Genomic DNA, 72,089 nt, shown 5'->3' with positions numbered 1-72,089 from the left:
TCCAAGATGCTCTATCGTGCACAGGGAACATGCTTTTTTAGTCCTTAAGTGTGCTGATTTTGGCATCAGTGCAGGGAAATTGATGAAATTCTTCCCAATGGCAGCTGTGGTCATAAAGGCAGTGGGGCTACTGGTCTGGGGGCTGGCATTGGTGGGCTGGGCATGGAGGTGCCAGGACTGAGTGAGGCAGACTTCTCTGGGGCTTACATCTTTTGGAGATGGCTGGCAGTGAGGAGGCACCTGCAAAACTGGAGGAGACCTAGGGACTGTCAAGACCTAGGGACTGTTACCCAAATTTTGTATTAAATGAGCCAGCTATGGACTTAAGCAATGAGTTTTAATGACCTAGGGACTGGCAAGCCTAGCTGCCAAGTGGAGTTCAAACCAATGGGCTGACTCAATGTGTTCATGTGATGATCTTGCAAAAGAGTAGAATTTTGCAGATTTTACTGTAGACTCATAGAATCCTAGAGTTGGGATGGACCTCTAGGGTCATCTAGTCCAACCCCCTGCACAATGCAGGAAACTCACCAACACTTCCCCCTAAATTCACAGGATCCACATTGCTGTCAGATGGCCATCTAGCCTCTGTTGAAAAACCTCCAAGGAAGGAGAGCCCACCACCTCCCGAGGAAGCCTGTTCCACTGAGGAATTGCTCTAACGGTCAGGAAGTTCTTCCTGATGTTGAGCTGGGACCTCTTTTGATTTAATTTCAGCCCATTGGTTCTGGTCCTACCTTCTGGGGTCACAGAAAATAATTCCACACCACCCTCTACAATTCCACACTGTACCACAAGCATTTGGGAACTAGACTTTGAAAAAGGTTTTGCTAAATAAAACTTTTTCAAGGCCCCTCCCCCCCACACACACCTTCTTTGTTTCACTACAATAGTCGGCTTGGCTACACTTCCAGAGAGGATCTTGGGTATCCCAGAGTAATAGTAATGACCTTTAATCCCAATTCAATTTGGCTTCTAAATTTGTACTTGTATAATGTAAGCCTTTCTTTCACCCTTTGAAAGTTTTGATTAACAATCCAGCGACTGTCCATTATTGATTGCTTATCTTCTACCCAACACAATAGGAACCTGATCTAAATTGAGCCTTTAATAAGGTACAGCTAAAAAATACAGGGGAGGTGTAAGAGACATCGGCACATGTTCAGTCCAACTCCCCATTTATCACACTGCACCAGGTCACGGGGAAAGATAGCTTAATTTAATTACCAAACAAGGGAATGTTTCTGTACAGCTCTGTGCCTGCCCTCCTCAATTGATTTTTTAGCATGGTGGATCTAATGGGGCTTGGGATGTCTGACTTTTCAGTGCCATCAGTCTCCACATACTAGAAGAAAATGGAGGATAACATCAATAGGCAAACGTGCGCGATGGTATCAAAAAGTACAGTGCACCATTAAAGAGAGGTTAGATGGCCATCTGACAGCAATGTGGATCCGGTGAATTTAGGGGGAGGTATTTGTGAATTTCTTGCATTGTGCAGGGGTTGGACTAGATGACCCTGGAGGTCTCTTCCAACTCTATGATTGTAAGGCAGCTTCCACAGAGCTGTGGTTATTACACTACTCTGGTGTTATTGCAATTCTTCTTCACTGGATTGTCTTGTGAAGACAAGACACAAGAGGATCAAGCTTCAAGTGATCACTTTAGTAGAAAGAATGTGGGAATGTGATATGACAGAGATCACTCTCTGAAGTTGGTGATTCCTCCAGGGGAACTGATCTCTCTTGTTCTGACTTGTAGGGATGTGCGAGGATTTTTTATTTTGCATTCTGGGTTTTGAGACCTTTAAAAATTCTATATTGCCATGAAAGCCAGAATTCCAATATTGGTGTTGTTTTGGAATTCGGGTAAAATTCGGGAATCCCGAATTTTCTGGTTCCATTATACTCTATGGGACCATTTGTCAGTCAATGGAACTTCAGATTAACCAGACTCCATTTGTTACAATGTTAAGGCTTTATTTGATAGTTCATAGTTTCTGAGCGCAGCAAGATTGGAACTGATACTTTTCCCTAGGTGCATAGATACTTTAAACAGTTGTACATCGAAGGCTTCTAAGCAAATCTACATTCCCACTATGAAGTGATACATTTCACATGGTTGCTTTCTCTTATCTCTTTGTGGTTCCCATTCTCACAGGGATGGCCAAGCTGGCATTCCCAGAGGCACCTTATCTTCAAAGGGATGTTGCCTTTGTTAGTATCAGGGACAGGAATTCACACCAGTGTTAGTAATAACTATGCTTCTACTTTGATATGCAAGGTTTCTTCTTGAGGTTAATCACATGGGTTAGAAAATGGAGTCAGTTAAGCTAAGCATTTCATCACAGTTTAAGCTAAGCATCATATTATATCATAGTAACTTTCCAGTGTCTGACACCATTATAGTCAATGGGAAATCTCATAATGTATATTTAATGGGTTAGGGGGAGGGATTTGAGATAGAGGCACCAAATTTGCAGTATAGCTGCTGGGGCCTCTCCTCAAAAGAACCGCTAAGTTTCAACTCCCACTAGTAAACTATGCTTCTGTTTGGATGCCAGGAGAGAGAGAAAAATCAGCATCACTGTGCAATACATGATATCACTTCCTGGGAAAACCTGGAAGTGATGTTGTGTCACTCTAGGAATTACCAGAAACGCTATGATTTTATTATAGAGTTTACAGCTACTCCTAGAACAACATAATGTCACGTGAAATGACGACATAGGGAGGGACGGTGGCTCAGTGGTAGAGCATCTGCTTGGTAAGCAGAAGGTCCCAGGTTCAATCCCTGGCATCTCCAAAAAAGGGTCCAGGCAAATAGGTGTGAAAACCCTCAGCTTGAGACCCTGGAGAGCCGCTGCCAGTCTGAGAAGACAATACTGACTTTGATGGACCAAGGGTCTGATTCAGTATAAGGCAGCTTCATATGTCCATATGTCCATATGACACCCACCTTGCCCCAATTCCATCTCTTTCTGGGTGCCAGCCAATGACGAGCGACCCTCCATATGCACATTCACAAGTAAGGCCCGCTGATTTCAATGGTGTTTAGGATAGGGCAAATGCAACTGCAGTTTATTCTTAGGTGAGCCTGTTTAGAGCTACAACTGTGCAGTATCATTCCATACATATTTACTAAGAAGTAAGCCACCGATTTCAAAGCAAATCAGACTTAAAGCCCTTGTCTGCCTCTCTCCTTATGGGGTGAGCAAAGACATCTGAAAGGACTGCAAAGACTAATAACGGAATGAAGGGGTTTTTGGATTAGGGCCTAAATCCTGATCCTTAATTAGCATTAATTAAATTTCTGAATTTGCAAAGGGGCATAACACAAGGAGAAATGTTTGTGATGCACAGCCGTTTAACGCCATGGATCTATGTAAATGCTTTTGCTTCTGTAAAGCCCAGACTCAATAGAAACTGCTGTGTAAATGACTCTAAGGTGCTAATTATCCTTTTAAAACAATCTCTGAGCCAAAGAGCCTCTTTTTCAATTTTAACTACTCATAGCTGGATGAACTTGTATAGGAACTGAATGATTCAAATTGCCAAAGCGTTGCCAGCTATGACTTAAACTGAGGTTACAGTAAGGAAAAACAGAAATTCTTTAATAGGGGGAAAAAATGGTTAAATATGCAAAATACATTTTCATCCCATGCTTTCTCCAGGTGATATATGCGGTTCTCTCCTTCTCCATAGAGTTTGTACAACAACCTTGTGACATTAGTTAGGCTAAGAAAACGTTTGGCCCAGCATATTCCAATAAGTTTCATGGCTGTATAGATGTGTACTTGGATCTCTCCAGCCATACTAAAAGGTAAAGGTCATGCCCTGGGCAAGCACCAATTGTTTCCAGCTCGAGTGATGTCACATCACGATGTTTTCACAGCAGGCTTTTTTACGAGGTGGTTTGCCATTGCCTTCCCCAGTCATCTACACTTTCCCCTCAGCAAGCTGGGGACTTCTTTTACCCACCTCAGAAGGATGGAAGGCGGAGTCAACCTTGAGCCGGCTACCTGAATCCAGCTTCCACTGGGATCGAACTCTGGCCCTGAGCAGAGAGTTTGGTCTGCAGTACTGCAGCCTTACCACTCTGCTGCGCCATGTGGCATATCATGCTATGACATATTAATCAAGATGGTCCAGGGCCTAGCCTGATTTCATCAGATCTTGGAAGCTAAGCAGGATCAGCCCTGGCTAGTATTTGGCAGGGCGACCTCCAAGAAATACTAGGCAGTGGCAAACTGAAGAACCACCATGAACTTCCACTCATTTTGGTGCAGTTCATGATGGTTCACGAAGAGCAGAAAGCAGAAACCTACTCCTGCTTTCTGCTCTTCATGGGGAGAAAAAGCTGCTTGGAAATGCCTGCTTTCTGCTCCCTGCAAAAAGCCACAGGGAGCAGAAAGCAGGGGTATAACTTTAAATGGCTCACAAACTAATAGGAATTGGGTAGGTTCATAGAGCCTCGTGGCACACAATGCAGTGTCATCTTTTCCAGCAATCAATACCAGTTTGGTGTAGTGGTTAAGTGTGCGGACTCTTAGCTGGTAGAACCGGGTTTGATTCCCCACTGCTCCACTTCCAGCTGCTGGAATGGCCTTGGGTCAACCATAGCTCTTGTAGGAGTTGTCCTTGAAAGGGCAGCTGCTGTAAGAGCTCTCTCAGCCCCACCTACCCCACAGACAATGTTCCCTCTAAGCTGCAGAGTCTTGTGCACAAAAATTCTACTTTGTGAGCTACTGGCATTGAAGTTGTGGGCTACTGCATAAATGAGTTTGCTCTGGGACCATTTTTCCTGAGCTGAGACAAAAATGTGTGAGCTGGAGGCTAAAAATCTGTGAGCGAGCTCACCCGAACTCAGCTTAGAGGGAACACTGGGATGTCTGTTGTGAGAAGGGAAAGGAGATTGTAAGCCGCTCTGAGACTCCTTTGGGTGGTGAAGGGTGGCATATAAATCTAATCTCCTCCTCCTCCTCCTCCTCCTCCTCCTCTTCTTCTTCTTCTTCTTCTTCTTCTTCTTCTTCTTCTTCTTCTTCTTCTTCTTCTTCTTCTTCTTCACTTCAAGTCACCAGTCAGGAACGTGGTATTGTGAAGTCAAAGCCTCAGGAAATTTCTTTCTAGTTTACAGTAAAATGAAGCTACAGGAATGGGTAGTTCTGACAAGGTCTAAGTTTCTTTGAGCATATTTTAGAGGATGGCTAAAGAGCAGAAGATGGCAAAGAAACAATATAAGCAAAGCATAGTTAAAACCAGACATTTACCCACAGAGATAAGTTCTGCTCAGGCAAGTGTGACTTATATGGGAGCCTTGTATGTGCTTCGTCCGCCCCTCAATTTTCTGCACGGAGCTTTAACGGGCGGGGGAAGATTCTTTTATGAAAAATAAAAAGCAGACTGAAAAGTATTCCGGTGCCGCTCTCATATATCAGTTGACTCCCCTGGTGTGCTACTCCAGGTACGGGAGAGTTTTTATTTGAAGCAGAAAGCTGAATTATACTTTTCATTCCTGTACAACAAAGCTCTCAAGAAGACCCAGGTGGGAGGGCTTACAAGAAAGGCTGAACTGTAATTCAGCACCGCCTCAGTAACCAGCCCAAACCAAACCTAGAGAGTCCTGCTTGATCTTTCACTTCTGAATGTGACTGTTTGTTTTCCTTAACTTTGAACATCAAGGGAGGAAAGATAAATTGTCCAGGCACTCCAAAAGTTTCCTTTGATAGGGTTGCCGGGCCCAGTTCAAGAAATATCCGGGGACTTTGGGGGTGGAGCCAGGAGGCTTTGGGGTTGGAGCCAGTAGCAAAGGTGTGACAAGCATCATTGGACTCCAAAGGGAGTTCCGGCCATCACATTTAAAAGGACTGCGTACCTTTTAAATGCCTTCCTTCCATTGGAAATAATGAAGGAGAGGGGCAACTTCTTTTGGAGCTCATAGAATCGGACCCCCTGGTCCAATCCTTTTGAAACTTGGAGGGTGTTTTGAGAAGAGGCACTGGGTGCCATGCTGCAAATTTGATGCCTCTAACTCAAAAAACCTGCCCCCCCAAGCCCCAGATAGTCAAGAATCATTGGTCTCCATAGGGAATAATGGAGTGCACAGCAGACATTTCCCACCCCTGCTTTGTGATGACCCTGAAGCGGGGGAGGGGAGGCCATCCAAACTGGGGGATCCTCTGCCCCCAACTAGGGATTGAGTATCACACAGAAAGGAAGTTTAAGGTTGCTATGCGGAGGCAGGCAATGGCAAGCCACCTTTGTTCGCCTGTTCCTTTGAAAACCCTTTGGGCAGGGGTGGAATTCTAGCAGGAGCTCCTTTGCATATTAGGCCACACCCCCCTGATGTAGCCAATCCTCCTGGAGCTTCCAGTAAGCCCTGTACGAAGAGCCCTGAAAGCTCTTAGAGGATTGGCTACAGGGGTGGAATTCTAGCAGGAGCTCCTTTGCCTATTAGGCCACACCCCCCTGATGTAGCCAATCCTCCAAGAGCTTACAAAAAAGAGCCTTTTAAGCTTTTGGAGGATTGGCTACATTGGGGGTGTGTGGCCTAATATGCAAAGGAACTCCTGCTAGAATCCCACCCCTGCCTATGGGTTTACCCTAAGTTGTTTGCAACTTGATGAAAGTTCTCACCATCGCTGACTCTGCACATTACCTCTTAGGGGATCCAAAGTTTGGTTTGCACCAACAACAGAGAGCATCTCAAGTTCCCATTTCAGCTAGTAACCCAGAACCTTTTGCGAGATTCAAACCCGGAGCCTTTTTGTAGGTGGGAAAAGCAGACTGGACAGAGACGTGGTAAGAGGAATGATTTGGGAGTTTAATGACACAGAACTGCCTGCTCCAGAAGGGAGAGGGATATAAGCCACGAGCCGTCGCAAGGAGATTGCAGTTTCCTGAGCGAACCAGGATATAAATATTCCAGTAGCGTCTGCAGCTGGAGCGCTGGTGCTGATTGCTCTCTAGCGTCCTTGAGAGATGCAGTGTGATTGCGCACTGCTCCTTTTCGATAGTCTGTTTTCCTCACAAAAGCACCTGGAATCGTTCAAACGTGTGGGGGGGTGGAGGATGGTGGATGAGGGGTTTTTAAAGAGCAGGAGGATTTGAGGGACACAGATGCACCCAGATCAGATGCACTGAGCTCCTTTTGAACACGCCAGAGGTGGGGGGTGAGGGGAGGGCGGAGTGTTTCCATGCTCCAAGTTAATTACATAGGTTGTGGTAATGATGTTGATGCCTTCATGTTTTTGGAGAAATATGTTTGAGAAGAGCGGCGAGAGGTTCGCCACGGTTGCAAATGTGTTATTAATTGTAATTGCTTGTATTTGAACTGCCTACTTCAAATCTGAGCAAAAAAAATAAATAAATCCAAAAAATATTTTGTCTATATTTTCCAAATATTCTCTCAGTTGGATATTTCTTCAGACATTTTTGCAGCTATCCGAAATGGCCAACCCCAAAAAATCTCATGATTTTTCAGGACTGTTGGGTAGTTATACTTAAAGGTCATATAAAGGGATTGCAGATTCCCAGTAATAATGTATGGCTGTGAGAGCTGGACCATAAGGAAGGCCGAGCGCAGAAGAATAGATGCTTTTGAGCTGTGGTGCTGGAGAAGACTCTTGAGAGTCCCTTGGGCTGCAAGAAGATCAGATCAGTCAGTCCTAAGGGAAATCAACCCAGACTGTTCACTAGAAGGTCAGATGCTGAAGCTGAAGCTCAAATACTTTGGCCACCAAATAAGAAGGGAGCACTCCCTGGAGAAGACCCTGATGCCGGGAAAGACAGAAGGCAAAAGAAGAAGGGGACGGCAAAAGATGAGATGGCTGGACAGTGTTACTAATGTAACAAACAGGAATTTGAGCAGACTTCGGAGGATGGTGGAAGACAGGAGGGCCTGGCGTGACTTTGTCCATGAGGTCGCAAAGAGTTGGACTCGCTTGTGCGACTGGACAACAACAACAAGTCCCTTTAAATGCCTTCCGGGTGAACTCACTGCTTAGAGGCGGTGTTTAAAGGGACTGCAAGCCTTTTAAACACTGTTGGAGTTCACAGATATCCTTGGATCAATTTTCCGATATACCCTGTGGGGACCATTGACCATAACGGTCCCCATAGATAAACAGCCAATATCCCTTGTTTGAGTATGTCAATACAAAAAACTTTGTTTTGAAACACTATTCTAAAAGAAAAATACATTGAGATACTGAGGATATATAGCTATACATTACTGCCTTATTGGACAAGATTCCTTATTACTCCCTTGTTGGACAAAATTCCTGGCCTCACATGTAAAGCCAGGCTAGGCTACCTCCTATCTGACATCAACCCTAAAATCACCTATCAAGTTGGCAGGTTTTGTGTGTTGATTTTGAAGATATGAACATATGAAGCTGCCTTATACTGAATCAGACCCTTGGTCCATCAAAGTCAGTATTGTCTTCTCAGACTGGCAGCGGCTCTCCAGGGTCTCAAGCTGAGGTTTTTCACACCTATTTGCCTGGACCCTTTTTTGGAGATGCCGGGGATTGAACCTGGGACCTTCTGCTTCCCAAGCAGATGCTCTACCACTGAGCCAATTTTGAGACTGCAGAAGATGTCCATAAACCGGGTTTGAATACTGGACTTGAATAATTGGTATATTCTGTATCTCTCCTCTCTGCTTGTATATAGGAATGCATCCTTTTCAACTTTTAATTTTTAACTTTTGTTTTGTTTTTGTTTTTTCTTCTGTACACGGGTGGTCTAATGACTGTAATAAATGTGACTGACAGACTGACTAGCTACCCTTGGTGTGAACGGGTTTAGCGTATGTAATGACATTAAAAAAAGCAAAAACCAATAGAACGCGTACTCTACGAGGTGGCTTATTTTGAGGTCAACCAGCAAGCTTCTGTGACAGAGTAGGGATTCGAACTTGCATATCCCACATCGTAATCTGACATTCGAAACACTACAGCATGCGGCCTCACATACATTTCCCTCCCTCCCGCCCCTTACCAAGCGAAAGAGAACAAGGCGGAAACCCATTTCGCTTTAAGGAACCATTCTCTGTAATTACGAGGACAGCAGCGAAACAAGCTTTTTAGTAATTAACCAAAATAATTGGACCCTGCTTTTTCCTCCCTCAGCAGTGGAACCGGAGAAACCTAGTGGGAGACGGTTAATGCGACGCAGCCCGAAGTCCTCCGGGGCACTCATCCAGAATGGAGCTTATTTTACAGTTCTTGGTGATGTATATTGTAAACTGAGATAAGCGAAAACGATTCAAGAGGCAGCCCAGGGACTATTGGAGAAATGTGGGCCAGATAATGTGATTGACTGGATTCTGTTTCTCAGTGATATAAGGCTGTCAATCCTTATATTCCAAATACCAATTAATTTCATCGGTTTTTGTCCCCGTAAACATTTTCACTGCGCAATCCGGAGCAGAACGGGCACCCTTCTAAGTCCACTGAAGTAAATCAGCATAGAAGAGTGGAACTTAGCGTAGGACTGCACTGTTAGATGTCCAGGGTCTAGTTAAGTTTAACCTGGCTTTTAACAGGTGGGTTAATTCCTCACTTAGGCTCCTGTTGAAGTTACTGGGTTTCAAGAAATCCTAACCCTGCCAGAATTGTATCTGCATGCTTCTAAAGCAAATCAAAGTCACCAGTCTTCACAGATAAATTATTTTACAACAGGAAATTGCTAAGAAATAGCCTGTTGTCTTTTTTATTTTGTAAACATTCAGCCCGAAATTCAGGTTGTCAAAAAAACATAACAGAAATACATTTCAACGTAGTCTAAGACCAATTCCCCACTAGGCTTGTTCTGGCATCTGAGCTCCCCCCACCCCATCCTCCTGTCTGATTTTGCACAAGCTGCCCCTTGGCTGTGACTTGCCCTGCCTCTTTCCTGCGGCAAGGGAGATCCTCTGAAAAATGGTTCCTGCTTGCTGCAGGAAAGAGGAGGGGCTGCAGCTTGTGCGAAATCAGGCAGACGTGTCGGGGGGGAAAGAACTCGGGGAGGGGGGGTGTTTGTTGAGGTAAAGGCACCAAATTTACAGCATAGTTGCCTCTCCTCAAAAGACCCTCCAAGTTTCAAAAAGATTGGACCAGGGTATTTATTTTATTTTATTTATTTATTTTTATAATTTCTATCCCGCCCTTCCCAACAAGTGGCTCAGGGCAGCTCACAGCACAAAATTCCACATAAATACAGTTTAAGCATAAAACAGTTAAAATAATTAATACATTTAAAGTTTTAAAACATTTAAAGCATTTAAACCATTTAAATATTTAAGACATTAGGGACAGTAACCTCTATTATAGCTACACCTGATTTCTTGTTTCTTCTATCCAATTCTATGAGCCCCTCCAAAAGGTGCCCTTATCTTCCATTATTTCCAATGAAGGGAAGGCATCTAAAAGGTGTGAGGCCCCTTAAATTTGATGGGCAGAACTCCCTTGGGAGTTCAATCATGCTTGTCACAACTTTGCTCCTGGCTCCACCCCCAAAGTCCCCAGATATTTTTTGAATTGGACCTGGTAACCCTAGGAGAGATCCAGTTCTAGAACCCCTTCTGTCTTTGCTTCAATGGATCCAGCACATAATTTGTTTATTCAGTAGGGATAGCTTTCAACAAATTCAATGATCAGCTCTGGTAGTTTTGTTTAAAACAAAAACTCTGAAGTAATGAAAAGTTGACAACACTGAACCAGGAAAACTCATCAAATTCAGTACTTCGCATTCGAATTGGAAGCATTCAAAAGCCTTCATCAGGCGTTCCATTCCATGCACTTTGTCTATGCAGTTGCTGTCTCGTGTGAAATGAGCAACACGTGAGCTTTGCATTTCGGTACAGGTTGCATTCATGGAGACCAGAACCCCAGCTTCCATTCAAACAAACCGGAACCTTCAAAACTGTACCTGCATAGAGAACCCACATTACCTGGTATGCACAAGACAGTGATTCATAGAATCATAGAGTTGTAAAGGACCTCTAGGGCCATCAAGTCCAACCCCCTGCATAATGCAGGAAACGCACAAACACCTCCCCCTAAATTCACAGGATCCTCACTGCTGTCAGATAGCCATCTAGCCTCTGTTTAAAAACCTCCAAGGAAGGGGAGTCCACCACCTTCCAAGAACGCCTGTTCCACTGAGGAATTGCTCTAACGGTCAGAAAGTTCTTCCTAATGTTGAGCCAGAAACTCTTTTGATTTAATTTCAACTCAATGGTTCTGGTCCTACCTTCCGGGGCCACAGAAAACAATTCCACACCATCCTCTCTAGGACAGCCCTTCAAGTACTTGAAGATGGTGATCCTATCACCTCTCAGCCGCTTCCTCTCCAGGCTAAACATCCCCAGCTCCTTCAACCTTTTCTTATAGGACTTGCAGAACCAGGGGTGGAATCCTAGCAGGAGCTCCTTTGCCTATTAGGCCACACACCCCAATGTAGCCAATCCTCCAAGAGCTTTCAAAAAAGAGCCTTGTAAGCTGTTGGAGGATTGCCAACATCAGGGGAGTGTGGCCTAATATGCAAAGGAGCTCCTGCTAGAATTCCACCCTTGCGGAGAACACACAATATGTGACTGAAACAAAATGTAATGTCCTCAGTGAAGTGCATGAATGCACAGATTTTGTCTTTGAAATCCAAGTAGCCAGGTCTTCCAGCTCTCTGTTGCAAAGATTCTAACCAAATAGATGTGGGAGGGTGAAAAACCTGCAGGAAATTAGATCTCACCCAGTGCTTTAGTAGTTTCATGGCAGTGTTCGCAACCTGGGTGGAAGGAAATAGGTTAGGCTTGGTGGATTTTTCTGCTGGCATCAGACGTTTCAAAATTAACTTCCACCTTCGCAGATTTGTAGCTCTCAGATTCTCTAGTTTATCCCGTGTAGGAAAGGTAGCAAGCACTGCTTCGTATGGGCATGAACCTTTATCGAACCGGAATTCGTTTCAGTACAGTCCGAGTCAATCGCTGCTACTTTCAGAGAAAGGAAAATGCCTTTGTCTTTAACAGTTTCTCTCTTAAACAAACAAAAGGTTTTTGGGGTTAATGGCTACCAGATTCGGGATAAGTTCAGTGTGGTTTTCCTAAATCTTTTTAGGGCGTTACAAGTGGCCCCTTTCAATGGACAGCTTCTTCCAGCTTGATGAAAATGGGTGTCCTACCAAGGCACCTATGCCAAGAAAGGTACATGGATTGGCAACTGAGCACCAGCGAAGAAGAAGGAGAAGAAGAGGTCCATTAGTGGCTATTAGTCACAGCTTATTGTTGGAACTCTCTGTCTGGGGCAGTGATGCTCTGTATTCTTGGTGCTTGTGGGGGGCACAGTGGGAAGGCTTCTAGTGTCCTGGCCCCACTGGTGGACCTCCTGATGGCACTTGGTGGGGGGGGGGGTTGGCCACTGTGTGACACAGACTGTTGGACTGGATGGCCCATTGACCTGATCCAACATGGTTTCTCTTATGTCTGGGGCAGTAATGCTCTGTAGTCTTGATGTTTGGGGGGGGGGGCACAGTGGGAGGGCTTCTAGTGTCCTGGCCCCACTGGTGGACCTCCTGATGGCACTTGGGGGGGGGGGGTTGGCCACTGTGTGACACAGAGTGTTGGACTGGATGGGCCATTGGCCTGATCCAACATGGCTTCTCTTATGTTCTTATGTTAAGAAGAAGAAGAATATGATGATGATGTTGGATTTATATCCTGCCCTCCACTCCGAATCTCAGAGTGGTTCACAATCTCTTTTCCCATTCTCCCCCACAACAAACACCCTGCGAGGTAGGTGAGGCTGAGAGAACTCTCCCAGAAGCTACCCTTTCAAGGACAACTCTGCAAGAGCTATGGCTCACCCAATGCCATTCCAGCAGGTGCAAGTGGAGGAGCGGGGAATCGAACCCGGTTCTCCCAGATGAGAGTCCACACACTGGCTCTCTTATCAATGCATGTTGTGGTAAGTTATACATGTGAGGTCTTGGAAGCGGTTGGTTAATCAAGGAAGCCCAGGGATGCTGGCTGAAATGAAGCATGCCTGAGAAGCGAAAGCATGAAGTAAAGAAAACAAAATTAAATTAAATTACCAACTAGCTACTTGCCAGCCTCCCTACAGGAGAAAATGCATCTCTCTATAACAGCTTTCCTGGCATCATGTGTCCTTGCAATCTCACTCTGCCCTTGGACAGGTTGTCCTCTGTTTCACAGGGAGACCAAGACAGAGGAGAGGAAAATGAACGCAGCCATTCTGAGTTCCCCTCGGGGAGATAAGTGGTGGGAAAGGAATAGAAAAGAATAAATGGTGTTTGGAGCTCCACGGAGAGTAAAGGAACGACATTAATGAATAAAAGTTTCCATTACAACAAGTTGGAGTAAACTTTAATTTTTAATTAAAGAACATATTGATCCCCCGCCGGAGCAAAGATAATTGGCCGAAGTGCAGAGTCTACTAGATGCTATCAGAGCGAGCGGGGCTGGGAAAACATGTTCTATCCCCTGTGAAGTTGGGATGCCAGACTCCAGGTGGGACCTGGGGATCAGAAAGAAAGAAAGAAAGAAAGAAAGAAAGAAAGAAAGAAAGAAAGAAAGAAAGAAAGAAAGAAAGAAAGAAAGAAAGAAAGAAAGAAGATCAAGTTGGCAGAGGATGCAAGAGAATGTGGAGCCAGAGCAAAGAAGAGTGAAAAGCATTCACTGACAGTTTACCTCCTCCTCCCTCCCCTTCCTTCCTTCCTTCCTTCCTTCCTTCCTTCCTTCTTTCTTTCTTTCTTTCTTTCTTTCTTTCTTTCTTTCTTTCTTTCTTTCTTTCTTTCTTTCTTTCTTTCTTTCTTTCTTTCTTTCTTTCTTCCTTCCTTCCTTCCTTCCTTCCTTCCTTCCTTCCTTCCTTCTTTCTTTCTTTCTTTCTTTCTTTCTTTCTTTCTTTCTTTCTTTCTTTCTTTCTTTCTTTCTTTCTTTCTTTCTTTCTTTCTTTCTTTCTTTCTTTCTTGATGTAAAGTCACTCTGCGTCCCCATTGGGGAGGAAGGTGGGGTGTAAATATCTACTTGACCTGCATCCAAATACAATTTGTCCTTCACCAGATAAGTCTGTGCTTATTCTATTATGCCTGGTGCCTCATCAGTGCTTTGATAGGGCTTTGTTCTTCTGTGCTGTGTTTTGCCACATCTGATTCCATGCTCCATTTACAGTAGCATGGAACACATTCAACTCAGCAAGGGCTCTTTCCCCATTCCAAAATGAGTTTGATTTAGATGAGACACCTGCAGAAATCCACCCGCCCTGGGTAGCTGTTGGGAAATGACATCGTTCTCCATTTATGAAATAAAATAAGCCGCAGCTATGTTTTATTTCTCTTATCTTTTACTATTTTTTATTTGATTCCAACTTAGACTGTTTATTTTTCATCTTTCAGAAACTAGAAGCCGGCTGATTTATCCTTGTAGTTAATTCCGGGGGTTATTTTTCTCTGCTATCACCAGCCCTTAACTTCAAACAAATCAAAAGCAGGGACGTGTTTCTCTAGAACTCAAAATGCGACAGAAATTTGGAAGGCCTCTGCCCGATATGCTCTCTTATTAGTTATAGACAGGCCTCAGATTCAGTGGGAGCTCACCGGAGCGCAGCTCCTGAGCCTTTCTGAGAGTTCCACCTCCTCCTTCTGAGAGTTCCACCTCCTCCTTCTGAGAGTTCCTCCTCCTCCTTCTGAGAGTTCCACCTCCTTGTCCATTGAATAGCAGGTGCAGCTGCATAACAATCCCTGGATGAGCTCCACTGTCTATTTTTCTACAAAATGACCACTGGTTATACTGCACAAAATTGAGATTGCTGAGGTTTCTGGGCCTTGGGGGTAGATCCTAAAACAAGGCAAGCTTTGACAACCCAGGTGAGATTGTTGCCAAGGCTGCCTTGGTTGCATTTTGTTTCTCCAAATTAATACATTTTTGTGGTGTGTGTTCATCAGTGGCTATTAGCCACAGCATATTGTTGGAACTCTCTGTCTGGAGCAAGTGATGCTCTGTATTCTTGGTGCTCGGGGGTGGGGGGGCACAGTGGGAGGGCTTCTCGTGTCCTGGCCCCTCTGGTGGATCTCCTGGTGGAACCTGGGGTTTTTGGCCACTGTGTGACACAGAGTGTTGGATTGGATGGGCCACTGGCCTGATCCAACATGGCTTCTCTTATGTTCTTATGTGACACAGAGTGTTGGACTGGATGAGCCATTTGCCTGATCCAACATGGCTTCTCTTATGTTCTTATGTGACACAGAGTGTTGGACTGGATGGGCCACTGGCCTGATCCAACACGGCTTCTCTTATGTTCTTACGAGACACAGAGTGTTGGATTGGATGGGCCACTGGCCTGATCCAACATGGCTTCTCTTATGTTCTTATGTGACACAGAGTGTTGGACTGGATGAGCCATTTGCCTGATCCAACATGGCTTCTCTTATGTTCTTATGTGACACAGAGTGTTGGACTGGAGGGGCCACTGGCCTGATCCAACATGGCTTCTCTTATGTTCTTATGTGACACAGAGTGCTGTACTGGAGGGGCCACTGGCCTGATCCAACATGGCTTCTCTTATGTTCTTATGTGACACAGAGTGTTGGACTGGAGGGGCCATTGGCCTGATCCAACATGGCTTCTCTTATGTTCTTATGTGACACAGAGTGTTGTACTGGAGGGGCCATTGGCCTGATCCAACATGGCTTCTCTTATGTTCTTATATGACACAGAGTGTTGGACTGGATGAGCCATTTGCCTGATCCAACATGGCTTCTCTTATGTTCTTATGTGACACAGAGTGTTGGACTGGAGGGGCCACTGGCCTGATCCAACATGGCTTCTCTTATGTTCTTATGTGACACAGAGTGTTGTACTGGAGGGGCCATTGGCCTGATCCAACATGGCTTCTCTTATGTTCTTATATGACACAGAGTGTTGGACTGGATGGGCCATTGGCCTGATCCAACAGAGCTTCTCTTATGTTCTTATGTGACACAGAGTGTTGGACTGGATGGGCCTTTAGCCTGATTCAACATGGCTTCTCTTATGTTCTTATGTGACACAGAGTGTTGGACTGGATGGGCCACTGTCCTAATCCAACATGGCTTCTCTTACGTTCTTAAAATATTAACCCTGTGATTTTTGTTTCATACTTTCTAGTTTCATTTTGAGGTTTTAAATCCTCAAAAGTGTGCTTGCTTCAATGATAAGGCTTGAAGGTTCATTCTATGTTTTCCAAACTCCTTTGCCTCTAACCTACCCTTTCCAATCTTGGAATGACGGCTCATCTCCAGACTACAGATGGCTTGTATTGAGAACGTTGAGGGAACATCTAGTGTTCTAGAAGCTCCTTGCAATTTCTTTTGGATTAGCCGGCCTTGTGAAGCTTGATTATGCATTTTTGCTAGTTTTTTAGGTGTATTGTACCACCTATACAGCATCTTGAAACAGTTCTCTTTAATATTATAATAAGTTGAAATTTCCATAGAGTTCTTCCATAGGTGTTCCCACGTCTCCATTTATATTTCTTTATTAAAGTTTATTGCCCATTTAATCATTTGAGATTTCACAACCTCCTCTTCTGTAGACCATTTCAATAGCAATTTATAAGTCCTTGAAATCAATTTTTCATTTTCACCCAACAGCATTTTTTCCATTTCCGTTTTTTCAAATCTTATACCTGTAATTCTAATATCTTTTCCCACCAAGCTTTTAATCTGAAGCAATTGAAACCAATCAAATTTTCCTTGCAATTCTTCCACCACTTTTATTTCAACTTTACCTTCCTGAAATTTTAGCAGTTGTTCGTATGTTACATATTTCTCTTCTCGTGAACTTTGAGACAATTTAATAACTTCAGTCGGCACTATCCAAAGTGGTTTTCTCTCATCACCATATTTATTATATTTTTTCCATATATTCAACAAGTTCCTCCTGATATAATGGTGTGAGAAAAAACCATCCATCTTCTCTTTCCCGTAATACATATATGCATGCCAACCAAAAATATTTCCTTGCCCTTCTAAAGCCAATAATTTTTTGTTAATCAAAGTAATCCAGTCCTTAATCCATACCAAACACAATGCATCATGATATAACATTAAATCAGGTAATTGGAAGCCACCTCTTTCTTTTGCATCTGTCAAAATTTTCATCTTAATTCTTGGTTTCTTGCCCGCCCATATAAATTCTGAGATCTTTCTTTGCCAACAATTAAATTGTTTCTTATCTCTCACAATTGGAATGGTTTGAGAAAGAAACATAATTCTTGGTAGAACGTTCATTTTAATAGCAGATATCCTCCCCGACATAGATAAATTCAATTTATTCCATTTTAACATATCTTCTTCAATCTTATGCCAAAGTTTTTCATAATTATTCTTATATAAAATGATTCTATGATTCTAATAGAAGATAGTGGATTTATATCCCGCCCTATATTCTGAATCTCAGAGTGGTCACAGTCTCCTTTACCTCCCCCAGCCCACAACAGACACCCTGTCAGGTAGGTGGGGCTGAGAGAGCTCTCACAGAAGATGCCTGAAGAAGAAGAGTGCAGATTTATACCCCACCCTTCTCTCTGAATCAGTCTCAGTGTGGCTTACAATCTCCTTTATCTCCTTCCCCCACAAGAGACACCCCATGAGTTAGGTGGGGCTGAGAGAGCTCACCCAAAAGCTGCCCTTTGAAGGACAACTCTGCGAGAGATCCATCAGTGGCTATGAGCCACAGTGTATTGTTGGAACTCTCTGTCTGGGGCAGTGATGCTCTGCATTCTTGGTCCTTGGGGGAGCACAGTGGGAGGGCTTCTAGTGTCCTGGCCCCACTGATGGACCTCCTGACAGCACCTGGGTTTTTTGGCCACTGTGTGACACGGAGTGTTGGACTGAATGGGCCATTGGCCTGATCCAACATGGCTTCTCTTATCTTCTTATGTGACACAGAATGTTGGGCTGGATGGCCCATTGCCTGATCCAACATGGCTTCTCTTATGTTCTTATGTGACACAGAGTGTTGGACTGGATGGGCCATTAGCCTGATCCAACATGGCTTCTCTTATGTGACACAGAGTGTTGGACTGGATGGGCCATTGGCCTGATCCAACATGGCTTCTCTTAGGTTCTTATGAGAATTATGGCTGACCCAAGGCCATTCCAGCAGCTGCAAGTGGAACAGTGGGGAATCAAACTCAGTTCTCCCAGATAAGAGTCCTCACACTTCACCACTACAACAGACTGGCACTCAACAGCTACTGGGATTTAAAACCCCCTGCATGGCATTTACAGCAGAAGACCTGTGTTATGAACCTTCTAGACCTTCTAGAACCTTCTAGGGGTGTCAAACTCATTTGTTATCAGGGCCAGACCTGAGACCTTGTTGGACTAGGCCATTTCAGGTTGGGTGGGGTCATGTCAGTCCATGTACCTATTTAAGATTAGGTGGCTGAGATATAAAGTTTATAAAGGACACAGACAAACACAATTAAATATTTTTATTTAAAAAAACCCCTTTAAACATGGTTAAAATATTAGCAATCATTGGTCTTAAAGGTGCTTTCTTTGTATCTCTCCCATGCAATCCAGGGAACTGGGCAAAGGAAGCTCTGGGTTTTTCCTTCCCCAGGGGACCAGGAGGGGGAGGAGTCTCAGCCAATAGAAGTAAGAGAGGCTTGGCTCAGTAGCTCTGCTGTGTGATTGAGAGAGCTTGGCAAAGCAAGCTCTCCCTCCCCCTTCCTCTCCATGGGTGGAGCCTCAGCCAATGGAGAAAATAGAGATCTTGCCCTGTAGCTTCTGTGTGTTGGAGCAAGCCTCACAAAGCAAGCTGTGATGCAGAAGGAAGCAAGAGATAGGGAGAAGGAAGCAGATGACAGCCGGTTGCTCAGGGGCCTGATAGGAGCTCTCTGGGGGCCTCATTCAGCCCCCAGGTTGCATGTTTTGACACCCCTGTATCTAGATGACAACAGTGGAATCACACCATGTCTGCCCCATTTGCAAAAGGCAGGTATTAACAGTCTGTATTGCGCAGTGATTGTGAAGACGAATGGGATATTTACTGCTCAGCAGTTTTCATGGGGAAATTCCGAGCAAAGTTGTTATTGGTAATGCTTTAGGAAGAGTTTGTTCCTCGTAGTGGATTTGCCAGTGATGAACGTGTGCTGGAAGTTCATTTGGATCTCTTTTGACTGCATCTCCTGAGCATCTATCAGTGGGTAGAAATGAGTTGCCTTGCTCATTACAATGAATAAGCTAATAATCCTTGGAAAAATATTATTTATTGGGCCATATTCATCTTCATAATAACACTAGCGTTATTAAATCCAGTCGCGTTACTTGGAATTACATCCCGTGAACTTTGGATTTAATATAAAAAAGTGTTACACAATATTAAAACACTTTGTTATAAACACAGCAAAGAAGAAAATAATAATGAGAATCTCTCTGGCAATTCATATTAATGGGGCAACCCAATGGGCATCCAGCCTCTACCTGGGAAAAGGATTGCTTAAATAATGCAACAAGAGAATTCTTGCACTGTCGGAATAACAATGTTTGCCATGACCCAGTCTTTGGTCAATCATACTAGAATCATAGAATCAAAGAGTTGGAAGGGATCTCCAGAGTCATCTAGACCAACCCCTTTGTACAATGCAGGAAACTCACAAAATAAAAAGGTAAAGGTAGTCCCCTGTGCAAGCACCACTCTGGGGTGACATCACATCATGATGTTTTCACAGCAGATTTTTTATGGGTGGTTTGCCATTGCCTTCCCCAGTCATCTACACTTTTTTCTCCAGCAAACTGGGTGTCAGAACTGGAAGAACTCCAAACGAGGCCCAAGACTTTGTTTCAAAAGTACTCATTTTACCGACCTCGGAAGGATGGAAGACTGAGTCAACCTTGAGCTGGGTACCTGAACCCAGCTTCCAACAGGATTAAACTCAGGTCATGAGCAGAGAGCTTGGACTGCAGTACTGCATCTTTACCACTCTGCGCCATGGGGCTCACACGGGGCTCACAAACACTTCCCCCTAAATTCACAGGATCCGCATTGCTGTCAGATGGCCATCTAGCCTTTGTTTAGAAATCTCCAAGGAAGGAGAGCCTACCACCTCCCAAGGAAGCCTGTTCCTCTGAGGAACTGCTCTAACAGTCTGGAAGTTCCTCCTAATGTTGAGTCGGAAACTCTTTTGATTTAATTTCAATCCATTGGTTCTGGTTGGGAGGTGGCGGGCTCTCCTTCCTTGGAGGTTTTCAAACAGAGTCTAGATGGCCATCTGACAGCAATGCAGATGCTGTGAATTTAGGGGGAGATATTTGTGAGTTTCCTGCATTGTGCAGGCGGTTGGACTAGATGACCCTGGAGGTCCCTGCCAACTCTGGAGGTGGTGGGCTCTCCTTCCTTGGAGGTTTTTAAACAAAGGCTAGATGGCCATCTGACAGCAATGCAGATCCTGTGAATTTAGGGGGAGGTGTTTGTGAGTTTCCTGCATTGTGCAGGGGGATGGACTAGATGTCCCTGGAGGTCCCTTCCAGCTCTAGGATTCTAGGATTCCTCTTCCCTGCAGCTTGCCATCCTGCACAACAACAGTCAGGGCCACAAAGACATGATCATATCGGGCATGGTTCCTGAAGAGCTAGGAAGCTGCCCATCTCTCTGCCTATCATAACTCTCTTGGCTCATGTCCTGGGAGCCAATTTCCAAATTCCAGATATTGCAGCTAATTATCCTATTACAACGTGTTGCACAATAATATTATTCATGCTAATATTAGCAGGGTTATCACTTTTATAAATGCTGCTCCCACTAAATAAATTCAACTCGGAGGCTATTAACATTTTGATTACTGTTTAGCGGAGCATAATTTCTCCTTAATATTCATCTCGGGCTGGCAGCCACAATGGTACCTGGATTAATTGCCAAAGTAACTGAAATTTAAAGTTAGTGCTCTTTGTGTGTGTGGCTCTGGGCTCCTAACTGCTCTATAATGCACTCAGAGGTCTCATAGAGGGAAATTGGCTTCTGTGCTTTCATACTGAACTCTGGAGCCCCCGTACCTGACTCTTGCGTACGGATGGGCATGAATTGCAATTTTGCAGTTTTGGTTTGTTGTTTGTCGCTGAACCATGAACCGATACCTTTGTTTGCAAAACTGAACGTGGGGAGCAGAAAGCAGGAGTTTAAATGTCTCTGAGCCATTTAAACCCTTGCTTTCTGCTCCCGACAACTCAGTCATTTTTTTTGTGAAGAGCAAAAGACAGGAGTTTCAATGGCACCCAGCCATTTAAACCAAACAGCTGAGCAGTGGGAAGAAGAAAGCAGGGGTTTAAATATCTCAGAGCCAATTAAATCCTTGCTTTCTGCTCCCTGCTACTCAGCCATTTTTTGTGAAGAGCAGAAAGCTGTGGTTTAAATGCCTCAGAGTCATTTATATCCTTGCTTTCTGCTCCCTGCCACTCAGCCATTTTGTGAAGAGCAGAAAGCAGGGCTTTAAATGTCTCAGAGTCATTTATATCTTTGCTTTCTGCTCCCTGCCACTCAGCCATTTTTGTGAAGAGCAGAAAGCAGGGCTTTAAATGTCTCAGACCCATTTAAACCCTTGCTTTCTGCTCCCTGCCACTCAGCCATTTGGGGGAAGAGCAGAAAGCAGGGGGTTCAGTGGCACTGAACCATTTAAACCCTTGCTTCCTGTTCTTCATGAACCACCACAAACTGCCTTAAAATTCATGGAAGTGCATGGCGGCTCTTCAGTTTTGAGCATCACTTCACGAACCACTCACAGGCCAAAAATTTGTGATGAACTTTAGTTCGTAAGCCAGTTTGTGGCCTTCCCTACTCTTGGGAGCGATGGCTTGCAGTGCTTCCTGTGGTGCTGTCAAGAGCGAAGGGCTAGGTCCCCCAGAATTACAACTGATTTCCAGACTACAGAGATCGGTTTCGCTGGAGAAACTGCCTGCTTTGGAGGGTTGTCTTTACAGCATTTGACCAGACTGAGGTCCATCCCTTCCCCCAAATCTGCCCTCCCCACCCCCAAAAGCTCCAGGAATTTCCTAACCTAGTCCTCATGGTTCTCTGAAAGCCAGTATGATTTAACTGTGGGCGAGGAGGCTGCATGGTATGGTCTGATCTCATCAGATCTTGAAAGCTAAGCAGGGTTGGTACCTGGAAGGAAGACCACCAAGGAAGGCTCTGCAGAGGAAGGCAATGACAAACCACCTCTGCTTCTTGCTTGCCTTGAAAGCCCCTTTCTGGGCACCATAAGTCTTGGATGGGAGACCACCAAGGAAGGCTCTGCAAAGGAAGTCAATGGCAAACCACCTCTGCTTCTTGCTTGCCTTGAAAGCCCCTTTCTGGGGCACCATAAGTCTTGGATGGGAGACCACCAAGGAAGGCTCTGCAGAGGAAGGCAATGGCAAACCTCCTTTGCTCCTCACTTGCCTTGAAAGCCCCTTGCTGAAGTCACCATAAGTCTTGGATGGGAGACCACCAAGGAAGGCTCTGCAGAGGAAGGCAAAAGCAAACCACGTCTGCTTCTCACTTCCCTTGAAAGCCCCTTGCTGAGGTCACCATAAGTCTTGGATGGGAGACCACCAAGGAAGGCTCTGCAGAGGAAGGCAAAAGCAAACCACGTCTGCTTCTCACTTCCCTTGAAAGCCCCTTGCTGAGGTCACCATAAGTCTTGGATGGGAGACCACCAAGGAAGGCTCTGCAGAGGAAGGCAAAAGCAAACCACGTCTGCTCCTCACTTGCCTTGAAAACCCCTTGCTGAGGTCACCATAAGTCTTGGATGGGAGACCACCAAGGAAGGCTCTGCAGAGGAAGGCCATGGCAAACCACCTCTGCTTCCCACTTGCCTTGAAAGCCCCTTGCTGGGGCACCATAAGTCTTGGATGGGAGACCACCAAGGAAGGCTCTGCAGAGGAAGGCCATGGCAAACCACCTCTGCTTCCCACTTGCCTTGAAAGCCCCTTGCTGGGGCACCATAAGTCTTGGATGGGAGACCACCAAGGAATGCTCTGCAGAGGAAGGCCATGGCAAACCACCTCTGCTTCCCACTTGCCTTGAAAGCCCCTTGCTGGGGCACCATAAGGCTTGGGTGGGAGACCACCAAGGAAGGCTCTGCAGAGGAAGGCCATGGCAAACCACCTCTGCTTCCCACTTGCCTTGAAAGCCCCTTGCTGGGGCACCATAAGGCTTGGGTGGGAGACCACCAAGGAAGGCTCTGCAGAGGAAGGCCATGGCAAACCACCTCTGCTTCCCACTTGCCTTGAAAGCCCCTTGCTGGGGCACCATAAGGCTTGGGTGGGAGACCACCAAGGAAGGCTCTGCAGAGGAAGGCCATGGCAAACCACCTCTGCTTCCCACTTGCCTTGAAAGCCCCTTGCTGGGGCACCATAAGGCTTGGGTGGGAGACCACCAAGGAAGGCTCTGCAGAGGAAGGCCATGGCAAACCACCTCTGCTTCCCACTTGCCTTGAAAGCCCCTTGCTGGGGCACCATAAGGCTTGGATGGGAGACCACCAAGGAATGCTCTGCAGAGGAAGGCCATGGCAAACCACCTCTGCTTCCCACTTGCCTTGAAAGCCCCTTGCTGGGGCCCCCATAAGTCTTGGGTGGGAGACCACCAAGGAAGGCTCTGCAGAGGAAGGCCATGGCAAACCACCTCTGCTTCCCACTTGCCTTGAAAGCCCCTTGCTGGGGCACCATAAGGCTTGGATGGGAGACTGCCAAGGAAGAAGAAGAATTGCAGATTTATACCCCACCCTTCTCTCTGAATCAGAGACTCAGAGCAGCTTACAATCTTCCTATATCTTCTCCCCCCACAACAGAGGGCTCTCCCAGCAGCTGCCCTTTCAAGGACAACCTCTGCCAGAGCTATGGCTGACCCAAGGCCGTTCCAGCAGGTGCAAGTGGAGGAGTGGGGAATCAAACCCGGTTCTCCCACGCACTTAGCCACTACACCAAACTAGCTCTCAGTGTGTCTGTGGTAGGGGGAGCAAATATAGGAGATTGTAAGCCACTCTCTGATTCAGAGAGAAGGGTGGGGTATAAATCTGCAGGAAGGCCCTGCAGAGAAAGGAAATGGCAAACCACCTCCGCTCCTTGCTTGCGTAGGAAGCCCCTTGTTGGATTCACCATTAAACTGGTACTTGGATGGGAGAAGAAGAAGAAGAAAAAAAAGAAAACTGCAGATTTATACCCCGCCCTTCTCTCTGAATCGGAGACTCAGAGCGGCTTACAATCTCCTATATCTTCTCCCCCCCCCACACAACAGACACCCTGTGAGGTGGGTGGGGCTGAGTGAGCTCTCACAGCAGCTGCCCTTTCAAGGACAACCAAGGAAGGAATGATACCACCAAGGAAGGCTCTGCAGAGGAAGGCAATGGCAAACCTTCTCTGCTTCCCACTTGCCTTGAAATCCCCTTGCTGGGGTCACCATTAAGATGGTACTTGGATGGGAGACCACCAAGGAAGGCTCTGCAGAGGCAGGTCATGGCAGACCACCTCTGCTTCTCACTTGCCTTGAAAGTCCCTCACTGGGATCACCGTAAGTCAGGGCAGCATATGACCTTCCTCAATATTAAGCATTTAATGATCTCTTTTCAGTGTAATCCTCAAGAGAATGACGTCCTTCTGTGCTTAGAGAAAGGAAGTGCTGTCCACGACTGTACTGTGTATCAGCTTTCAATGAAGCCGCATCGAATGATTCCAGCTAATGGGATATATCTAACTCTTCATGGATCATAACTTGTAAGATGGCACCTATTAGCTCGCTGTGATGACAAGAGATTGATAGCGAGGTCCTTTTCTCTCTGAGATCTTGGTTTTAAAAAATCTGCCAATTTAGATATCTTCAGGCTCAGAAGAAATACCGCACTCGATGGAGATTACAAAAAAGTACCCAGATAGACCCAATATCTCCTTCCGGTAAGACTAGACAAGGCAGTTCAACATTTTAAAGAGAGAGAGAGAGAGAAAGAGAGAAAGAGAGAGAGAGAAAGAAAGAAAGAAAGAAAGAAAGAAAGAAAGAAAGAAAGAAAGAAAGAAAGAAAGAAAGAAAGAAAGAAAGAAAGAAAGAAAGAAAGAAAGAAAGAAAGAAAGATTAGATTAGATTAGATTAGATAGATTAGATAATTTTATTTATATCCCGCCCTCCCCGCCGGGGCAGGCTCAGGGCGGCTAACAGTAACAGTAACATTCCATTGTATAAAAACAAGGTTACATTCAACATTAAAATTCTAATAGATTTAAAATTAATTACAGTTATAAAAGTGCTAATAAAGAAAGAGAAGGAAGGAAGGAAGGAAGGAAGGAAGGAAGGAAGGAAGGAAGGAAGGAAGGAAGGAAGGAAGGAAGGAAGGAAGGAAGGAAGGAGATAAATGAAGTATTCCATCAGTATTCACAGCAAGAAAAGTTGCTGTGAATACTGCAAGGATCGCTGCAGGGCCTGGAAAAGTTCAGGTAAGTTTACCCCTCATTCCTTTAATTACCTTTCTTTCTATTTCTTCCCCCACCCCCATTTCTTTGTTTCTCTTAATTCCCCTTTCTTCTTCCCTTTCTTTATTTCCCATTCTTTCCATTTCTTCCCCCCATTTCTTTATTTCTGTTTTTCCCCTTTCTTCCCCCATTTCTATATTTCCCTTTATCCCCCCCTTTTTATTTTCTTTTTATTACCCTTTCTTCCCCCCATTTCTTTATTCCATTTCTTTCCCCCTTTCTTTCTCTTTCTTTCCATTTCTTACCCCCCATTTCTTGGCATTAACGTTGTGAGCTACTGAATAAATTAGTTTGTCCTGGGGCCATTTTTCCTGAGCTAAGACAAAAATGTGTGAGCCGGAGGCTAAAAAACTGTGTACTAGCGCACGCTAACTCAGCTTAGAGTTAGGCAAAGAACCAAGAGGACACTGAAGTTCAACTGATTTGAAATGCTGAGTTCATAGAATCACAGAGTTGGAAGGGACCGTACAGGCCATCTAGTCCTACCCCCACGAACCGCCAAAGTTTATATTTCATGACCCAAAAATTGGAAATATGGAGTGGGAGACAGTTGCAAAATCCCCGTTTGTTGGCGTTCCAGAAGAAATGCTCACAATTCTTGCACTGCAGTTAGGTTTGGTTTTTTTAAAAAAGCAGGTATTATATGAAGGGAGTTCAAATATTGTCGCCCACTTGCAATTCAAATATAGGTATGAATAATGGAAATTCAAGCTTGCCTGGTCAGACGGAGTTTTCTTCTTCCTTATGAATTGTCCACATGCTCCAATAGATGTGAAAGAAATAGCCGGTGAAGAAATCGGGTTGTTCTGAGAGAGCTTTTCATACCGACTTTGAGAGTGAAGACACGGTAATTAAAGGATTAAGACGGCTGAATGCAATTTCCGTCCTATTGATTTGTTGGAACAGGAAATGAGAATTAATTTTCTCATTCCATCCCGTGAGTTCAGGGCTTGTGAAAAGTACTTGATTGACACCACTGGAAATTGGAACCTTTATTTGTCTACATGAAGCAGGTATATTGTTGAGCTTGGCAGCCTTTTCCAGACTTGCTTAACAGTTGCACATAACAGCTAGTGCATTTGTGGCCAATGAAGAGCCATTATGATGTAGTGGTGAAGTGCACGGACTCTTATCTGGGAGAACCGGGTTTGATTCCCCACTCCTCCGCTTGCAGCTGCTGGAAAGGCCTTGGGTCAGCCATAGCTCTCGCAGGAGATGTCCTTGAAAGGGCAGCTGCTGTAAGAGCTCTCTCAGCCCCACCTACCTCGCAGGGTGTCTGTTGTGGGGGGGGGGGGGAGGTAAAGGAGATTGTGAGCCGCTCTGAGATTCTGAGTTTCAGAGTATTTGTTGTTCAGTTGCACAGTCGAGTTTGACTCTTTGCGACCCCATGGGCAAAGTCACGCCAGGCCCTCCGGTCTTCTACCATCCTCTGAAGTCTGCTCAAATTCGTGTTAGTTACATCAGTAGATTGAAACGCTTGGGACTCTTTAGCTTGGAGAAACGTCGACTGCAGGGTGACATGATAGAGGTTTACAAGATAATGCATGGGATGGAGAAAGTAGAGAAAGAGGTACTTTTCTCCCTTTCTCACAATACAAGAACTCGTGGGCATTCGATGAAATTGCTGAGCAGACAGGTTAAAACGGATAAAAGGAAGTACTTCTTCACCCAAAGGGTGATTAACATGTGGAATCCACTGCCACAGGAGGTGGTGGCGGCCACAAGTATAGCCACCTTCAAGAAGGGTTTAGATAAAAATATGGAGCACAGGTCCATCAGTGGCTATTAGCTACAGTGTATGTGTGTATATGAAATTTTTTGCCACTCTGTGACACAGAGTGTTGGACTTGATGGGCCGTTGGCCTGATCCAACATGGCTTCTCTTATGTTCTTATCAGTAATGCTGTCCAGCCATCTCATCTTTTAGGAGAGCCAGTTTGGTGTAGTGGTTAAGTGTGCAGACTTTTATCTGGGAGAACCGGGTTTGATTCCCCACTCCTCCACTTGCACCTGCTAGAATGGCCTTGAGTCAGCCATAGCTCTGGCAGAGGTTGTCCTTGAAAGGGCAGCTGCTGTGAGAGCCCTCTCAGCCCCACCCACCTCACAGGGTGTCTGTTGTAGGGGAGGAAGGGAAGGGAGATTGTGAGCCGCTCTGAGACTCTTCGGAGTGGAGGGCGGGATATAAATCCAATATCTTCTTCTTCATCATCTTTTGCCATCCTCTTCTTCTTTTGCCTTCTGTCTTTCAGAGTATAGGGCGAGGTATAAATCCAATATCTTCTTCTTCTTTCTCTTCTTCTCCCCTCCCCCCCCCAGAAGGTCTTTCCCTTGCATGTAGGATGCCAGACCCCTGATGCGGGCGGGTGTCCCAACTACCCAGCCAACAGACAAGAAGTTGGAAATAAATACAGTGTGCCTACGTGACCCGGAAATGATGTAGGCATGTCAATGATGCTCTGGTTGTTGGGCAAAACTCTAAGGTAGAAGCTATTCTACCATAGAGTTTTGCACCAAAACCAGAGCATCACCCCCAGTGTCCCAAACATACCTAAGTCACTTCTGGGCCATGTAGATACATCAGATTTATTTTTAGCATTCCTCCCCACTCCCAATAAGTTCACTCCCCATCCCCTGTTGGCAGGTCCAAGGGACCTGGCTATTCTTCCCACAAGGCCAAGACCCAATCCAAGCATCACGTGACAATAAGAAGTATGGTTTGCTGATAACTTCCAAAATATAGAGTAGGGGTCCCCATAGAGTTGCCAGCTCTGGGTGTCATGGGGAGGGGTGGAATTCTAGCAGGAGCTCCTTTGCATATTAGGCCACACCCCTCTGAGGCTCTTTTTTGTAAGCTCTTGGAGGATTGGCTACATCACAGGGGTGTGGTCTAATATGCAAAGCAGCTCCTGCTAGAATTCCACCCCTGGTCATGGGTGACGACGACCAGGCAGGATCCCTGCTCGAGTTGGCAGCTGAGCCTGTAGCTGGCCCCTCTAGCGCTTCCTTGGTTGACAGCTTTCAAGGACAGCTCTGTGAGAGCTATGGCTGCAAGTGGAAGAGTGGGGAATCAAACCTGGTTCTCCCAGATAAGAGTCTGCACACTTAACCACTACACCAAACCGGAAAGAAGAAGAAAAAGAAGAAGAGGAGGAGAAGGAAGAGGAGGAGGGGAAAGAGGAGGAGATTGGAATTATACCTCGTCCTTCATTCAGTAGCTTACAACTTCCTTCCCTTCCTCTTCCCACAATAGGCACCTTGTGAGGTGCATGGGGCTGAGAGAGCTCTGACGGAAACTGCCCTTTCAAGGACAACTCCTGCAAGAGCTATGGCTGCCCCAAGGCCATTCCAGTTGCTGCAAGCGGAGGAGCGGGGAATCAAACACAGTTCCCCCAGATAAGAGGCAGTGCAATTAACCACTACACCAAACTGGCTCAATAGTAATAACTGTACTATTGAAAGTTCATTGCTTACTGTGTATATTGATATTGTATGAGAGGTGTCTGTTCATACTATTACATGGTAAAGAATGAGTGAGGACTAGTGTACTATTTACTGGGAGTTTCCTTTGCTTGAGCTTGATTACCCCCAGGACCCTATGAGTTTGCTTTTTAGAACAGGAGGTAGTGGTGGCTACAATCATAGACAGTTTCAATAGGGGATTGGATCAACATATGGAGCAGAGGTCCATTAGGTGGCTATTAGCCACAAGGTATACCTGGAACTCTCTGTCTGGGGCAGTGATGCTCTATCTTCTTGGTGCTTGGGGGGCAACACTGAGAAGCTTCTAGTGCCCTGGCCCCATTGATGGACCTCCTGATGGCACCTGGTTTTTTGACCACTGTGTGACAGAGTGTTGGACTGGATGGGCCATTGGCCTGATCTAACATGGCTTCTCTTATGTTCTTATGTGACACGGAGTGTTGGACTGGATGGGCCACTGGCCTGATCCAACATGGCTTCACTTATGTTCTTATGTGACACGGAGTGTTGGACTGGATGGGCCACTGGCCTGATCCAACATGGCTTCTCTTATGTGACACAGAGTGTTGGACTGGATGGGCCACTGGCCTGATTCAACATGGCTTCTCTTATGTTCTTATGTGACACAGAGTTTTGGACCGGATGGGCCACTGGCCTGATCCAACATGGCTTCTCTTATGTTCTTATGTGACACGGAGTGTTGGACTGGATGGGCCATTGGCCTGATCAAACATGGCTTTTCTTATGTTCTTATGTGACACAGAGTGTTGGACTGGATGGGCCACTGGCCTGATCCAACATGGCTTCTCTTGCTTTCTTATGGAGTGCCCAGTGGACATCCAAACCTCCTCCCTCACTTTCTGATAACCCTGATAATCCCATGCCCCCAACTGGGGATTGGTGACCCTATGAGGGTGGGCCTTATGGCATTGTACCCCATGGAGGTCCCTGCCCCTTCTGGGCTCCATCCTCAATCCAGGAGCTTTTTGGCCTGGAGACCGATTCCCCTAGAGTATGGTAGATAATTGATCTGCTGTTATCTGTAGTTTTGAAGGGGGGGTTGCTTTTTGAGATAGAGGCACCAAATTTTCTGCATAGCATCCAGTGTCTCTGTTTAAAACACCCTCTAAGTTTCAAAAAGATTGGACCAGGGGGTCCAATTCTATGAGCCCCCAAAGAAGGTGCCCCATCCCTCATTATTTCCAGCAGAGGGAAGGCATTTGAAAATTCTGTGGTCCCTTTAAATGTGATGCCCAGAACTCCCTTTGGAGTTCAAATATGCTTGTCACAACCTTGCTTCTGGCTCCACCCCCAAAGTCCCCCCGATCTTTCTTGAATTGGACTTGGCGACCCTAGCAATGGAGGTTTTTCTTTTTCTTTTTTCATGTGTAAGAAAATGTGGAACGATTCTCCAAGGGTGTCTCACCTTGCGATGTAATTAGTAGAGCTATGCCAACGAAGTGCAGCAATTTGGAGATTTTGCTTCAGACGTCCTCCTTCCCCTGGTGGGGACAGGTTTTGGAGCAGCTGGGCCCAACTGTGAACTGAACGTCCATCCAATTTCCTTCAAAATGGCCACTCAGTTGCCCACCGAGATAGTAAAACTGCGACGTCTCGAGCAAAACAGTGAGCTCAGATACGAAAGGCACCATCGTCCCAGTGAGAAGGGCATCTGTTCTTCTGCATAGCTCGTAATTACATCTGAGTTTGGTTTCCCACCGCCGGAGTAGCCTGAACGCTTCACACCAGTTGCTTTGCTCGTGGTAAGAATTATATTTGTTCTGTCCACTTCCTACTGTTAGATTCATTATTGAAAGATGGCTTCTTTGGACGACCACCAAGAAAGGCCAGGCTGTTCACTGGACGTCCGAGGTGGTTGTACGGTTTTAAAAAGAAATGAAGGTCAGAAGCCTTCTGTTAAATAACCTTCTGTTAGCAGAGGTGGAGGAGAGGATTCATTTTTTGTGCCCATAGAGTAACAGAATCATAGAGTTGGAAGGGACCGCCAGGGCCATCTATTCCAACCCCCTGCACTCGGGTTGCCAAGTCCAATTCAAGAATTATCTGGGGACGTTGTGGGTGGAGCCAGGAGACTTTGGGGGTGGAACCAAGTGCAAGGATGTGACAAGCATCATTGAACTCCAAAGGGAGTTCTGGCCATCACATTTAAAGGGACCACACACCTTTTAAATGCCTTCCCTCCATTGGAAATAATGAAGGGCAGGGGCACCTTCTTTTGGGGCTCATAGAATTGGACCCCCTGGTCCAAGCCTTTTGAAACTTGGAGGATATTTTGGGGAGAGGCACTGGATACTATGCTGAAAATTTGATGCCTCTCAAAAACACCCCCCCCCATGGATCATTATACGCTATCGGATTTGGTCTCCAAAGGGAATAATGGAGTGCCCAGCAGACATCTCCCCCCTCCCCATTTTCTGATGACCCCGAAGCGGGGGGAGGGCCTCCAAACCGGGGGATCCCCTGCCCCCATCTGGGGATTAGCAACCCTGCCCTGCACAATGGAGGAAATTTACCGATACCTCCCCCTACTCCCCAGTGACCTCTGTTCAATTCCACGCTCAGTATCCAGAGAAACCAGGGGCATGTTAATTTTAGGGATGGCCGACTGTCAGATACAAGTCCCTGACAATAGCATGTCTCACTGTATTTGTATCCTGAACTATATTGAATGCAAGAACATAAGCGAAGCCATGTTGGATCAGGCCAATGACCCATCCAAATAGGGTTGCCAAGTCCAATTCAAGAAAAATCTGGGGTGGAGCCAGGAGACTTTGGGGGTGGAGCCAGGAGACATTGACGGTGGAGCCAGGAGCAAGGGTGTGACAAGCATAATTGGACTCCAAAGGGAGCTCTGGCCATCACGTTTAAAGGGATCGCACACCTTTTAAATGCCTTCCCTCCATTGAAAATAATGAAGGATAGAGGCACCTTCTTTTGGGGCTCATAGAATTGGACCCCCTGGTTCAATCTTTTTGAAACTTGGAGGGCATTTTGGGGAGAGGCACTGGATGGTATGCTGCAAATGTGGTGTCTCTACCTCAAAAAAACAGCCCCCCCCCAGAGCCCCAGATACCTGCAGATCAATTAAACCTTATGGGAATTGGTCTCCATAGGGAATAATGGAGTGCCCAGCAGACATTTCTCCCCCCCCCCTGCTTTCTGATGACCCTGAAGCGGGGGGGGGGCCTCCAAACCAGGGGATCTCCTGCCTCTACCTGGGGATTGGCAACCCTACATCCAAAAGGGAATCTTTGGGGCATTTTGGAAACTTTCCCCTTCTTTGTTAAAGGCTGGGAGACCTTCAAAATATGTGCCTCAATTCATTTCAAAAGAAAAAAGTGCAGGAGCGTTTCCATTTGCATCTTTACATCCCAGACGGCCTCAGAATAAGATTTTTGCATAACAGCCCAACTGGTGATGAGACAGCCCCCCAAACAAGACGATACTGATTCCCAAAATTTATGACATGATAACTAATTGAGAAGCCCCGGCCCGGATTGACAAATCGCGTCTCGTGTCCCGATCAAGGTGAAATTGGTTTCCTCTTGACGGCGTGAAATAAAGCCGGTGCAGTACAAATAAATTTATTTAAAAGTGTGTTTAATCTTTCATGCTGCATGGAAAATAATCAGAACTTACTGGAGCCTGCCAGCTGCCTGGGTAAGAACTCTGAAAATGGGGCATGGTTTCCCCCCCGCCCCTCCGGAGAGCGGAACGCAAAGGCCAAACTCTGCCCTGATTAATCCCTGCGTCATCCATCAGTTCGGAATCGGGGAGTTGGGGGAGTCGGGGGTGGGGAGCCAGAATTAAATTATTTGTAAGGCAATTTAGTATGACCTTAATGAAATCTAAGGTCCACCAACTTAGTCTATTAATCTTGGTGGCACTGAAAGCAACGGGAAGATTTGCCTCGGAATGTCATTATGCATTAATTTATTTCTTCAGGCATTGCCGGGAAGGGACTCTATATCATATGTAAAGTGTAGGGCAGAAGTCCCCAATGTGGGGGGTAGTTGGCACCAGGCCCAACACTTTTCCTAGAGGCCTCCAAGAGTTTTTACAAAGGGGGTCATGTCAGGTGGGCTTCTCACTGGTAATGGGAGATTTGATCGGCTGTGCACAGTCCTGAAACTGTTGCTTTGGCAGCAACTGGCACCACAGAACACGAGGATTTTCACTGTGTTCCTGAAGGGAAGCCATTTTGTGGCTGGCTCCGCCTCCTGTGGCAGCCATTTTGTAACAGTCATTTTTTGTCTCCACCCACCACACTGTGTCAGAATCCCAAAGATGGCTGCACCTTGCAGAAGAAATGCAGTGCATCTTTCTTTCTTTCTTTCTTTCTTTCTTTCTTTCTTTCTTTCTTTCTTTCTTTCTTTCTTTCTTTCTTTCTTTCTTTCTTTCTTTCTTCCTTCCTTCCTTCCTTCCTTCCTTCCTTCCTTCCTTCCTTCCTTCCTTCCAGGAAAGGGGTCATTTCATAAAAAAGAGGTGCTGAAGCTCATTAGCACAACTCATTTGCATATGCCACACACACCAACATCACCAGAAGGTGAACTAAATGATATCAGCTCAGCATCTACCTTAAAATGTTTCTTGAATTATAATGCTCATAATAAAACCTCACTCCCATCATATTTTATAAATTACTTTCTCCTATTGGCCACAGTGGCATGAGGAAGATTTTCAATCTCTCTGCTTTATATGTTTTGGTTATTTTCCCATTTTTTTGTGGGGGAGAAATATTAGAAAGTTTGTCAAATCTTAAGAATTCAGCAACATTCTCACAAGGTTTGAACAATGGAACCCAGAAGCAAGTATTTTTTTTTTTTTTTGGGGGGGGGAGGTAAGAAAGAAAGAGCATAGTAAAATTTAGAGGTTCTGAAGCGCTGCTCCTGTGAGCCCCTGCCCAAAATGAGGCCTGGGACTGAATATCTCTGCCAAACAAAACAAATGTTTCCCCCCTCCAACACTGTAACCTCAGGACCTTCTATATCAAGAGGTGGCTAATCCAATTCTTCCATGTAAAGAAGAAGAAGATGATATTGGATTTATATCCTGCCCTCCACTCTGAAGAGTCTAAGAGGGGCTCACAATCTCCTTTACCTTTCTCCCCCACAACAGACACCCTGTGAGGTGGGTGGGGCTGGAGAGGGCTCTCACAGCAGCTGCCCTTTCAACCTCTGCCAGAGCTATGGCTGACCCAAGGCCATTCTAGCAGGTGCAAGTGGAGGAGTGGGGAATCAAACTCAGTTCTCCCAGATAAGAGTCCGCACACTTAACCACAAAACCGAAGGCCAGGATCATGCAGAGAATATTACAGTATAGCAAGCCCAAGAGTTCCACAGCGCGAAGTCGAAAAATACCAACAATTCAAACTGTGGAAACAGTAATGAAATATACTAACAATGTTAAGCTGTGGGAAAAATCACTTCCTATGTTATTGCACATGCTGAGGTTAAATCACATCAACAAACAAACTTGATAAATACAGTTTACAATATTAGAAAGGTTCATAGTACATCTCTTAATGCTAGAGTGCATAAACCAAACTGAACCCACAATTCATTCAAAAACTGCTTAACATTGTTAACATTGTTGGTATGCTTCGTTATTATTTCCACAGTTTGGATTCTTGGTATTTTTGAGAATATTGCAGTAGCCTGACAAGGGAACAGAGATAGATCCAGCTGTGTAGCTGTGTTGGTCTGAAGGAAGAGAATCAAGCTAGAGTCATAGAATCATAGAGCTTGAAGGGATATCCAGAGTCATCTAGTCCAACATCCTAGGTACAGCACTGTGAAATAGTTTTTTTAAATTTTAATTGTATTAATGTTTTATAGATTTTACTGACCTGTTGCTTAAATCGTGTAAACGAATGTTGTGAGCCGCCCTGAGTCCGCTTGCGGAGAGGGCGGGATAAAAGTTTAATGTAAATAAATAAAGCCGCCCTGAGCCTGCCTTGGCGGGGAGGGCGGGATATAAATAAAAAATTATTATTATTATTATAATTAATAGGTCAACTAGTCCAGTGGCACCTTTAAGACAACAACGTTTTATTCAAGGTATGAGCTGTTGTGTGCAAGCACACTTCTTCAGCGTCAACAGAAGTATAGTGTCCAGATCACATGAAGTGATGGTATCGCTTTACTCTGCTCTGATAAGACCTCACCCGGAGTATTGTGTTCAGTTTGGGGCGCCACATTATAAGAAGGATATAGACAAGCTGGAACGGGTCCAGAGGAGGGCGACGAAGATGGTGAGGGGTCTGGAGACCAAGTCCTATGAGGAAAGGTTGAAGGAGCTGGGGATGTTCAGCCTGGAGAGGAGGCGGCTGAGAGGTGATATGATCACCATCTTCAAGTACTCGAAGGGCTGTCATAGAGCGGATGGTGTGGAATTGTTTTCTGTGGCCCCAGAAGGTAGGACCAGAACCAATGGGTTGAAATTAAATCAAAAGAGTTTCTGGCTCAACATTAGGAAGAACTTCCTGACCGTTAGAGCAGTTCCTCAGTGGAACAGGCTTCCTCGGGAGGTGGAGGGCTCTCCTTCCTTGGAGGTTTTTAAACAGAGGTTAAATGGCCATCTGACAGCAATGAAGATCCTGTGAATTTAGAGGGAGGTATTTGTGAGTTTCCTGCATTGTGCAGGGGGTTGGACTAGATGATCCTGGAGGTTCCTTCCACTCTGTGATTCTATGATTCTTCAGATAGAATGCAATAGAAGAAAACCATTCAAATTTATAGGCAGAGTTGAAAATCAAATTAGCATATAACGTGATGAGACCAAACAGGAACATAAGAATATGGATAGGATTTATTGAGAGCTCAACACAAGAGATAACCTTCTGCTAAAAAGCCATTGCCAGGAATGACCCAATAGGCAAAGTGATTACAATGAAAGACATCAAAAAACACAGGCAAAATCCATCTCCACTACCCCTGGTCTGTTGGTTCTCATGGAAGCTGGTACAGGAGGGCATGAGGCATCTTCACTGGCCTCCCACCTTCAAGGTCAGATAAGGCCAGATAAGCCAGATGGCTGTAGCAATGATACTTATAACGAGGTCTCTGTCCACTATCCAACAACAGAATACATATTAAAAGGAAAAAACATGACAGGCTCAACCTGACACTATCTATCTATCTATCTATCTATCTATCTATCTATCTATCTATCTATCTATCTATCTATCTATCTATCTATCTATCTATCTATCATCTATCATCTATCTATCATCATCTGTCTGTCCGTCCATTCATCTCTATCTAAGTCTGTCTGTCTGTAGATGATAGATGAGAGCCAGTTTGGTGTAGTGGTTAAGTGTACGGACTCTTACCTGGGAGAGTGAGGTTTGATTCCCCACTCCTCCGCTTGCACCTGCTGGAATGGCCTTGGGTCAGCCATAGATCTGGCAGAGTTGTCCTTGAAAGGGCAGCTTCTGGGAGAGCTCTCTCAGTCCCACCCACCTCACAGGGTGTCTGCTGTGGGGGAGGAATGTAAAGGAGATTGGAGGCCGCTCTGAGACTCTGAGATTCAGAGGGAAGGGTGGGGTATAAATCCATCCATCCATCCATCCATCCATCCATCCATCCATCCATCCATCCATCCATCCATCCAATACTTCAAGTAAATATATACAAATTTCAATTTTTGAAAGGGAATAGAAGATAGACGGCCCTTCATTTGGTTAGATGAAGTCATTTTCCTCCCACTCCATCTCACCCAATTCCTCTCCTTACTACATTGCTGGTCTCCAGGCTATTATCTATGCTGGTCTCATAATCTCCAGCATGGCCATTTTGGGTGGCCAAAAAGGGCCCTCCCTCCCTCTTTCACCAGTGGAATTGCCGGTTAGCCCCACACCCTTTGTAAAAAAGGATTATTATGTTATACTGAGGTTTCTGAATGCAGCAATTAGCTAGAGGAACAGAATAATCTCAGCTTCTCCGCACAGCCCATAGCCTTTGGGCGAGTACATAATGTACTGCCGCTGCATATTTTTAACACAGAAATATGAACTGAAGTGGAGAAAGAAGCCAATTTTCCATACATGGCCCTGTCAGTTGGAGAAAGAGGCGGCAGAAAACACTGTCCATCTGTGTCAGTTTATATTGGGATGAAATTGCTGTAGAAATTTATGACCCAGAAAGAAAAGGGGGGGAGAGAAGTAATTTTACTCTAAAAAATTCCCAGTTATTGTCATTGGCGTGTCCTATCTTGACGGACATAATGACTTGCTGACCAAAACATCTTGCAAACATGAGTGTTTATTATTCTGTTTGGCGGAAGTCTCGAAAATTCAGAAGCTCCTGTGTCCAAATTAAGAAGGAATAAAACAGCGAGCGACTCAGTTACTTTCCGAACGATGGTCCATTAACTCTAAATCGGTAGCACACCCATAAAAAACAAATCTCCATTACTGGTGGAAACATGGAAATTATGAGCGCGCCCTGCCTAATGCGCTAGGACCCGACTCAGCAACTCTGACAAAGACCATTGGCGTCAACTGCTTGGTTTCTTGCCCCTTCGAAGGACAGTGCAATGGTCACTCAAAGGTTGGGAGAAGACAACAACACCAAGCCCATCTTCTGCTTCAAAGAGTTTGCCTCGTAAAGGAATCACTGCACCCTACAGCAATTGCTGCACCCATTTAACCATGACTTGATATCCTTCCTGAATACAAATGAAGGATTGACTCTGCTGTTTCCAATTAGTTTCGCCTTACTTGAGGGCGGGGCTCAGTGGTAGAGCAGCTGTCTGGCATGCAGAAGGTCCCAGGTTCAATCCCCAGCATCTGCAGCTCAAAGGACCACACAGTAGGTGATGGGAAAGACCTACGCCCAAGGTAATTCAAAAGCATACAGGTTCTCTCAAATCCCACACCCCACCTCGCGAAGAAGAAGAAGATTGCAGATTTATACCCCACCATTCACTCTGAGAGAAGAGCCCCATGGTGCAGAGTGATAAAGCTGCAGTACTGTAGTCTGAACTCTCTGCTCACGACCTGAGTTCGATTCTGGCGGAAGCTGGATTCAGGTAGCCGGCTCAAGGTTGACTCAGCCTTCCATCCTTCTGAGGTCGGTAAAATGAGTCCCCAGCTTGCTGGGGGGAAAGAGTAGAGGACTGGGGAAGGCAATGGCAAACCACCTCGTAAAAAAGTCTGTCGTGAAAACGTTGTGATGCAACGTCACCCCAGAGTCGAAAACGACAGGTGCTTCCACAGAGGACTTTTCCTTTTCCTTCACTCTGAATCTCAGAGTCTCAGAGTGGCTTACAATCTCCTTTATCTTCTCTCCTCACAACAGACACCCTGTGAGGTGGGCGGGGCTGAGAGGGCTCTCACAGCAGCTACCCTTTCAAGGGCAACCTCTATGAGAGCTATGGCTGACCCAAGGCCATTCCAGCAGCTGTAAGTGGAGGAGTGGGGAATCAAGCCCGGTTCTCCCCGATAAGAGAGCTCTGGCTGACCCAAGGCCATTCCAGCAGGTGCAAGTGGAGGAGTGGGGAATCAAGCCCGGTTCTCCCAGATAAGAGAGCTCTGGCTGACCCAAGGCCATGCCAGCAGGTGCAAGTGGAGGAGTGGGGAATCAAGCCCGGTTCTCCCAGATAAGAGAGCTCTGGCTGACCCAAGGCCATTCCAGCAGGTGCAAGTGGAGGAGTGGGGAATCAAACCCGGTTCTCCCAGATAAGAGAGCTCTGGCTGACCCAAGGCCATGCCAGCAGGTGCAAGTGGAGGAGTGGGGAATCAAGCCCGGTTCTCCCAGATAAGAGAGCTCTGGCTGACCCAAGGCCATGCCAGCAGGTGCAAGTGGAGGAGTGGGGAATCAAACCCGGTTCTCCCAGATAAGAGAGCTCTGGCTGACCCAAGGCCATTCCAGCAGGTGCAAGTGGAGGAGTGGGGAATCAAACCCGGTTCTCCCAGATAAGAGAGCTCTGGCTGACCCAAGGCCATGCCAGCAGGTGCAAGTGGAGGAGTGGGGAATCAAACCCGGTTCTCTCAGATAAGAGAGCTATGGCTGACCCAAGGCCATGCCAGCAGGTGCAAGTGGAGGAGTGGGGAATCAAACCCGGTTCTCCCAGATAAGAGAGCTCTGGCTGACCCAAGGCCATGCCAGCAGGTGCAAGTGGAGGAGTGGGGAATCAAACCCGGTTCTCCCAGATAAGAGAGCTATGGCTGACCCAAGGCCATTCCAGCAGTTGTAAGTGGAGGAGTGGGGAATCAAACCCGGTTCTCCCAAATAAGAGTCTGCACACTTAACCACTACACCAAGCTAGCTCTCCACTCCACTGGCCATTCAGCTGCCCACATTTTAATTTTTTTATAAACGGTATGAGTCTAGTGATATGAGAATATTGCTAGCCTCAGATTGCTGGGTGGGTGGGTGGAGAATTGACGCTCAGCTGGCCCACCTTCTCCTGCAGCCTGATTTAAACCAAATCAACAAGAGGAAGCTGTGGAAACCGTGCATCTGACGAAGAGAGCTCTGTTTCTCGAAAGTTTATGCTACAATAAAATTTGTTAATCTTAAAGGTGCTGCTGGACTCTTTTCTATTTAAGAACATACAGGTTCTCTCAAATTGCTGAGCAGACAGGTTAAAACGGATAAAAGGAAGTACTTCTTCACCCAAAGGGTGATTAACATAATAATAATAATAAAATTTTATTTGTATCCCGCCCTCCCCGCCTAGGCAGGCTCAGGGCGGCTAACAGCATTTCATAAAACATACAATGATAAATATAAAACTTTAAATTTAACAAATATAAAACTTTAGGTTTAACATCATTTAAAAACCAGTCAATATAATTAAAATTTTATAACTTAATCTGACAGTGACGATGGCATTTTTGACGCTAGTTTCTGTCAGTTTGCACAATTTACATAATGACATAGGTCCTTAGACAGGACCGTGTTGGCGGATCCTTGATTAACAACCTTATTCAGCAGTCCATATATGCTAGCTTGAAGAGGGTGGTCTTGCAGGCCCTGCGGAACTGATCAAGGTTCCGCAGGGCCCGCACCTCCTCAGGAAGCTGATTCCATAGGGCAGGGGCCACGATTGAAAAGGCCCGTGCTCTGGGTGTTCTGAAGCTTAATCTCTTTCGGCCCAGGGATAGTCATTTTATTTTTCCCGGCTGACCTCAGTGCTCTCTGGGGTTCATATGGGGAAAGACGGTTCCTCAGTGGCTATTAGCCACAGTGTGTATATGTGTGTGTGTGTGTATATATATATAATTTTGGGGGGGGGCACTGTGTGACACAGAGTGTTTGGACTGGATGGGCCATTGGCCTGATCTAACATGGCTTCTCTTATGTTCTTAACATAACATAAGAACATAAGAGAAGACATGCTGAATCAGGCCAATGGCCCATCCAGTCAAACACTCTGTGTCACACTGAGTGGCAAAAAAAAAAAATCCCAGGTGCAATCAGGAGGTTCACGTGGGGCTAGAAACCCTTCCACTTTGGCCCCCCTCCAAGCACCAAGAATACAGAGCATCACTGCACCAGACAGTTCCAACAATATGCTGTGGCTAATAGCCACTGATGGACCTCTGCTCCATACTTTTATCCAATCCCCTCTTAAAGCTGGCTATGCTTGTAGCCGCCACCACCTCCTGTGGCAGTGAATTCCACACGTTAATCACCCTTTGGGTGAAGAAGTGCTTCCTTTTATTGTTCTAACCCAAATGCTCAGCAATTTCATTGAATGCCCACGAGTTCTCGTATTGTGAGAAAGGGAGAAAAGGACTTCTTTCTCTACTTTCTCCATCCCATGCATAATCTTGTAAACCTCTATCATTTCACCCCGCATTTGACATTTCTCCAAGCTAAAGAGACCCAAACATTTCAACCTTTCTTCATAGGGAAAGTGTTCCAAACCTGTAATCATTCTAGTTGCCCTTTTCTGCACTTTTTCCAAAGCTATAATATCCTTTTTGAGGTACGGTGACCAGAATTGCATACAGTATTCCAAATGAGACCGCACCATCGATTTATACAGAGGCATTATGATACTGACTGATTTGTTTTCAGTTCCCTTCCTAATAATTCCACCATGGCGTTGGCCTTTTTTATTGCAACCGCACACTTGTCTTGACATTTTCAGTGCGATCTACCATGACCCCAAGATCTCTCTCTTGGTCAGTCTCTGCCAGTTCACACCCCATCAACTTATATTTGTAGCTGGGATTCTTGGCCCCAATGTGCATTACTTTGCACTTGGCCACATTGAACCTCATCTGCCTCATTGAAACCCACTCACCCAGCATCAACAGATCCCTTTGGAGTGCCTCACAATCCTTTCTGGTTCTCACCACCCTGAGCAATTTAGTGTCATCTGCAAATTAACCATTTCACTGCTTACTCCCAACTCCAAATCATTAATGAACAACTTAAAGAGCATGGGACCCAGTACTGAGCCCTGTGACACCCCATTAAATTGGCATTAAAGCTGTGAGCAAGCCGTTTGGTTTGCTCTGGGGCCATCCTTCCTGAGCCAAGACAACAATGTGTGAGCAGGAGGCTAAAAAAGTGTGAGCTAGGTCACACTAATGCAGCTTAGAGAAAACACTGGTTTCTGAACCTCAGGGCACCACTGGAATTCTGACACAGGGCAGTAGTCGCAGGGACATAATGGCTGCCACAAAACTAGATTAGAGGAAGCTGAAACAACATCCTCCAGGACTGTACCCCAATTCATGGGGTCAAGGAGGTTTCTTGCAACGAGTTCTTCCATGTTGGTTCAGCGTTCTAACAGCATGCTATTGTGTTTCTAGGGGAGGGATGGTGGCTCAGTGGCGGAGCATCTACTTGGTAAGCAGAAGGTCCCAGGTTCAGTCCCCAGCATCTCCAACTAAAAAGGGTCCAGGCAAGTAGGCGTGAAAAACCTCAGCTTGAGACCCTGAAGAGCCATGAATGGGGGCTGTGGCTCAGTGGTAGAGCATCTGCTTGGGAAGCAGAATGTCCCACATTCAATCCCCGGCATCTCCAACTCAAAAGGGCCCAGGCAAATAGGTGTGAAAAACCTCAGCTTGAGACCCTGGAGAGCCGCTGCCAGTCTGAGTAGACAAGACTGACTTTGATGGACCAAGGAGGGTCTGATTCAGTATAAGGCAGCTTCAGATGTTCCAGGTGCAACTCATATTTTGTCTGTGTGACTTATGAAGTATCCACTTTCTCACCTTAAGTGTTTGGAGTGCCTTGGTACTCCAAAGCCAGTATCTCAGAGACTATTGCTGTGGTAACTAGTTGGGACTGGAATGCTCGGGGGGCTGCAGGCTCTGCTTCATCGGTAGGAGAAAAGGCACTTTCTACTCAAATGACATAATGTCAAGCATTGTATATGTAACCTCTATTGTAATATCTGGATCACAGAATTGTTACTAACCCTGCGTTACATTTAGGCACATCAAAGTTGCAACTCCCACCTTTCTTCTTTCGCTTTTACTAACAAATGCAGGGATGTCCTCTTTGAAGATAAGACCTTCTGGGACTTGTTCGCAGGCTCAGCCAGGCCTGAAACCAGGATGTGCTAGCTGCAATATAGATAAGGAGCCCAGCGTGTGAATTTCACACGTGAATGAAGAATTGTTTATAGAACCTTTGATGTGCCATCTTAAAGCATGTATCCTAGTGTTACAGAGTATCAGTTCCAATCTCCAGATTGAATGAGCCACATGGATTATCAATAAACCTAACTTTGTTTCAAAATTCAAGGATTGGTTATTTTGAAACCCCATGCTTGACACATAACAGCAGGGGTGGGATTCTAGCAGGAGCTCCTTTGCATATTAGGCCACACACCCCTGATGTAGCCAATCCTCCATGAGCTTACAAGGCTCTTTTTTGAAAACTCTTGGAGGTTTGGCTACATCAGGGGTGAGTGACCTAAAATGCAAAGGAGCTCCTGCTAGAATTCCACTCCTGCGTAACAGTCTGAACCAACCGTCTGATTGTTTAACCTTGACTACCCAGTTCTAGAGCCCCGTGGCACAGAGTGATAAAGCTGCAGTACTGCAGTCCAAGCTCTGCTCACGACTTCAGTTCGATCCTGGCAGAAACTGGGTTCAGGTAGCCAGCTCAAGGTCGACTCAGCTTTCAGTGTAAATGACTGGGGAAGACAATGGCAAAAAAGTCTGCCATGAAAACGTTGCGAAAGCAATGCCATCCCAGAGTCAGAAATGACTGGTGCTTGCACAGGGGATTACCTTTACTTTTACCCAGTTCTAGCTTAGTTTATGGGGAGGTGTTTCTGAGATTCCTGCATTGTGCAAGGGGTTGGACTAGATGACCCTAGAGGTCCCTTTCAACTCTATGATTCTAGCAAGACAATAAGTAACCCTGTTGTGCAGAGTGGTAAGCTGCAGTACTGCAGTCCAAGCTCTGCTCACGACCTCAGTTCGATCCCAGCAGAAGCTGGGTTCAGGTAGCCAGCTCAAGGTTGACTAAACCTTCCATCCTTCTGAGGTCAGTAAAATGAGTCCCCAGCTTGCTGGAGGGGAAAGTGTAGATGACTGGGGAAGGCAATGGCAAGGAAAAGGAAAGGAAAGGTTCCCTGCGCAAGCACCAGTTGTTTCTGACTCTGGGGTGACGTTGCTTTCACAGCGTTTTCATGGCAGACTTTTTACGGGGTGGTTTGCCATGGCCTTCCCCAGTCATCTATGCTTTCCCCCCAGCAAGCTGGGGACTCATTTTACCGACCTCGGAAGGATGGAAGTCTGAGTCAACCTTGGGCCGGCTACCTGAACCGGCTTCCACCGGAATCGAACTCAGGTCGTGAGCAGAGAGTTCAGATCACAGTATTGCAGTACTGCTGCTTTACCACTCTGCGCCACTCTGGCAAAGCACTCCGTAAAAAAGTCTGCCGTGAAAACCTTATGAAAGCAATGTCACCCCAGAGTTGGAAATGACTGGTGCTTGCACAGGGGACTACCTTTTTTAGAAAGACAATGTCTTGCCACCTGTAGCAACTTTCATAAGTGAATAAAGTTTCTTTGAATTGATCAACCTAGAGCTCGTCATTTATGAAAACTGTGCAGATCTTGACACATGGGGGGGGGGGAGACAGTGAAAGTTCCTTAAAAGCCTCTCTGAAGACCCCACCACTACAACCTAATGGTCTACCTGTATAACCATAATAATAGTTTGCATCCGCACAGACAGGGGTGAATTACAATGCCTTTAAAGCTGAAAAGCAGGTGTACCTTTCTGAACTGGGACCATTTTCTGCAGATGCTTCGACTTTTAATATCAGCCAGCTGATTCGTAGGATTCCTTTGTTCGGGACCCCGGGAGGGCCCTCAGAAATCACAATGGAGAGCGGAAGGGTGGGGAACCCCTAACTCCCATCGGGACTGGTCTCGAGAGCGGGAGACGCCAGGGGGTCTTTGTAAAAGGCAGCCCTGCAGGACAAAGCCTTTTAGACGTGGGAAGAAAATAGATGTGAAATGCTGGAGATGGAACGCACAGGATGGTGCTCACCTGGGGGAAATACTCCCTGCAAATCGGGCCTTGCGTGTTCGCCGTGTAGAAAGGCACCTCCGCGCATCCCTTTGTGATCAAATCCCTCGCCTCTCCCCATTCATTTTAGCTTCATCCCTCACTCCGTGGAAGAGGCTAAAAAAGGATAAGAATAAAACTCAGCCGTGAAATGTGAATTGGCAAAGGGAGGCGTGGCTACCTGCACCCTAAAGACGATACGCTTCTCCACTAATCTCCAGCGATTTGGTATAGTGTGAAGGAGATATGAGAGCCAAAAGGTTTTCTTTCCAAATTTCGGGCCCTGCAGGCAGCCTTTTGATCAGTATTTTCTTGTGCATTTCCTGGCAGACAAGACACAGAAGGGATTTTACAGATGCCGCCAACTGATTCGCAAGGGACTCACAAATTTTGTTTCGGATCAGTCCGAAAGCGTTTGAGGTTCAGAGCGACTCACACATAGAGGGGTTGACAGACTCCAGGTGGGGCCTGGAGATTTCCCGGATCGCAACGGATCTCCAGATGACAGAGGTCAGTTTCTCTGGAGAAAATGGCTACTTTGGAGGGCAGCCTCTGTGGTGTTGTTCCTTGCTGAAATCCCTCCCCACCCTAAAAAAACCCACCTTCCACAACAGGGGTGTCAAACATGCCACCTGAGGGCCAAATCAGGCCCCCAAAGGGCTCCAATCAGGCCCCCAAGCAACTGACTGTCACCTGTTTCCTTCTCCTTCTCTTTTGCTTCCTTCTGTGTAACAGCCTGCTTTGCAAGGCTTGCTCAATCGCAAAGGAGCTACAGAGCAAAGCCTCTATTTTCTCCATTGGCTGAGGCTCCTCCCTTGGGGAGGAAGGGAGGAAGGCACAGCTTGTTTTTTTAGGCTTTCTCAGTTGCACAGCAGAGCTACTGAGCCAAGCCTCTCTTCCTTCTATTGGCTGAGGCTCCCCCCTTCCAGTCCCCTGGGGAAGCAACGAAAGAGCCAGAGCTTCCTTTGCCCAGTTCTCTGGATCCCATGAGAGAGTTACAAAGAAAGCACCTTTAAGACCAATGAGTGCTAACGTTTTAAGCATGTTTTAATTAAAAAAATAATAATAATTGTGTTTGTCTGTGTCCTAATCTTAAATACATATACATGCGGCCTGGCCTGACATGGCCTTGCACAACCTGACATGGCCCAGCCCAACAAGGTCTCATTTGTGTCAGATCCGGCCCTCATAACAAATAAGTTCGACACACCTGCTCCACAAGGTCCAGCCCCCCCTGCTCCACAAGATCCAACCCCCTGCTCCACAAGGTCCAACCCCCTGCTCCACAAAGTCCAGGCCCCCTGCTCCACAAGGTCCAACCCCCTGCTCCACAAAGTCCAGCCCCACTGCTCCACAAAGTCCAGCCCCCCTGCTCCACAAAGTCCAGCCCCCTGCTCCACAAAGTCCAGCCCCCCTGCTCCACAAGGTCCAACCCCCTGCTCCACAAAGTCCAGCCCCCTGCTCCACAAGGTCCAGCCCCACTGCTCCACAAGGTCCCCCTGCTCCACAAGGTCCAGCCCCCCTGCTCCACAAGGTCCAACCCCCTGCTCCACAAAGTCCAGCCCCCCTGCTCCACAAGGTCCAACCCCCTGCTCCACAAAGTCCAGCCCCCTGCTCCACAAAGTCCAGCCCCCCTGCTCCACAAAGTCCAGCCCCCTGCTCCACAAAGTCCAGCCCCCCTGCTCCACAAAGTCCAGCCCCCTGCTCCACAAAGTCCAGCCCCCCTGCTCCACAAGGTCCAACCCCCTGCTCCACAAAGTCCAGCCCCCTGCTCCACAAGGTCCAGCCCCACTGCTCCACAAGGTCCAGCCCCCCTGCTCCACAAGGTCCAACCCCCTGCTCCACAAAGTCCAGCCCCCCTGCTCCACAAGGTCCAACCCCCTGCTCCACAAAGTCCAGCCCCCTGCTCCACAAAGTCCAGCCCCCTGCTCCACCAGGTCCAGCCCCACTGCTCCACAAGGTCCCCCTGCTCCACAAGGTCCAGCCCCCTGCTCCACAAGGTCCAACCCCCTGCTCCACAAAGTCCAGCCCCCTGCTCCACAAAGTCCAGCCCCCCTGCTCCACAAGGTCCAACCCCCTGCTCCACAAGGTCCAGCCCCCTGCTCCACAAAGTCCAGCCCCACTGCTCCACAAGGTCCCCCTGCTCCACAAGGTCCAGCCCCCCTGCTCCACAAGGTCCAGCCCCACTGCTCCACAAGGTCCAACCCCCTGCTCCACAAAGTCCAGCCCCCTGCTCCACAAAGTCCAGCCCCCCTGCTCCACAAGGTCCAGCCCCCTGCTCCACAAGGTCCAGCCCCCCTGCTCCACAAAGTCCAGCCCCCCTGCTCCACAAGGTCCAGCCCCCTGCTCCACAAAGTCCAGCCCCACTGCTCCACAAGGTCCCCCTGCTCCACAAGGTCCAGCCCCCCTGCTCCACAAGGTCCAGCCCCACTGCTCCACAAGGTCCCCCTGCTCCACAAAGTCCAGCCCCCCTGCTCCACAAGGTCCAACCCCCTGCTCCACAAAGTCCAGCCCCCTGCTCCACAAAGTCCAGCCCCCCTGCTCCACAAGGTCCAGCCCCCTGCTCCACAAGGTCCAGCCCCCCTGCTCCACAAAGTCCAGCCCCCCTGCTCCACAAGGTCCAGCCCCCTGCTCCACAAAGTCCAGCCCCACTGCTCCACAAGGTCCCCCTGCTCCACAAGGTCCAGCCCCCCTGCTCCACAAGGTCCAGCCCCACTGCTCCACAAGGTCCAACCCCCTGCTCCACAAAGTCCAGCCCCCTGCTCCACAAAGTCCAGCCCCCCTGCTCCACAAGGTCCAACCCCCTGCTCCACAAAGTCCAGCCCCACTGCTCCACAAGGTCCCCCTGCTCCACAAGGTCCAGCCCCCCTGCTCCACAAGGTCCAGCCCCACTGCTCCACAAGGTCCAACCCCCTGCTCCACAAAGTCCAGCCCCACTGCTCCACAAGGTCCAACCCCCTGCTCCACAAAGTCCAGCCCCACTGCTCCACAAGGTCCCCCTGCTCCACAAGGTCCAGCCCCCCTGCTCCACAAAGTCCAGCCCCCTGCTCCACAAGGTCCAACCCCCTGCTCCACAAAGTCCAGCCCCCCTGCTCCACAAGGTCCAACCCCCCTGCTCCACAAAGTCCAGCCCCACTGCTCCACAAGGTCCCCCTGCTCCACAAGGTCCAGCCCCCCTGCTCCACAAGGTCCAGCCCCCTGCTCCACAAAGTCCAGCCCCCTGCTCCACAAAGTCCAGCCCCCTGCTCCACAAAGTCCAGCCCCCCTGCTCCACAAGGTCCAACCCCCTGCTCCACAAAGTCCAGCCCCACTGCTCCACAAGGTCCCCCTGCTCCACAAGGTCCAGCCCCCCTGCTCCACAAGGTCCAGCCCCACTGCTCCACAAGGTCCAACCCCCTGCTCCACAAAGTCCAGCCCCACTGCTCCACAAGGTCCAACCCCCTGCTCCACAAAGTCCAGCCCCACTGCTCCACAAGGTCCCCCTGCTCCACAAGGTCCAGCCCCCCTGCTCCACAAAGTCCAGCCCCCTGCTCCACAAGGTCCAACCCCCTGCTCCACAAAGTCCAGCCCCCCTGCTCCACAAGGTCCAACCCCCTGCTCCACAAAGTCCAGCCCCACTGCTCCACAAGGTCCCCCTGCTCCACAAGGTCCAGCCCCCCTGCTCCACAAGGTCCAGCCCCCTGCTCCACAAAGTCCAGCCCCCTGCTCCACAAAGTCCAGCCCCCTGCTCCACAAAGTCCAGCCCCCCTGCTCCACAAGGTCCAACCCCCTGCTCCACAAAGTCCAGCCCCACTGCTCCACAAGGTCCCCCTGCTCCACAAGGTCCAGCCCCCCTGCTCCACAAGGTCCAGCCCCACTGCTCCACAAGGTCCAACCCCCTGCTCCACAAAGTCCAGCCCCACTGCTCCACAAGGTCCAACCCCCTGCTCCACAAAGTCCAGCCCCACTGCTCCACAAGGTCCCCCTGCTCCACAAGGTCCAGCCCCCCTGCTCCACAAAGTCCAGCCCCCTGCTCCACAAGGTCCAACCCCCTGCTCCACAAAGTCCAGCCCCCTGCTCCACAAAGTCCAGCCCCCTGCTCCACAAAGTCCAGCCCCCCTGCTCCACAAAGTCCAGCCCCCCTGCTCCACAAGGTCCAACCCCCTGCTCCACAAGGTCCAGCCCCCCTGCTCCACAAAGTCCAGCCCCCCTGCTCCACAAGGTCCAACCCCCTGCTCCACAAGGTCCAGCCCCCTGCTCCACAAGGTCCCCCTGCTCCACAAGGTCCAGCCCCCTGCTCCACAAGGTCCAGCCCCACTGCTCCACAAGGTCCCCCTGCTCCACAAGGTCCAGCCCCCCTGCTCCACAAGGTCCAGCCCCCCTGCTCCACAAAGTCCAGCCCCCTGCTCCACAAAGTCCAGCCCCCCTGCTCCACAAAGTCCAGCCCCCCTGCTCCACAAGGTCCAGCCCCCCTGCTCCACAAAGTCCAGCCCCCCTGCTCCACAAAGTCCAGCCCCCTGCTCCACAAAGTCCAGCCCCCTGCTCCACAAAGTCCAGCCCCCTGCTCCACAAAGTCCAGCCCCCCTGCTCCACAAGGTCCAACCCCCTGCTCCACAAGGTCCAGCCCCCTGCTCCACAAGGTCCCCCTGCTCCACAAGGTCCAGCCCCCCTGCTCCACAAGGTCCAGCCCCACTGCTCCACAAGGTCCCCCTGCTCCACAAGGTCCAGCCCCCCTGCTCCACAAGGTCCAGCCCCCCTGCTCCACAAAGTCCAGCCCCCTGCTCCACAAAGTCCAGCCCCCCTGCTCCACAAAGTCCAGCCCCCCTGCTCCACAAGGTCCAGCCCCCCTGCTCCACAAGGTCCAACCCCCTGCTCCACAAAGTCCAGCCCCCTGCTCCACAAGGTCCAGCCCCACTGCTCCACAAGGTCCCCCTGCTCCACAAGGTCCAGCCCCCCTGCTCCACAAGGTCCAACCCCCTGCTCCACAAAGTCCAGCCCCCCTGCTCCACAAGGTCCAACCCCCTGCTCCACAAAGTCCAGCCCCCTGCTCCACAAAGTCCAGCCCCCCTGCTCCACAAGGTCCAGCCCCCCTGCTCCACAAGGTCCAACCCCCTGCTCCACAAAGTCCAGCCCCCCCTGCTCCACAAGGTCCAACCCCCTGCTCCACAAAGTCCAGCCCCACTGCTCCACAAGGTCCCCCTGCTCCACAAGGTCCAGCCCCCTGCTCCACAAAGTCCAGCCCCCTGCTCCACAAAGTCCAGCCCCCCTGCTCCACAAGGTCCAGCCCCCTGATCCACAAGGTCCAACCCCCTGCTCCACAAGGTCCAGCCCCACTGCTCCACAAGGTCCAGCCCCCTGCTCCACAAAGTCCAGCCCCCTGCTCCACAAAGTCCAGCCCCCCTGCTCCACAAAGTCCAGCCCCCTGATCCACAAAGTCCAGCCCCCCTGCTCCACAAGTCCAACCCCCTGCTCCACAAAGTCCAGCCCCCTGCTCCACAAAGTCCAGCCCCCCTGCTCCACAAGGTCCAGCCCCCTGCTCCACAAAGTCCAGCCCCCTGCTCCACAAAGTCCAGCCCCCCTGCTCCACAAGGTCCAACCCCTGCTCCACAAGGTCCAGCCCCCTGCTCCACAAGTCCAGCCCCCCTGCTCCACAAGGTCCAACCCCCTGCTCCACAAAGTCCAGCCCCCCCTGCTCCACAAGGTCCAACCCCCTGCTCCACAAAGTCCAGCCCCTGCTCCACAAAGTCCAGCCCCCCTGCTCCACAAGGTCCAACCCCCTGCTCCACAAGGTCCAACCCCCTGCTCCACAAAGTCCAGCCCCCTGCTCCACAAAGTCCAGCCCCCCTGCTCCACAAGGTCCAACCCCCTGCTCCACAAGGTCCAGCCCCCTGCTCCACAAAGTCCAGCCCCCCTGCTCCACAAGGTCCAACCCCCTGCTCCACAAGGTCCAGCCCCACTGCTCCACAAGGTCCAACCCCCTGCTCCACAAGGTCCAGCCCCCTGCTCCACAAAGTCCAGCCCCACTGCTCCACAAGGTCCAACCCCTGCTCCGCAAGGTCCAGCCCCCTGCTCCACAAAGTCCAGCCCCACTGCTCCACAAGGTCCAGCCCCCTGCTCCACAAGGTCCAGCCCCCCCTATCTCCAGGAGTTTCCCAAACTGGAGTTGGCAAGCCTAGAAAACAGTGAGCTTCCCTCATGCTGAAGGCTGTCTAATTCTACTTGAGATTTTGGTTTCCAGTTCTGGGTTGAGCAAGTTCGTGGAGATTTGGGGGGGGTGGGGTGGTATAGCCTCGGGAGGAGCCTCAGCAAGTGTGATGCCCTAAAGTCCACCCTCCAAAGCAGCCATTTTCTCCAGGTTAACCGAACTCGGTTGCCCAGAAATCAGTCATAATTCAGGAGTAATTTTAAAACTACGATAGGAGGAAGGCTTTATGATGACAATTCTAATTCAAAAAGCGTTTGAAGGTAGATGCTGAGCTGGCATAATTTAGCACACCTTCTGGTGACCTCAGGGGTGTGTGCAATATGCAAATGAGTTGTGCTAAGGAGCTCCAGCACCTCTTTTTTTCTACTAATGACCCCTGCCCCTCTCTCATCTAAACATTCCTAGCTCCTTCAGCCTTTCCTCATTAGACTTGGTCTCCAGACCCCCTGACTATCTTTGTCCTTTGGCCAATGCAACAACTGACTCATTTCAGGTGACTTCATCCTCGTACTTTCACTGCTGCCGCCAGTCTGCTAGGACAGAGGGCTGCACTTCCTCTCCTACTGTTGGCTCACAGCGTAGAAGAATAAGAAGAGCCCTGCTGGATCAGACCAGGGAGGGTCCATCTAGGTCAGCCTCCTGTCTCACATAGAGGCCAGCCAGTTCCTCTGGAGGGCAACAACAGGGCAGAGGAAGAACAGAAGAGCCCTGCTGGATCAGACCAGTGATCCAACTCCTCCAACATCCTCTTTCTCACAGTGGCCTTGCCAGTTGCCCCAGCAGAGACAACAAACAGGACCAAGAGAGGTTTAGGCCAGGGGTATCGAACTCACTTATTATGAGGGCCGGATCTGACATTAACGAGCCAAGCCATGTTGGGTTGGCCCGAGGCATGCTGGTCTGGGCCCATGTGTGTGTACCTATTTAAGATTAGGCAGCAGAGATATAAATTTTATAAAGGACGCAGAAAAAACACAAATATATATTTTTAAAAACTTTAAAAAATGCTTAGAACATTAGCCCTCATTGGTCTTAAAGATGCTTTCTTTATACTTCTCCCAAGGGATCCAGGGAACTGGGCAAAAGAAGCTCTGGCTCTTTTCTTCCTTCCCCAGGAGTCTGGGGGGAGGAGCCTCAGCCAATAGAAGGAAGAGACGCTTGGCTCAGTAGCTCCGCTGTGCAACTGAGAGAGCCTGGGAAAGCCAGCTATTCCTCCCCGCTTCCTCCCCAAGGGAGGAGCCTCAGCCGATGGAGAAAATAGAGATCTTGTTCTGTAGCTCCTGTGCAATTGAGCAAGCCTGGCAACGAAGGCAGAAGGAAGCAAGAGAGAGGGAGAAGGAAGCAGATGACAGCCAGTTGCTCGGGAGCCTGATAGGAGCCCTCCAGGGGCCCGATTCGGCCCCCAGGCCGCATGTTTGACACCCCTGGTTTAGGCCATTCCCCAGAGTTGCCTCCTGGTATTCAGAATACAGTTCTTTGAATTTACTCTCTCTGGTTGTAGAAGTCCCCTCGACATTTCTACAAATCTGCCTAACCCCTTTTGGCACTTTGGCTCTTATCTGGCACTGACTTTGATCAATTCTGGACCATTTTGGCATAAAATAAGACAAACGATGCAACACGTATGCCCTTGAGCCGGTTTGGTGTAGTGGTTAAGTGTGTGGACTCTTATCTGGGAGAACCGGGTTTGATTCCCCACTCCTCCACTTGCACCTGCTGGAACGGCCTTGGGTCAGCCATAGCTCTGGCAGAGGTTGTCCTTGAAAGGGCAGCTGCTGTGAGAGCCCTCTCCAGCCCCACCCACCTCACAGGGTGTCTGTTGTGGGGGAGGAAGGGAAAGGAGATTGTGAGCCGCTCTGAGACTCTTCGGAGTGGAGGGCGGGATATAAATCCAATATCTTCTTCTTCTTCTTCTTCTTGACCAGGACATAAGGCTGTGTTGTAAGAGGCCTCAATTATTACATCTCTTAGCCTTTGTCACGGTATTAAACTATTTCCTTTTTGTTCCAGCGTTGATGTATTGATTTGTTGCATTTTGTAATATGAGCCTGTTTGTGTGTATATTTGTTTGACATCTGAAGAAGACCATTTTATTAGGGTTTGCAGAATCTTTCGGGCTCAAGTGCCGTGTTCTACTGGAGAAAGTTTCCCTTCCAGACGTTTCGTTCTCAGCTGCGGAGAACATCCTCAGTGGCGTTGCAGCCGGAGCAGGCGCTCTGACCTTCTTGGCTGCTGTGCATTGAGTGACCATTTTAGGTCAAAACGCGTCAAGTCAAGCGGTTTCCCGTTGTGGTTGTATGATTATACTCAGTAAAAAGGCTAATGAAGGGCCCATAAATGCTTTTAACTTTCTGTAATAAATACATGTAAGAACATAAGGGAAGCCATATTGGATCAGGCCAATGGCCCCATTCATTCCAACACTCTGGGTCACACAGTGGCTGAAAAAACCAGGTGCCATCAGGAGATCCACCAGTGGGGCCAGGACACTAGAAGCCCTCCCCCTGTTGCCCCTCAAGCACCAAGAATACAGAGCATCACTGCCCCAAACATAAGAACATAAGAGAAGCCATGTTGGAGCAGGCCAATTGCCCATCCATTCCAATGCTCTGTGTCACACAGTGGCCAAAACCCAGGGGTCATCAGGAGGTCCACCAGCAGGGCCAGAACTCCAGAAGCCCTCATCTTCTTGCCCCCCAAGCAACAGAAATACAGAGCATCACCGCCCCAGACGGAGTGTTCCAACCATATGTTGTGGCAAATAGCCACTGATGTATTTTTGGTTATGATTTTACTCTAGATCCTGCTTTTAATGTTTGGCCCTTTCTGTATATTAACCTTTCAGGTTCTTAATTTCAGTTTTTGGATTAAGCTCCCCCCCCCCCCTTTGTTTTTTTTCCTTCTCTTTTAACCCCTTTTCAAAGCCATCTTTTCAAGTGGTCAACACCTTACGATGGCCACACCACATTACGACGACCATATCTTGTCATAACCAGATCTCAGGAATATATGTATCGTCTCTCCACCCTGAATTATTACATACTTGGGCAAACCTCCCCTCCCCCCAATGTGTGCGAAGTGAGCTGAGTCTTGTACTGTTCCCACCTGTTTAAAAATCAGTGCTAACTTAAGTTAAGGATTTTGCATGATTAGCATAGACTATCGAGCTTCTGTTTCCTGCCATTAAAGCTCAGGGAATTTATGTGGAAAATGTCAACAGTGTTAATGGAATTACCTGCATAAATCTTTCACATTGCAGGAGAAGGAAATAGTCTTTTCCCTAATCCTGTCGAAACCTTCAGGCGTAAGATCAGTTCCGCAAAAAAAAAAAAAAAATGTATCAAATAGTAAGGACCATGATACCCATTACCATGAATAGCATTAATGCACAGAAAATACGAATTTAGAGAGACACTAGAACTCAAGTGGACCATTAGCTGCGTTTTGCCTGCTCTGAGCCGCAGCATCTCTCAAAGGACTCAGACCTTAAGATACAGTCAACTTTTATTTTCCCGTCAACACGCGGGTGACTTACAGGGACTGTGAGTCTTTCAAGGCGTGGGGGCTTTCAGAGGTGGCTTCCCATTGTCTGTCTCTGCATAGTGACCCCAGTCTTCCTTGGTGGTCTTCCATCCAAGCTTCTGAGATATCATTAGATTGGGCTAGCCCGGGCCATTGAGCTAAGGACAAAGGGTAGATGGCGGTAGAAAGGGCCATCGAGTCACAGCTCACCTACGACAACCCTGTAAGGTTTTCAAGGCAAGAGACGTTCAGTGGTGGTTTTCCCTCACCCGCCTCTGGCCTTCCTTGGTGGTCTCCTGTCCAAGCACTAACCAGGGCTGACACTGCTTCCAGTCTGAGATCTGATGAGATTAGGCCAGCCTGGGCCGTCAAGAGGGTTTGTTTTTTTTTTAAGCCAGGGCAACTAAGCTAATCGCACTCAACATATGAACATATGAAGCTGCCTTATACTGAATCAGACCCTCTTTGGTCCATCAAAGTCAGTATTGTCTTCTCAGACTGGCAGCGGCTCTCCAGGGTCTCAAGCTGAGGTTTTTCACACCTATTTGCCTGGACCCTTTTTTGGAGATGCCAGGGATTGAACCTGGGACCTTCTGCTTCCCAAGCAGATGCTCTACCACTGAGCCACCGTCCCTCTCATAACAACACAAGCTCTCTATGAGATCACAAGCCATGTTGACAGCACAAAGGAGAGGAGGCAGGCAAGGAGGTCAGAAGGGAAAAGGACCCCCCTGCCCCCTCCTACTAGAGACAGCCAATGACACTCCCTGGCAACACAAGCTCTCTATGACATCACAGGTCCTTCTGACATCACAAAGGAGATGAGGCAGGTAAGGAGAAGAAGACTGCAGATTTATACCCCGTCCTTCTCTCTAAATCAGAGACTTAGAGCAGCTTACAATCTCCTAGATTTTCTCCCCCACAACAGACACCGTGTGAGGTGGGTGGGGCTGAGAGGGCTCCCCCAGAAGCTGCCCTTTCAAGGACCACTCCTACAAGAGCTATGGCTGACCCAAGGCCATCCCAGCAGGTGCAAGTGGAGGAGTGGGGAATCAAACTCACTTCTCCCAGATAAGAGTCCACACACTTAACCACTATCCGAAACTGGCCAGAAGGGAAAAGGACCCCCCTGCCCCCTCCCACTAGCAACAGCCAATGACATTCCCTGGCAACACAGGCTCTCTATGACATCACAGGCCCTGCTGACATCACAAAGGAGATGAGGCAGGCAAGGAGGTCAGAAGGGAAAAGGACCCCCCTGCCCCCTCCCACTAGCGACAGCCAATGACACTCCCTGGCAACACAAGCTCTCTGTGACATCACAGGCCCTGCTGACATCACAAAGGAGATGAGGCAGGCAAGGAGGTCAGAAGGGAAAAGGACCCCCCTGCCCCCTCCCACTAGAGACAGCTAATGACGTTCCCTGGCAGCACAAGCTCTCTATGACATCACAGGCCCTGATGACATCACAAAGGAGATGAGGCAGGCAAGGAGGTCAGAAGGGAAAAGGACCCCCCTGCCCCCTCCCACTAGAGACAGCCAATGACACTCCCTGGCAACACAAGCTCTCTGTGACATCACAGGCCCTGCTGACATCACAAAGGAGATGAGGCAGGCAAGGAGGTCAGAAGGGAAAAGGAACCCCCTGCCCCCTCCCATTAGAGACAGCTAATGACATTCCCTGGCAACACAAGCTCTCTATGACATCACAGGCCCTGCTGACATCACAAAGGAGATGAGGCAGGCAAGGAGGTCAGAAGGGAAAAGGACCCCCCTGCCCCCTCCCACTAGAGACAGCCAATGACACTCCCTGGCAACACAAGCTCTCTGTGACATCACAGGCCCTGCTGACATCACAAAGGAGATGAGGACAGGAAGGAGGTCAGAAGGGAAAAGGACCCCCCTGCCCCCTCCCACTAGAGACAGCCAATGACACTCCCTGGCAACACAAGCTCTCTATGACATCACAGGCCCTGCTGACATCCCAAAAGAGACCAGGCAGGCAAGGAGGGCAGAAGGGGAAAGGACCCCCCCTGCCCCCTCCCACTAGCGACGGTCAATAGGTAATGACACTCCATGACAACACAAGTTGTTGATGACATCACAGGCCCAGTTAACATCACAAAGGAGATAAGGCAAACAAGAAGGTCAGAAGGGAAAACGACCACCAGGCTAAAAAGAACAGGATGAAGACAAGTCCTTATTCTATGTTATGGTGACCCTGTATTGTTTTCAAAGCAAGAGACGTTCAGAGGTGGTTTGCCCTTGCCGCCCCCTGCACAGCAACCCTGGACCTCCTTGGTGGTCTCCGCTCCAAGTACTCACCAGGGCTGTCCCTTCTTAGCTTCTGACATCTGGTGAGATCCAGAAGAAGAGCAGCAGGGATTTATACCCTGCTTTTCTCTACCCTAAGGAGTCTCAAAGCAGCTGACAATCTCCTTCCACTCCCCTGAACAGGCACCTTCTGAGGTACGTGGGGCTGAGAGAGTTCTGAGAGAACTGACTGGCCAAAGGTCACCTGTCAGGCTTCATGTGGAGAAGGTGTGTGGAATTAAACCTAGCTCTTCAGATTACAGTCCGCCACTCTTACCTGCTACACTGTGCTGGATTCTCAGCTGGAGTATCCAGGTCAAGGTATCTTAGAGTTCAGCAAAATTCTCACCGGGGGTGGGGGGGTGGGTTGAACAATGGAGCCCAGAAGGAAGTATTTCGGAGGGGGGGGGGAGAAAGAAAGAGCACACTATAATTTAGAGGTTCTGGAGCTCTTTTCCTGTGAGCTCCTGCCCAAAATGAGGCCTGATTATTACTGACCTTGAATTGAAATAAAAATTTGAACTGAACTGAACTGCGTATGAGATTGTTATCTATAAAATACTATTCAAGGGGTCCCCCCCCCTTTTGTTTTCTTCCTGAGGCATTTGGAACCTATAGATCTCAAACATTAGCAATAGTTAAGACGGTTCCCTGCAAAGAACATGGTGGGTTTGTTGCTGAGACCCTTTCTCACCCGGGTGCCCATTAAAATGCATCTGTGCCTACTTCTGTCAGAGAAAAATGTGCAGTGTTTAAAAATCAGATTTTTAAAAACTCATTTAGTTAGCCATCTGTAACTTCCAAACGACTTCGTTTAGGAGGGGACGGACAGCGGCATGTGTTGTAATGGGATGTATATGCCGTGTCAAAGCAAACATTGGAAGCGAATATGAAGAAAATTGTAATTAAAATATGTGGACTGTTTATATTTCCACCCCACCCCCCGCGTTGATCTAGCCATAACCAAAACTAATTTTTGACTGCATCAGATACACGTTGGCAGTCACAGACCAGATATTTTGAATTTTCTTTCATTTTTTAATTTTCATGTTTGGAAAGAGTTAAGCAATATTTGCTTATTTACGGAGGTAATAAAGAGACCTTCAGTTGTTAATGGCAGTATTTTAAAAAAATATGGACTGCATGGTGCTGTGTTTGATGGTGACAGAAATCACAGTTGGCTGTTGTAATTGAAGGATACTGTTTATTCTGTGCAGTTTTTAAAGGCTTCCTTTCAGAATATCTTTCCTGCTTACCCAGTTGAGCGAGAATCCGCTGAAGTCAAAGGGCTTAGAAAGATGGAACTCTGAGGCGAGCAGGGCTTTTTTTGTAGCAGGAACTGCTTTGCATATTAGGCCATACATCCCTGATGTAGCCAATCCTCCTGGAGCTTCCTGTAGGCCCTGTAAGAAGAGCCCTGGAAGCTCTTGGAGGATTGGCTGCATCAGGCGGGTGTGGCCTAATATGCAAAGGAGTTCCTGCTACAAAAAAGCCCTGGATGGGACTGTGCTGTTAGTGTGAGTACACTCCCTCTCTGTGTATCCTACCACACAATTGTAAGCAATTTTGCAATTTCCTTCCTTCCTAGAAAATCATGAAAATGCACTCAACATGCTGAAAACATTGGGAAATGAATCTCCTTGGAAAGAAAAGGTCCCCTGTGCAAGCACCAGTCGTTCCTGACTCTGGGGTGACGCTGCTTTCACGTTTTCACGGCAGACTTTTTACTAGGTGGTTTGTCATTGCCTTCCCCAGTCTTTTACACTTCCCCCCCAGCAAGCTGGGGACTCATTTTACCGACCTTGGAAGGATGGAAGGCTGAGTCAACCTCAAGCCAGCTACCTGAAAACCCAGCTACCGCCGGGGATCAAACTCAGGTCGTGAGCAGAGCTTAGGACTGCAGTGCTGCAGCTTTAACACTCTGCGCCATGGGGCTCATTGAACCTCCTTGAGTGGTGTGATTTTTCCCCAGATGACTCCAAGAAGTCCCACTTAGAATCATTGGGTTGGAAAGAGACATTCTGTGCCACACAGTGGCAAGAGAAGCCAGGTGCCGTCACCCCAGAAAGACTGTTCAATCTATCCAGGGCTTTTTTCTAGTAGGAGCTCCTCTGCATCTTAGGCCACGCCCCCCTGATGTAGCGAATCCTCCTGGAGCTTACAGTAGGCCCTGTACTAAGAGAACTCTAAGCTCTTGGAGGATTGGCTACATCAGGGGGGCGTGGCCTAATATGCAGAGGAGCTCCCACTAGAAAAAGAGCCTTCCGGCTAATAGCCACTGATGGACCTCTGCTCCAGATGTTTATCCAATTCCCTCTTAAAGCTGTCTATGCTTGTAGTCGCCACCACCTCCTGTGGCAGTGAATTCCACATGTTAATCACCCTTTGGGTGAAGAAGTACTTCCTTTTATCCGTTTTAACCTGACTGCTCAGCAATTTCATCGAATGCCCACGAGTTCTTGTATTGTGAGAAAGGGAGAAAAGGACTTCTTTCTCTCTCATCTCTATCCCTTGTATAGTTTTTTTTAAAAAAATCTCATTACATATGCTAAACTCATTCTCACCAAGTATAGCTATATATCCACAGTATTGCAATGTATTTCTTTTTTAAAATAGTGTATCAGAATAACGTTGGGGTTTTTTGTATTGACATAAACAAATTAGGGATATTGACTCTTTATCTCATTACATATACTACACCCATCTTCCACTATAATGGAATGTATTCTTTGGTTCTAATGGCAAACTAGAATGGCGCAGAGTGGTAAAGCTGCAGTACTGCGATCTGAACTCTGCTCGAGTCACTACCTGAGTTCGATTGCAGCAGAAACTGGATTCAGGTAGCCGGCTCAAGGTTGACTCAGCCTTCCATCCTTCTGAGGTCGGTAAAATGAGTCCCCAGCTTGCTGAGGGGGGGGGGGGGGTGGAGTGTAGATGACTGGGGAAGGCAAGGGCAAACCACCCCCATAAAAAAGTCTGCCGTGAAAACGTCGTGATGCGACATCACCCCATAGTCGAAAACGACTGGTGCCTGCACAGGGGACCTTTCCTTTTCCTACATGTTAAAAATTAAATTAGGTGGACAAGAACACCTCTGGGAAAGACATGTACTCAGTTTAACCCAGACTTGCCAGCAATAGAGCAAGTAACATACTCCATTTATTGGCTTACAACACTCTCACCATAGAATCATAGAATTGGAAGGGATCTCTAGGGTCATCTAATCCAACCCCCTGCACAATGCAGGAAACTCACAAACACTTCCTCCTAAATTCACAAGACCTTCATTGCTGTCAGATGGCCATCTAGCCTCTGTTTAAAAACCTCCAAGGAAGGAGAGCCCACCACCTCCCGAGGAAGCCTGTTCCACTGAGGAACCACTCTGTTGGAAAACCTCCAAGGAAGGAGAGCCCACCATCTCCAGAGGAAGCCTGTTCCACTGAGGAACTGCTCTAACAGTCAGGAAGTTCTTCTTAATGTTGAGCCAGAAACTCTTTTGATTTAATTTCAACCCATTGGTTCTGGTCCTACCTTCCGGGGCCACAGAAAACAATTCCACACCATCCTCTAGATGACAGCCCTTCAAGTACTTGAAGATCCTATCACCTCTCAGCCGCCTCCTCTCCAGGCTAAACGTGCCCAGCTCCTTCAACCTCTCTTCATAGGACTTGGTCTCCAGACCCTTCACCATCTTCATCGCTGTCGCCCTCACCACCTTCGTCGCCCTCACCATCATACTCCCATTCTGACATTACTGTTTTATTTGTTTCCCACGCAAATGCTATCCAGACCAAATGTTCTTTCAGTTTGTTAATTTCACTCTTTTGCCATTGGATTCTAACTTTGTCCCATTTTGCATGCTTAACCACTGCCCACCAGCTAAATGTAGCTCTGTCTGATGAAGTAGGCATGCAAATGAAAGCTTACATTCTGAATAAAGCTTTGTTGGTCTTAAAGGTCCTACCGGACTTTTACTTTGTGCTATTGCTTTGGACCAACATGACTGCCCGCCTGGATTTATGTCACCCCTCAACTGCCAGTTTGGTGTAGAGGTTAAGTGCACGGACTCTTATCTGGGAGAACTGGGTTTGATTCCCCACACCTCCACTTGCACCTGTTGAGATGGCCTTGGGTCAGCCATAGCTCTTGCAGAGTTGTCCTTGAAAGGGCAACTTCTGGGAGAGCTCTCTCAGCCCCACTTACTTCACAGGGTATCTGTTGTGGGGGGTGTGTGTGTGTAAAGGAGATTATGACCGCTCTGAGATTCCGAGTATAGGGCAGGATATAAATCCAAAATCTTCTTCTTCATTTCTCCAAGCTAAATGGCCCTAACCTTTCTTCATAGGAAAGGTGTTCTGTCCTCTTAAGCATTTGCGTTGCTCTTTTCTACACCTTTTCCAATGCAATAATATCTCTTTTGAGGTGACCAGAACTGTTAAGAATATTCCAAACGATGCCACATCATGGAGTTATACTTAGGCATTATAATACTGGCTGATTTTTTTTTAGTCCCTTTCTTATTAATCCCCAGTAGACTCAGATCACAGAAGGCAAAAATCGGACAGTCTTGGTTATAAAAAAGTACAGGTACATTTCAGTTTTAAGACCTCCCCATGTTTCACTAGTTATTGGATATGAACATTTTTAGCCCTATCCACGCTGTGTAAGCAATTGATTTTTGGAATGCAACGGTCTGATGTAATGCAATGTGACATTGCGTTTGGCTAATATCCAGCACCCCTTCAAGCCAATATCAATTTTATCTATAGCTGGTTTCCCAAAACTGCTGAGGAAGTCATTTAGGGGATTTTTTTTTCAAAAACTCACCAGCAGCCGCTGAGGCTAGAGGACACAGGTATATCGTGACAGACTCATGGTGAGTTTGGCCAATTCTTTCCGTGAAACTCAGCCTCTGTTCATCTTCGCAACGACCGGGATCCTTCCATTACCTTCATTTCGTAAGAGGTCGATGAATCACCCATTTATCCTTACACAGGCAAAGTTCCCCTTCGAATTAATGGCTCTGACACGCAGGTCAGAAGAACTGGTGCTCAAGTAATTACTCCGTAAAACCCCAGAAAAGAAACATAGGAATCGGTTCCAAGTACTTGAGTCAAATAGAAATTAATCGTGTCGGCTTTTATGGCTCTCCTTTTTAGTACTTAGGCAGAATGTTAAGAGTGGGAACACATGAATGTTAACTGTGAGAACACATACTCTTGTGTATGATCCTGAGACATCTTAGCTTGCAAGCAGAAGACCCCAGGTTTAGTCCTTGACATCTCCAGTTAAAAAGGTCAGCTGGTGATGTGAAAGAACTCTGCTTGAGACATAAGAACATTAGAGTCTTAGAGCAGCTTACAATCTCCTATATCTTCTCCCCCCATAACAGACACCCTGTGAGGTGGGTGGGGCTGAAAGAGCTCTCCCAGATGTTGCCTTTCAAGGACAACTCTGCCAGAGCTATGGCTGACCCAAGGCCATTCCAGCAGGTGCAAATGGAAGAGTGGGAAATCAAACCTGGTTCTCCCAGATAAGGGTCTGCACACTTAACCTCTACGCCATACTGGAGAAGGAGGAGGAGGAAGTTTGGATTTATACCCCACCCTTTACTAGGAGTCTCAGAGTAGCTTACAATCTCCTTCCTTTCCTCCCCCAAAACAGACATCCTGTGAGGTAGGTGGGTCTGAGAGAGCGGCTCTTGAAAAAAACAGCTCTAAGAGACTTGTAACTGACCCGAGGTCACCCACCTGGCTGCATGTGGAGGAGGAGTGGGGAAAAACTCAGTTCTCCAGGTTAGACTCCACTGCTAACCATTCATCTAACACATCTTTGCCATCTTGAACCACGCCAGGGTTCTCTTGTCTTCTCCTCACTAGAAGCGGAAGAAATAATCGTTACAGATACACAAAAGAGCCATAACTTAAATGTAAAAAAATATCAAAAGAAAGAAAGAAAAGTAAATGGGAATATCTAGTGAGGTAATTAGATATATCTAATAAACTATAATTCAAAGCAAATACTAAGAGTACCACATAATAGCTAGCTATCAGACAAATGCTCAGCAAACTAAATTAACCTCCCTCCCTCTTCCTCCTTTGCAGTTCTTTTAATATCACACTGCCCTACATTATAGTAGCCCTCTCAACATCTCGACAATTTTGTGCTAAGGTTAATTTCAGTAATTTAAACATTTCTTTCACCATTCTGTTTCCAGTGGGCTCTTCATGGTTGTCCTGAGCTTTCCCATTCAGGCTAAAACTCAACTCACAGAATAATGGGGAAGTTTTCCTTCCATAAGAGCTGTCTGATCCATGTAGATAGATTCCAGCAGGCAGCCGTGTGTCTGCTTTTTATCACCCTCCACTGCTGTTACAGCCCAGTTAACTATACTTAACAAACAAACACAGACCCCCAATCTGGGATTCTTTTGATCCGCTAAAAACATTCCCATGACTCTACATGCCAACTCACTGCTCACTTTCTCTATATTTAAAGATGGCTTGCCATTCCATTTTGTCTGATGAAGTCTGCTTAAGAGCATTCGAAAGCTTACATTCTGAATAAAACTTAGTTGGTCGTAAAGGTGCACTTGTCTACTGCTTTGTCTGATCCATGACAACTCGGGAGGGGTGGGGGCAAACTCATTCCCAAACTGACCGAAACTCCCCCCAACCCTGAAATAAGAACATAAGGGAAGCCATGTTGGATCAGGCCAGTGGCCCATCCAGTCCAACACTGTGTCACATAAGAACATAAGAGAAGCCCTGTTGGATCAGGCCAATGGCCCATCCAGTCCAACACTCTGTGTCACATAAGAACGTAAGAGAAGCCATGTTGGATCAGGCCAATGGCCCCTCCAAGCCAACACTCTGTGTCCATAAGAACATAAGAGAAGCCCTGTTGGATCAGGCCAGTGGCCCCTCCAGTCCAACACTCTGTGTCACATAAGAACATAAGAGAAGCCATGTTGGATCAGGCCAATGGCCCATCCAGTCCAACACTCTGTGTCACATAAGAACATAAGAGAAGCCATGTTGGATCAGGCCAATGGCCCATCCAGTCCAACACTCTGTGTCACATAAGAACAGAAGGGAAGCCATGTTGGATCAGGCCAATGGCCCATCCAGTCCAACACTCTGTGTCACATAAGAACAGAAGAGAAGCCATGTTAGATCAGGCCAATGGCCCATCCAGTCCAACACTCTGTGTCCATAAGAACATAAGAGAAGCTATGTTGGATCAGGCCAATGGCCCATCCAGTCCAACACTCTGTGTCCATAAGAACATAAGAGAAGCCCTGTTGGATCAGGTCAGTGGCCCCTCCAGTCCAACACTCTGTGTCACATAAGAACATAAGAGAAGCTATGTTGGATCAGGCCAGTGGCCCATCCAGTCCAACACTCTGTGTCACATAAGAGAAGCCATGTTGGATCAGGCCAATGGCCCCTCCAGTCCAACACTCTGTGTCACATAAGAACATAAGAGAAGCCCTGTTGGATCAGGCCAATGGCCCATCCAGTCCAACACTCTGTGTCACATAAGAACAGAAGAGAAGCCATGTTGGATCAGGCCAATGGCCCATCCAGTCCAGCACTCTGTGTCACATAAGAACATAAGAGAAGCCATGTTGGATCAGGCCAATGGCCCATCCAGTCCAGCACTCTGTGTCACACAGTGGCCAAAACAATTATATGTATATTTACACACACACACATATATATATACACACTGTGGCTAATAGCCACTGAAATACCCTTAACGCAGCAGAGAGAAAGGCTGTGAACATCAGAACTCTCTCAATATGGCATCAATCTGCAAGACTCCCGCCTGTCAACAGTGTCATGGTTTTTACAGGCTTTCAATGTCCTATTTTAGGGGTAGCCAACGGTAGCTCTCCAGATATTCTCCAGATCTGGAGAGCTACCATTGGCCACCCCTGGGTTACCTATTCCGTATCTTCCACTTAGTTAATGCAAATTAACTAGTAAGGAAAGAGCCAGAGCTTCCTTTGCAAATGCAAATTAACTAGTAATTGTGCATGTTCCCCATGGGGGATAATAATCATAAAATCAGGAGAAGAAGAAGAAGAAGAAGAAGAAGAAGAAGAAGAAGAAGAAGAAGAAGAAGAAGAAGAAGAAGAAGAAGAAGAAGAAGAAGAAGAAGAAGAAGAAGAAGAAGTAGTAGTAGTAGTAGTAGTAGTAGTCGTCGTTGTCACCAGGCAACAGGACCCAATGTCAACTAGCAACAGCATCCGATTCGCTGGTGAAAACGACGATGTAAATTCCGTTAAGTGCTCATCAAAGCATGCCAATGAGATGCACCACTATAATAATTATTTTAATGCCAACCATATATTTATATAGCGGCCCCTTCACACACACCAGCTGGTGCTCCAGGTGCATTGGAAAACACAACACATGCAGCGTTCCTGGCTCTAGCATAAAACATTTTTTTAAAAAAAATCACATTTCAAATATTAAAATATGTTGTTGTTGTTTTTTAAAAAAAGATATTTTTAAAGAATGGAAGGCTGGAGCGCTTAAATAGCAGACAATCCATCTCCAAAACAGGTTTCAAGAGAAGAGAAGAAAGAGAAGTGCAGGAGTGATTCTTGTGCATCAGAATCATGTTCACCTGTGGGCTGGGCAAACCCCCGGGGAGCCTTAAAGATGCTCCTGCTATAATGTCTTTTTGCTGCTTCAGTTTGGGCAGAGAGTTCATCAGAGGGACTCTTGTGAGGTTATTTTTATTGGGCAGCTGCAGACACCGTCTTCTGCAGGCCCACAGGTGAAGATTCAGATCAATAAGTGAACTGCAGACTGCCTTTCCTCTGTCATTGACGGCAAGGCATACATCTCTCTCTCTCTGTGCCATTTCCTTCTTCTCTCAGATTACTCCCTCCGGTCTTTCATTCTTCTGGTCAATTCCACACTCCAAAACTCCTGTTCTAGGTGCACGGGGAGACCCAGTGTGATCTAGTGGTTAAAAGTGGCCACTAGGCAAACTGGACGATTGCCTAGGGGGCCAGCCTTCTTGGGCGCCAAATTGGGTGCCTCCTACATGACTCAGTGACATTATCGGTTAGGGTTGCCAGGTCCAATTCAAGAAATATTTGGGGACTTTGGGGAGGGGGGGTGGAGCCAGAAGCAAGGTTGTGACATGCATCACTAAACGCCAAAGGGAGTTCTGGCTAGCATATTTAAAGGGACTGCACACCTTTTAAAAACCTCTCCATTGGAAATAATGAAGGATAGGAGCACCTTCTTTTGGGGCTTATAGAATTGGACCCCCTGGTCCAATCCTTTTGAAACTTGGAGGGTATTTCAGGAAGAGGCACCAGATGCTATGCTAGAAATTTGGTGCCTCTACCTCAAAAACCACCACCCCCCAGAGCCCCAGATACTCACAGATCAATTCTCCATTACACCCTATGGGAATCGGCCTCCATAGGGAATAATGGAGTACCCAGCAGACATTCTGAATGAAACTTAGTTGGTCGCAAAGGTGCACTTGTCTTTCTGATGACCCTGAAGAGGGGGAAGGGCCTCCAAGCTGGGGAATCTCCTACCCCCATCTGGGTACTGGCAACCCTATTATCAGTGCAGGGGAGGGGGCCAGAAGTTAGCCCTCTTTCTTTCCCTGTTGATGCAAAGAACCACTCTGGTTGACTCTTCCAGGGACCGGCAATAAATTATATCTCTCCTGCACCTGTTGTTAACCTCTTGGCAACAACCAGGAACTTTTCTGGAAAGACCTCATCTAATCCCAGAAATCATGATGTCAAGGATTTATTCATGTCAGAAAAATTAACATCGTCTGTGTTCTCTGATTGATGGTCAAGATAGATAGCTGTCATATTTTATACATATGCAGTTTCTCAACCTGAGAACAATTAAATGTTTAGATGGCAGAGCTCCAGAGGTCCGGGCCTTCTCACAGGGCCACATTAGACACAAGCACTGTTTATTGCTCAAAGGTTTTGGCTTATCAGGGATTCGCATCCCAAATGCACTTCAAAGTGGAAATTACTATTTCCCCTTTCGCCTGCGCTATAATTCAGCTCTTCTTCTTCCTGTCTGTCTGATTGTGGTTGGCCATTGGCTGATTCTGTTTAATTTCAGTTATATGCAAATGTTGATGAGCAGGTAAAGCTCTGGGAACATCACCAGGGCAGGTGCGCAGTTTTTGTGGGCCCCAGGACAGGGAGTATAACTTGGCCCTTCTTCCCATTACGAACATATGAAGCTGTCTTATACTGAGTCAGACCCTGGGTCCATCAAAGTCAGTCTTGTCTACTTAGACTGGCAGCAGCTCCCCAGGGTCTCTAGCTGAGGTTTTTCACGCCTCCTTGCATGGACCCTTTTTAGTTGGAGATGCTGGGGATTGAACCTGGGACCTTCTGCTTCCCAAGCAGATGCTCTACCACTGAGCCACCATCCTGTCCCCATTGTTGGAAAGAAAGACAGGGTACGAATCAAGTAAATAAGCAAATGTCTCAAACGAATCCTGAGAGATAGAATATAAAAAAGCTATAATGACTTAGAATCATAGAGTTGGAAAGTACCTCCAGGGTCATCTAGTCCAACCCCCTGCAGAATGCAGGAAACTCACAAACACCACCCCCTAAATTCACAGGATCCTCATTGCTGTCAGATGGCCATCTAGCCTCGGTTTAAAAACCTCCAAGGAAGGAGAGCCCACCGCCTCCTGAGGAAGCCTGTTCCACTGAGGAACTGCTCTAATGGTCAGGAAGTTCTTCCTAATGTTGAGCCATAAACTCTTTTGATTTAATTTCAACCTGTTGGTTCTGGTCCTACCTTCCGAGACCACAGAAAACAATTCCACACCATCCTCTCGATGACAGCCCTTCAAGTATTTGAAGATGGTGATCATATCACCTCTCAGCCACCTCCTCTCCAGGTTAAACATCCCACCTCTTTCAACCTTTCTTCATAGGACTTGGTCTTCAGACCCCTCACCATCTTTGTTGCCCTCCTCTGGACCCGTTCCAGTTTGTCTATATCCTTCTTCAAATGTGGTGCCCAAAACTGAACACAATACTCCAGGTAAGATCTTACTAGAGCAGCGTAAAGCGATACCATCACTTCACATGATCTGGACACTAGACTTCTGTTGATACAGCCCAAAATTGCTTTTGCCTTTTTAGCCACCGCATCACATTGTTGACTCATGTTCAGTGTATGATCCACTAAGACCCCGAGATCCTTTTCGCACATACTGCTGCTGACAAGTCTCCCCCATCCTATAACCATGCATGGGATTTTTCCTCCTAAATGCAGAACTTTACATTTATTAATGTTATTCCTCTGGAAGTCGTTCCTAACCATTATTTCCTTTTTCCACATTGTTGCCATATCTAGAGCCTCCAACTGTTTTTGAATCTCTTTAATTCTAATCTGTAAACTAGGATTACACTTTCCTATTATTTCTTTTTGTAACTCCTCCAATTCATTAAGTTTTGTTTGCCTTTTTTTATACCATTCTCTTTTTATGTCTTTTTCCTTCCTAACCAAATGGCCCCTTATTACCGCTTTAGCAGCGTCCCATAATATATTAGTTGACACAGTTCCTCTATTTTCCTTAAAATATAATTTTAACTGTGTCATTAAGTATTCCCTATCCTCTTCTTTTGCCATTACCAGGTTGTTATACCTCCAAGGTCTGTTTGTCGAGGGAAGATTTAGTTCTAATTCAATACTTAGAGGGGCATGGTCAGAAATCAAAATTGGATGGGTCTTGATCTCTTTAACCACCATATTATTATTTTTTTCCAAAATTATATAATCTAAGCGGATGCTGTTTTATGTCTACAAGAAATATGTGTCGGGCTGGGTCTCGTGTTAGTAAACTCATGAGCGTCCTTCAAGCCCCAATCTCTTAGCTTAATACTATTGTTCTTGGTTATGTCCGCATTTAAATCGCCCACTACAATTAGTTCGCCCTATGAAAACTGTTGTATCTTCTTAAAAACCAAGTTTAAGAATTTCCTTTGTCTTTTATTTGGTGCATAAACATTTACTATAGTGATTTTTATGGCTTCCAGCTTAAACTTAACTAAGAGGTATCTACCTTCCTTATCTACTAATTTTTCCATGTTCTCCACCTTAATATCCTTACGAATCAATGTAGCCATGCCTCTAGCTTTGGAAGACCCTCTTGCTTCTGCTAAAACCTGCCACCTCAGATCTTTTATCAATGGTTTTCTATCATTTATATTTTTTGTGAGTTTCCTGTAGGCACAACAGATCTATTCTTTGTTCTTTAGCCATTTTAATTACTCTGACTCTCTTAAGATTTGATGTTAGACCATTCACATTCAGTGAAAGGACTCTTAAAGATCTATCCATTCTCTTTATTTGTAACAAACTTGGGCCCTAATGGCTGAGGGTATTTTACCATACTTCTAACTGAAAACCCACCCCCCATTCCCTTCCCCTGTGGCACAGACAACTTTCTGGATGAGACCATCATCCTGTCTTCCACCTTCCAGGGGGTACGCACCCCGCCCTCCCCTTCTAGCTTCTAGCTAAATTTAGCTCAAAATGTTTTATACTTCCCTTTAGTAGTCCGTTCTTGGCCTTTTCTTTTGTCTACTTGAGCTTCCTTCTCCCGGGTCCACATCGAGCTCCACTGTTTCTTCTTCTTCTTCCTCTCTTGGGTCCCTCAGGTCATCTGTGGCGATGCCCAGGCGAGTCAGGAGATCTCTTGCTTCCTTAGGGTTGCAAGCCACCAGCCTTTTTTCGTCTTTAAAAATAATTATTGAGGAGGGGTACCCCCAAGAGAATTTAATCTTATTGTCATATAGTTTTTGCCCAACGGGTCTCATTAGCCTTCTCTTTCTGATGGTTTCCTGGCAGAAGTCTTCTCTCACCCAAACTTTCCTTCCTCTAAAAGAAAGGTCTTTCCTTTTTTTCAGAGTCTTGAAAACTATCTGCTGAGTCTTTTCCCTTGAAAATTTAATTATGACTTCCCTTGGGGCACCCCCATCTTGTCTCCTTTGCAGTCTATGAGCTCTCTCAATATCCTGAGATTGCAGAGTAACTCCTTGCTCACCCATCCAGTCTATCAGAGTTCCTTCCAGGAGTTTATTATTTATTTCCTCTGAAATTCCACCCAGGATCAAATTTGCTCTTCTGTTACGGTCAGAGAGCTCTGTAAGCTGGGAGTTCAGCTGGAGTATTTTCTGTTTGTTAGATAAGGCAAGCTCATTAGCCGAAATTGCAACGTTCCGTGTGTCCTTAAGCTCTGCAGTCAACTCTGAAACAGCATCTCTGACTGATTTAATTTCAGATCTTATCTGGTCCTGGGACGACATTATTAAAGCCTGGAAAGCAGTAATTTGCTCAGATAATTCTTTAATTGTCTTAGCCATGTTGATTTATTTCAGGAGTTACGCGCGACCACTGAGTAATTAACCTGGGCGTTGCCTCGTTAATTTGGTAGTAAAAGTTGTTATCTTACCCTCTGGGACTCCAGAAAGGAATTCTTATGATCTTCAGACCTTCGTAAGTAAGCTCCTTCTTCAAATAGTCTTGCCAAAAGGCTATTTACATTCTTTTGAGCTATTTAAAATTCCAATCCGAAGGGGAGGACGAGCAAACAGCCGGCTTGGTTAACGCATGCGTACAGACCCCAGAACTTTACATTTATCCCTGTAAAAATTCATTTTATTGGTTTTAGCCCAGTTTTCCAGCCTGTCAAGGTCATCCTATATCCTGTTTCTGTCTTCTACTGTATTTGCAACCCCTCCCCATTTAGTTATCATCTGCGAATTTAATAAGCATTCCCTCTATTCCTTCATCCAAATCATTGATAAAGATGTTGAACAAAACAGAACTTGATCGAAATTACCCACAGAGCACCTAGCCACAAGACCCACGTTTGGAGTCCAGTGTTCCCTTTAAGCTGAGTTAGTGTGAGCTAACTCACAGGGGATTTTTAGCCTCCGGCTCACATGTTTTTGTCTTAGCTCAGGAAGGAAGGCCCCAGAGCAGGCTAATTTATGAGTAGCCACACTGCTTGCTCACAACTTTAATGCTAGCAGCGCATAAAGTAGGATTTTTGTTCTCAGCTTAGGGGGAAGCATTGTTTATTACCGCTGTAATATGCTGTTATGTGTTAAAACCAAAAACAGAGCTGCCAGAGAGTTTGTCTGTTTTCTTATAACCAGCTTGATACACAGTTGTATCGCTCACTTGTGACTCCCATCGGGCTGTGGGAAACCTCGCTGCAAACCTTCTCTGCCCTATCATTTGAGATCCCTTTCTGCTCTCTCCAAAAGTGTATTTTGGTACCCTGCATATTCTCATGGAAGACTCCTGCTTTACTAAAAATGGGTTCGACTTGCACAAAGTGTTACACTGAAAATAATAATCCCTTCCCTGAAGTGCTAGAAAAGTGTGACTGTTATAGAACTTACAGCCAGAAACTTTTTTTTAAAAAAAAAAGGAAATGTCAAAATTTTAAAAGGGATCGTAGAGAAAGCCAACGAAGTGCAGCAGAGGTTTAATAAAGTGCAATAGATGCATGATAAAGTGCAATAGCTGAAATGGGTATTTACCAAAATGAAATGGATGTTCAGTTAAACATTCCCAATGCATTTTGGAAATGCTATCTATCTATCTATCTATCTATCTATCTATCTATCTATCTATCTATCTATCTATCTATCTATCTATCTATCTATCTATCTATCTATCTATCTATCTATCTATCATCTATCTATCTATCTATCTATCTATCATCTATCTATCTATCTATCTATCTATCTATCTATCTATCTATCTATCTATCTATCTATCTATCTATCTATCCATCCATCCATCCATCCATCCATCCATCCATCCATCCATCCATCCATCCATCCATCCATCCATCCATCCATCCATCCATCTATCTATCTATCTATCTATCTATCTATCTATCTATCTATCTATCTATCTATCTATCTATCTATCTATCTATCTATCTATCTATCTATCTATCTATCTGTGTCTGTCTGTCTGTCTGTCTGTCTGTCTATTGCCCCCCCAGTTGGAAGGAAGAGACAGACACAAAGTGTTGGATTTAAAACCGGGCCGCTTTATTGAATAATTAATTAACCTGTAAACTGGCAGGGATGAGACCTAACCCGGACAAGCCCTGGGGTCACCCCCGGACCCCGCCTTGTCCAAAGGGCGAGCCACCCTGCCCCCAGCACAAACCCGCCGTATTCGGGCTGTAACTGAGCGGCCAGGCCCCCAGCCATTCTCCACCTGGGCTAGCATCAATCCCCCATGGAAAGATCCGCCCAGGTGAGGCTCTCGGTGATCTGCATTCCCCGCACTGAGCCGTGTAGCCCATCTGCGGTTCATACAGACCACCCGCACCACTGGTGCTAGGCCATAGGTGCTCCCCTGTAAACCCTGTGGCCAAAATATCCTCCAGCCTGCGACCAAATTACAAACTCCATCAATTAACCCCTATAACTATAAGGCAGTACAAGGTAGGCGAAAAACAACTTCACATGGCCAATTGTGTGAAGCTGAAAAAATTCCTACCTGGCCCCTTAAAAGGCGACCGGTTGAAACCTGT

The sequence above is a fragment of the Heteronotia binoei genome, chromosome 1 (assembly GCF_032191835.1).
Source record: "Heteronotia binoei isolate CCM8104 ecotype False Entrance Well chromosome 1, APGP_CSIRO_Hbin_v1, whole genome shotgun sequence".
NCBI lineage: Eukaryota > Metazoa > Chordata > Lepidosauria > Squamata > Gekkonidae > Heteronotia > Heteronotia binoei.
This window is presented reverse-complemented; position numbering follows the sequence as displayed.